Consider the following 72089-nt stretch of genomic DNA (forward strand, 5'->3'; position numbering starts at 1 on the left):
ACAGGATGGGTGCATCCTGTCATTACTAAGGAAGGAGAAGTCACCACTGAGAAGAAGCCTGAAGAACAATGGTCCAAGGAGGAGGATGATCTTGCTCTTGGAAACTCTAAAGGCCTGAATGCAGTATTCAATGGGGTAGACAAGAATATTTTCAGGCTGGTAAATAACTGTGAAGTGGCCAAAGATGCTTGGGACATTCTCAAGACCACTCATGAAGGCACCTCTAGGGTAAAGATGTCTAGACTTCAACTTCTCACCTCCAAGTTTGAAAATTTAAGGATGAAAGAAGATCAAAACATTCATGAATTTCACATGAGTATCCTTGAGATTGCTAATGCTTCAAGAGCCCTGGGAGAGAAGATGACAGATGAAAAACTAGTAAGAAAAATACTTAGGTCACTCTCTAAGAGATTTGCGATGAAGGTGACTGCCAAAGAAGAGTCTCAAGACATCTCCAACATGAGGGTAGATGAGCTAATTGGATCCCTCCAAACCTTTGAGATGGGATTAATGATGGAACTGAAAAGAAAAGCAAGAGCATTTCCTTCATATCCAACATAGAAGAGGAAAATAGTCAAGATATGGATAAAGAATGGGCCAATGAAGTTGCAATGCTGGGGAGACAGTTTAACAGATTGTTAAAGAAAATGGATGTAAGATCCAAGGCAAATGTCAAGAACATCTCATCTGACATCAGCAATGAAAGAAGAGTAAGGCCAGAGGAGAAGCCCAAAGAAGGAAAAGAAGTAAAGTGTTATGAATGTGATGGGTATGGACACATTAGAACAGAGTGTGGAACCTACCTCAAGAAGCAAAAGATGAGTCTTGCTGCCACCTGGTCAGATGAGAGTGATACAGAGGAGGCTGCAAATCTTGGGATTGCTTTGACAGGAAGATATGGGGATCTGATGAAGACTCAAGTGATGGTGAAGTAACCTTTGAGGAATTGGCCTCTACCTACAGAGAGCTGTGTCATAAAAGTGTAGAGCTAAGCAAGCAGGTTTTAAACCAGAAGAAAGAAATAACTCAACTTGAAAATGAGAAGGTAGAATACTTGGAAACCATCTCCAAATTGAAAACAGAAGTTGTGGGTCTGAAGGACAAGCTAGATGAAAGTCAACAAGTTGAGAGCCAGAAGATAGTACAACTGGAGAATGAAAAGGCAGAACAGGTGGAAACCATCTTCAAGCTAAAACCTGAAGCCATGCTCCTAAATGTAAGACCCCAATTTTGTCCCTAAGATCCCTCATGGCATCATATCATATCATTGCATTGCCTCAAGGATCATTGGACACCTTGCTTCCTTCCCTGTGGGTGGGATATTTCTTTGAGAGTGGTTCTTGATCACCAAGCATTGCTTGCATTTGTATATCATTGCTTTTCTTTTAATCACTAACCAAAATGTACAAAAATATGTCATCTAACATTTGTCTTGCAGCTTAAGCAGTCAACAGTCAAGGCAATTCAAGTAAATCTTGTGTGTAAGACATGAAGTTTCCATTGAGATATGGATCATTTGATCATTTCGTCGAGCTTATGTGAGCTATAGGTTCATTTTGGAGCAAATTCCCAAGTGGCAAAGGCCCCAAATTCATCAGGACATTTTTAGGTCATCTAAGGACCAATGCAGTCAACTGAAAACTCAATTGTAGGTTTTGAGTGTGGAAATTGAGTTTCTTCATCCCATTCATGTTCAAATCATGCTTATTCATCATTTCAAAGATCAAGGTTGAAGAATTTGAAGTCAAGTCAAAAGTTTCCAAAAATGGAAAGTGACATATAATTTCAACTTTCCAAAAATGGCAAGTTTTTGATCCAACTTCAACTCAACTTTCCAACAACAAATAAGCTTCAAATGAAATTTTGTCCAACATGAAAGTTGAAGATCTCTCTCTCCCATTTTCAAAAAGTCCAAGATCATGAGCATCTGATGAATGGTTGAGGAGATATGATCCAATCATTGCCAAGTGTGCTTGGAACTTCAAATGGCCATATCTTTTGATTCATAACTCCAAATTTGGTGGTTCTTTTTGCATTTTGCTTCTCATGACATGAGCTTTTCAAAACATTCACCACATTGCATGAATTGTTATCACATGATCATTTGTTAATCCATGCCTTTTTTGGAGGGAAAATGCAAAATTCAAAAATGGTGCATCATGGGAACTTTCTACCATTGCCACTGGGTTTAAAAAATGATTTTAAGTGACTTTGATCAAGGAAATGGTACTATTCACGTGGGTTTCCTACATGCACCATGCATTTTTGAGAATTTGCAAAACACCTTATTTCCATTAACCAAGTTAAGTATGGATTAGCAATGTGATTAAGAAAGCATATAAATACCTAAATCTAACAGAATTTGAAAGAGGTTAATCATTTTTCACCATTTCAAGATCCAAATTCTCTCTCCCTCCAAAATTTTCTCTCATTCATAATTCAAATTTTTTCCAAATAACATTGCAATTTTATTTCATATTCTTGTTCTCTGGTGTGAATTGAGTGCAGATCAAGTGTTAGATTGTTGAATTCGAGCAAGAATTGTGCATAGCAAGCTCATGAAGGTGAAGATGGAAATTCTGTTTTGAGCTAGATCCAGCACCTGTCAAGCTTCCTTTTCTTCATCAAACATCATCACAAGCATTATAGAGTGGATTTGGATCATTACAAGTTGTGAATCGTGCGAATTCAAGGATCTGCTCTTCAAGAGGTCAAGTTTCTAATCTCTTAATTCTCAAATTCATTGCCATATTCTTGTAGATCTTGTGTTCCTGATGATTCTGGTGAAAAAATCACATGAAATGATGCATTATTGAACGAGTTATGTGTGAATAAAGTTTTGTGCTCCAATTTGTTTTTGCTCGATTCTCTCTTGTTATGATGAATTATGCTTAGCTATTACTTGATCTGTAATCACCATGGAGAGAGCTTCATAATGATGTATTTGTTTTGGATTTCTGGAAAAAATTTTTGGAAAGTAGTTACTGTTCATCTTCTTCTTCGTGAAGAAGATGAAGATCTTCATGTTAGCGTCCACAGCTTCCATTCTAGCGTCCGTTCTGGTTTTGTTAGGGTTTTGTGTGAAACGGCGTCGTTTCAATTAGTTGGCGCGCTCATATTTGAATGTTCACCGAGTTCGATTCTGGCGCACAGCATTATTCAAATGTTCATTCATTTTATTGTTTTCCCTCCAAATTACATGCTATATGCTTCATTTGATTTTCATTTTTTCTTTCAACTTAGAAAATGCATAACAAATTGAAAAATGGCTCAAATAATTCCAAATTTTCATTTTGTGTCACACATTTGGTTGATCAACTTGTACAATTTCATTTCCATGCCATTTGATCCTTGATGCTTCTGATTTTTTGTATGATGATTGGATTGGATGTGTTGAATGCTCATGATTTTTTCCAGAATTATTTGAATCATTTCTGTTTTGATTTGGATTTTTCATTCTCAATGATCAAATGTGAGCTTTGAAATTGTCTTCGATTTCTCTTGCTTGATATATGGCCTTGCTTGATGATTTTGTTGTGATCCTTTTTAGGACATGTTAATATGTGTTTAAAGTTGCATTGTGTTGAATTTCAGCTCCTGTTTTGAATTTTTTCTTCACCTTTGACCCTAGGCTTTGACCTAGTGGTTTGTACTTACATGTGAGCTTTGAATTTCAGGTTCAAGCATCCAAATTCCATGGTTAATGTTGCTTCATCATTTGAATGTTGATATTTGTTTTTGATTGCTAACATTTGGTTGTTTTGTAGGTTGATGATAAGTCACTTGAGTTTGCCCTCATGGCTTATGTGTTGTACATTGGGATTGTCTGTTTGTTATTGACTGTTGTCTGTTTGTCTGAGTATTGTACTGATTTGTTTAGTTGTTTACACAGGTACCTAAGTTGCTTTAAGTTCATTTGAACTTTGCTTTGCTTTTGCTTGTGGTTGGCATACCACTTAGGTATAATCCCTAATCTTCATGTAGTCTGGAAGACCTGTCATGTTATTTTGGCAGGCACCTGTCTGAAGCCCTCCTTAAGAGGCCATGTTCTTGTTTGTTTATCTTTGTGCCAAGCAGGTAAAGTCCTCTTAAGAGGCAATTGGCAGATAAAAGGGATGTGTAATCCATCCCCTGCTATTCAGTTGTGCCATTCACTTTGCTCACACCATGTGTTGATGCATTGTGAATAAGAACCCAAGATCTTATAGAGTCAATCATATGTGGAGAAGAGTTCCCTCATTCTGAACTCCCATAATTTCTATTGATTAAAGCTCTCCCAGGCCAGGGATAAGAGCTATGAGGCATAACCCTCATCTCCATTTCATCTGCTTCACCCTAACTCTCAATGATAGGGTTAAGAGCTCAAAACACCCATTTCCAGTTGGCTTGTTTGTTGAGGTTGATATGCCCCCTTGACTAAAGCCTAACCTTGTTTGAGCCCATTGATTGTGTATAGTGTGTGCTAATTGGTTGCTTGTTGGCTTGTTTGCCCATATGTTCATAATTGTTTGTGTGTGCCTCTGTGCATTACTTTCATCTTTGAGCATTAATTGTATATCATCTCATGATTTTTGTTCATACTTTGTGACATTCTATTTGTCCATTGAGGAGTCAATTGTAAGTCCATTTATTGGCAATTGGTTCCTGTGATCTGGTAGGAGTTGGGACTAAGACCATTGATTGGCATCCCATTTCCTTGGAGTCGAGTGTAAGACCATTTATTGGCAACTTGTTTCCTATTGCTTATTGCATTGGTTATTTGTTTCTTGTGAGGAGTCAGACATAAGACCATTGATTGGCCATCTGTTTCCTATGATCATTCTTTGGAGTCGAGTGTAAGACCATTTATTGGCAACTTATTTCCTCTTCCTTATTGCATTTGTTCTCTTTGTTTTGTGAGACTAGTGTAAGTCCATAGATTGGCATCTGGTATCCATTTTGGTTTTGTGAGACTAGTGTAAGTCCATTGATTGGCATCTGGTTTCCATTTATGTTGTTTATCTGTTATTTTGCTTGTTGCCTTTTCCAAAGGAATCACTTGGATCATCTACATATGATCTCAAGAGGTGAATACCTAAGAAGTTTTACATCCCTTAACCTCCTACTCTTTTTGTTCTTTAAACCTCCATTTGCATGTTAACCCAAAACCAAAAACTATTGTGCAAACATTTTCACTTCTTTTCAAATTAGAAACCTAGGCCTTAGACCTTTGATTTTCAAACTTAATTTTCATAATACTTCTTCTGAATTGAATTCTAATCATACTTTGACTTCATTTTGTGAATATGTCCTAATTGGTTAATTTCACTCATTCAATTGTTTTTGTGGCTCCAGTCCACTTTCTTGATAAGTTTTCATACATTAGCCATAGATCTCAATTATCTTAGTGGTTGATGTGAATCTCACCTTTTGTCCTTAGTGATTGAATTGTAAGACTTCCTTGCTTATTATAGGGCATGGTCCCTCACTAGCAAGTTGAAGCTTTTCTCACATGGTGGACTTGTGGTTGTATAGGTTGAGTTTTCTCCCGTGGATAATGAAAGACCTTAGGGCTTTTGTTTTTATCCATCCAAACACAAAAATAATAAAAATTGTATATTCTTTTCTCATCCTCCCAATCAATGTTTGCACAATAAATATTTTCATAAACAATATCTTTTGCAACAATTTGTGAAAAGGGTTCCCTAGGAGTACCTAGGATGCTTTGGGTGCCTAACACCTTCCCTTTGCATAATTACCCCCTTACCCAGATCTCTGACCTTTCATTAGTTTTCTATGTGTAAAACTTCTTAGGCTTTTGTTCGCTTTTTAGCCATTCCTTTGGATAAATAAAAGTGCGGTGGCGACTCTATCTTTGTATGCTTTGCTTTTGATTTAGTCAATAAATCATAAAGTGACGAATACACCGCTACACTAAACTCAAAACTAGAAGAGACAACCAAGTATGTAAGGATGCTAAACAATGGATCTGACTCCTTAGACAAGATTCTCCAATCTGGACTAATCACAGGAGCCAAATCTGGAATAGGATACCATAAATCTAAGGCTGAAAGTAGTTACACTGGTTGCAAACCTCAAGCTAAACCTAAATACAGCAAGAGCAAGAGCAGTCCTAAGATGTCACATCATATGTCACACCATCAGAAGAGAAAACAGCAGAAAGGCAAACATCAAAGATGGAGATGTCATTACTGTGGGAAATTTGGACACTCAAGGCCCTTCTGCTATAAGCTGCATGGTTACCCTACCCCTGTTCATCAACAGACTCACTATCAACCCAGACCCAAAATGCACAGGCCTATCAACATGAAGCAATGGGTTCCTAAGACTAATGTTACAAGTCTAACAGCTCACAAAGAAGAGTGGTATTTTGATAGTGGATGCTCTAGACACATGACTGGAAACTCATACTTGATAACTGATCTTCATCCTCATGACTTAAGCTATGTAACCTTTGGTGATGGAGCAAAAGGTGAAATAAAGGGGATAGGCAAGCTTGAGTGTCCTGGAGCTCCTAAACTTGACAATATTCTACTGGTCAAGGGCTTGACTTCAAATCTAATAAGCATTAGTCAGCTAGGGGATCAAGGTCTGAATATCATCTTCACTAAAACTGAATGTATGATTATTAACAAAGACAGTGAAGTAATTATGAAAGGAATCAGGACCAAAAACAACTGCTACATGTGGAGCTCTCAAATGGATGACCCCTCTAAGATGAGTACAACTGCAAGAAGAACCTTCAAGGGAAAGGAAAAATGTCAGACAAGGATGCTAAGACCTAACCTCAAGATAGAGAAGGTCATGATGGCCTAAACACCTGAACATATGACTGGTGGTATGAAGTCTGAAGGTAGTGAGAGCTTTGCTGGAATTGAGACACAAGGGACTATGTGTGCAAAGAAAATTGAGAAGATATCAGATGAAAGCAACAATGCTCAACCAGGTTGGATGAAATTACTGATAATTATATACAATGTCACACTCGATGCTATGACATTGTATTATGACAACCTGTATGGTACACCTATGTCCAAAGACCATATTCAGCACAGTTGGACCAAGTACATTATTTGCTTTCATCACTCATGTAGAAAATATGTGAAAAACAAACTCATAGTTCTACAACATGAAATGCAACTAACCAACAGGACTGCAAGGGATTTGTATGATGTCCAACTAAAATATGAAAAGGGAAAATTAGGGGCTTGGTTTCTTGAGAAAATATGGCAATAAATGTGGAGTGGAAAAGGTAACAAAAATATTGTCTGCCCAATGAAAAGAAAAAGCCACATTAATAATGAATCATCTCCTAGTATTGGAAATAGTATCTATTTCATTTGCACGTTCTTCCTGAACACAATTCTTTCCATCTTCATCAAACTACTCAGAGAACCTCTGCTAGGGCAAAGAAAGCTTTCTCAAAAGTTCAACAACATGTCTCAACATCCATCAACATCTAGCTCAAAACCCTTTCATACTAGAACTTCCTCCATGGAATTTTTAGATGAAGATTTGATGGACGTGACTCCTCTGCGTATGATACCAGGTGACGTTCCAGGCTCCCCCTCCATGGCTGGAGCTAAGCAAGGTAACACTCCTGAAAAATCGCATGATAAAGAGGACATGCACTCTACTGATCGCATCATAAGAAACCTAGTTACTAGAATAATGAATGAAGAGCATGGAGTCAAGGACATTTTTACCCCTCTGTCCAGAAGGGACCCCTCTCCTGAGGTGGAAACCCAAGCTGAGAAAGATGATGACTCATCTAAAACAGAAAAGGAAGTAGCTACTGAGGGACTATGTTCTCTTGGAAAAAACTTACCTAGTATGTCCCCTGATACTGCTCAGGACATTGAGGAAGAAAGGTCTGAGGAAGAAGATGACACGTTGGTCAATCTTGTGAAAACAAGTGTAGCTAATAGACTGAGAAAAAGGAAGAGTATGGCTGAGATAAGGACAGGTAGGAAAGAGAAAAGGGTTGCTGGTATAGGTCCCTCCAAATCTTGGAGTAAAGTAGAGGTCAGGAAGAAGAAAGAAAGTGAAAGTTCTTAATCTGATGAGGATGTCGAATACGATGTCTCAGACATCCCCCCTGTTAAAAGGAAGTCTGTAAAGAAGTCTCCAAACAAAGTGGCTGCTGTTCATCTTGACAATATCTCTTTTCACATAGAAGGTGGTGCTTCCAAATGGAAGTTTGTGACTCAAAGAAGGGTAGCAGCTGAAAGAGAATTAGGAAAAGAGGCAAGTGATATAAAGGAAGTCATGGAGTTAATTAAGGCAGCTGGTCTTATGAAAACTGTGACTGCTCTGCCTCAGTGCTATGAGGGGTTAGTCAAAGAATTCATTGTGAACATCCCTGAGGAGATTTATGAAAGAAGCAGCAGGGAGGGCTGCAAAGTTTTTGTAAGGGGTAAGTGTGTGAAACTTTCACCTACCATCATCAACAAGTTCCTAGGGAGAGGAACTGATAGAGGAGTAGATCTAGAGACCACAAACAATGAGGTCTGTAGAGTTATTACAGCTAGCCAAGTTAAGGAATGGCCTAGTAGGAAACACCTATCAGCTAGTAAGCTCACTGTTAAATATGCCATTCTGCACAAGATTGGTTCAGCAAATTGGGTACCTACTAATCATGTCTCTACCATCTCCATTTCCTTTGGAAGAATCATTCATGCAATTGGAACCAAGATAAACTATGATTTTGGGAAATTTATATTTGATCAAACCATCAGACATGCTTCTACAAATGTTGTGAAGTTACCTATTGCCTTCCCTTCCCTTATGTGTGGGATTATCCTTAGCCAACAACCAGGCATACTCAATACAAATGACATGCCAAGCAGAAGAAAAACCCCTCTATCCATTCATTATAAGTTGTTTGAGGGAAGTCATATAAATGATGTTGTTATGACATCTGACAGAAGAGAGCCTGCATCTCAAGGAAGCCTAATTGATCAATTGAAAGATAACTGCAAGGAATTGGAGAAGGGTATGAAGGTGGCCAAGAAAAGAAAAGAAGCTTTGGAAGCTCTTATTTGTAGCCTGGAAAAAGAGGAGTTAGAGAAGGCTGGTAAGGATTCAGATGGAAAAGCACAATCCAGTGGCAGCTCTAGAAGTTCTGAGTGTTCTGAAGATGAAGATGAAGGTGAAGGTGATACTTCTTCTTCTGATTAATGGTTCCTGCCTGAATTGAAGACTGGGTGGTGTGGTGGAAGCTGGGATGCTGTTTGGAAGGCTGGTGTCTTGATTGTTTCTTTTTGATTATGTATTTTGTGGCAGTCCTTATTGATGCCTGTTATGTAATATTTAGGGCTCTTAATGAGTTCCTTGAATTTGTTCATTATCTCAGCTTTCAGCTGTGTATAATGTTGGTGTGTACTTCCTGAATATTTTGTTTTAATATGCTTAATGTTATAACATCTGATCTAACATTCTCTGCTAGGCTAATAGACATTTATTTTGTCTAATTGGTCACCTTTGGTCAATTTTGACTAAAAAGGGGGAGAAAAGTGCTTGATATGGAAGCTGATGTGTGGAAGTTGTATGTGGCTGGACAGAAGGACAACTATTATTGAAAGAAGTGCACATGTGCTAAAACAGAATGTTGTTCTGTTTACAGGTGTTTACAGATGTCAAAGAGGATGTCTGATATGGTGCATAGGTGTTGATGTTGAAGCAGATGTCAGTATGACATTCTGGCTGGTACAGGTACTGGAGTTCAGTAGCTGTTATGATTGTTGTATGCACTGATTTAGAGGGAGAAGGAGTACCCTTGTGAATTATGCATTTGTGTGTCTTATTATTTGCATCCATAACTAGTAATTCTGTTGTTTGTTGCACAGATTTAGGGGGAGGAGAAGTACCCTTGTGCATGTGTGTATTACTAGTAGCCATAGCTAGTAATTGTTTTGCTTCTGCTGCTGATTAAACTTCTGTTATGTTGTTTAACTGCTGATAGTTTACCTTGTGAACAAAAAGGACAGATATATGCTTTAGCCAATATTTGCCAAAGGGGGAGTTTGTTGATTCTAAGTGTTGGCAGCAATTTTGGTAAAACAAAGAGTGTTCACAAGATGTTATATGTGATGTCTTAACATGAGATATCCTATGTACCTGCTGGAGTTCAAGAACATGTGCATGCAGGATTGTTTCAGAATGCCACATACAATGACAAGGCTTCTGATATTGGATGTACCTGCTGGAGCTTAAATGAAAGACATGTTCATGCAGGATTGTTTCAGATGACATACACAATGTCATGACATCTGATATGGCTGTACCTGCTGGAAGTTATAAAAGGAATTATTGGATTATGCAGGATTTTTCCAGGATGTCAGACCCGATGTCATGACATCCTGTACACAAAACATTCAGTATGAATGTCTGGTGTTTTGTGATTGCACAATTAATGGCAATCTTTGTATGATTGAAGATATGGCTAGCCGGCGCATTCAATCATGGATTACAACCAGATTTACTTATTTTCGAAGAAGATCTAAACAGCTGTTATAAAAAGATTTGATTGGAAAATAGATTTAGGGTTTTCAAGATGTCCAAACCCAGTTGGATGCTTCTATATAAAAGGACTTAGAAAACCTGTTTGTACACACAACCAAGACTGAGCGAAATATAGAGAGAGATCTAGGGTTTGTGTCTGTTTAGTCGTAAGACTTGTAGGTCATTCAAGTCATCCATTGATGATTGAATTGGACTGATTTGTGGTTGTAATTTGTCACTCTAAAGCTGTTAAGCAAGAGTGTGTGTCTTCTTGATCAAAGCTTTGAAGCAAGATCAAGAGTGTGTCTTCTTGATTGAAACTGTGAAGTAAAATCAAGAGTGTGTAAATGAAAAGTATTTTCTTTTCATAGGGGATTGTTGTTTAAAATCACTGGTGTGTGATTGTAAGGGAAGTGAGTGGGTTCTCATATCTAAGAGTGCTTAGGTAGAAGTTGCACGGGTAGAGATTAGGTGATAAAGACTGTAACTTGTTGAAGTGTACGGAGAGTCTTTGAACTAATTCTATTTTAGTGAATTTCCTTCCTGGCTTGGTAGCCCCCAGACGTAGGTGAGTTGCACCGAACTGGGTTAACAATTGCTTGTGTTATTTGCTTTACCATTTCATTTTTGTTTATCCATTGTGTTTTACCAGATATTAGTGTCGTGACATTACTTTCGACATCTTATATCTGATACCAGAATTTCACTAAGTATGGTATAAATCTATATAAGGACATTATTGATTACACTCCAAGACTGCTATGAAAAGGACAAGAAAATTAATGTCATTAAGTCCCATAATTGGCAAGATATCTCCATCAATTTTCTCTCAAACAGTATCATTTCCAAGCTCTATATAAAGGCCTCACTATCATCATACCAACACATGAAGCAATTACACAAGGATTCTACAATACACCTTGACTCATATACTAAATACTTGTTACTGTATAATTCAGTAATCACATAAAAGTTGTTGCTCATAGTGTGATCATTGATCATTTAGTCTTAATCATGTTCATACTTCTTGCCTAGAAGTACTGAAACAAACACTTGTAATTATCAATAGTTGTTGTGGTTCCTCGAGTGACTTGTGAAGTCTGTAGACTTGAGAGGGCTAAGAGATTGCTGAACTCTTAGACGTTTGTTGTAATCTTTCAAGATTATTGGATTAAGTCCTTATTGAGAGGCGAAATCACCTTGGCTGGATGGACTGGAGTATCTTTGATTTTCAAGCGAACCAGGATAAATTTCTTATGTTGTCTGCATTTACTTTCGTGTGTGTGGTGTTGCAAAAGTTTTTATTTACCGTAAAAACAATTCAAACCCCCCTTTCTTGTTTTTCTCCACCTTCGCGCGTGTTTTTGAGCATTAGAGCTGCCACCTCAATTTTGAGCATTAGATCCTTAAATTTAAAAATATTCACATTAATCCCTTAACTTTTCAAAACGTATCATGTTAGTCTTTTTTTCTAATTAGCGATGAAAAAATTCAGAATTTTATCGCTAAATCTGTTGGTAATTAGACAAAAAGAACTAACATGATATGTTTTGAAGAGTTGAAGGATCAATATGGACCTTTCTTAAGTTAATGGACCAAAATGAACCCCAAAATTAAGATACAAGACCAAAAAGAATATTAAATTTTTTATTATAAAAGCATTAATAATATGTTCTTATAGTGTTGGATCCTACATTGTACATGCAGACGATTAACGAATGAGAGAGATAATAACTTCCCAACACTCACGTCTAAGTGTGTCTCGTTATATGTCGACTTAGATTCACCTAAATATGCAAACTATTATGTTAAAATATACATACACGTCGTTGGAATAGTTGGGTCCTTCTAAAGCCATTGTGTTCTCCTGATATCTCCTTCAGGATCAAATCCACACTAGAGAGAATCTGCTTAGCAAGAGAGTCTCACTTGGTCTGTGGACCTTCTTATGCCGCTTTTGTTTAATTGCTTCTAAGTCATCTTCTCAACTATTTATGACCTGCGAGGTAGTTGGTTTTGTTTAACTGCTTCCGCTTATTAGAATATTTAAGATTAAGGTTTTTTTATAATCTCAAAAGGATATAATGTTTTCAAGCTCACCTGTGACTTTTTTTAATGATTTGACCTGCTGAGGTTTGGTCGATTTGGAAATCTCGAAAGGATATAATGTTTTCAAGCTCACCTGTGATAATGAAAAATATGGAAGACATGAGCATCATCCTTGCTTGAAAATACTATCTTGATAGGTTCGTGGGTGTTCATCAGTGTTTTTAGTAAACAATCCCTTAGTTTTAAATGTATTGCTTGAAGGACCAAACTAGTAAATCATGGGGAAAATTTGTGTTAGGTTTTTGGGCAAAGAAAATGTGCATTTAGTACTATCGGATTGCTTGGAATGAATGTTGGTTATCCTTATAAAAGTAATTAAGTTTTGAAAGTAAATGCATTGACTAATTCCGACTAGGTCGAAACTAGTTACTTGAATAATAAACAAGACAAGTAAAAATAACTTAAACAGAAAATGAATTTATTTTCATAAGTGTAAAAGTGGTAAGCAAGTACATTTTTTCAGAAATACTCGTTTCTCACTTGCGTATGGGTACTTTGAGTGTATGTTGGAGTTTACAATGGTTTTTGCCACCTTGAATCCTAACATTAGAACGCCTATTTATAATGCTATGAAATTAACGGTCTTTCAACGTTTAAATACCTGACACGTCATATTTGCATGCAGGGACAAAGGTATGTTAAGGAAAGGGTGGGCATATGCCCCACTGTGTTTATTATAATTTTAGTTTTTAGTATCATAAATAATTTATTTATATATTAATGTATTGTAAATTAAAAGAAGACATAATAAATAAATATTGAGTAAGATGATTTCTCACACACATAACTCTACTTTATTAAACATTTAACTAATAATTACTTTTACTTATCTCTATATTTTTTTAAAAATGCTTATTGATAAATAAAATAAACATATTTAATATTCTTTTTTTTCTTCCTATTTTTATTTATTCATTTTGACTTTTTTTAAGCACAAACAAATCACATACATATTTTTGTTCCTTACACCTTAAAGTATATTTTTATTTTTAATCTCTTTTTTATTGTTAATTTTTTAGTGTCTCCGTATTTCTAGTATCTTATTTACCGTTGATCTTTTAAAAGATAAACATTTATATTTTACTCTTATGAACTTTTATTATTGTTATAAGATTAAAAATAAATTATTAATTTATTGATTTTTGTTTATATTTTTCAAAAAAACAAAAAAAAGATATATATATATATATAATTTAGTTTTTGACAACATTTCTCACAATTTCTAGCTGCGTCCCTATCTACATGCTTGACTGAACCGAACCAAATCATAATAAAAATTTATTTGAATTGAACTGAATCATTCAATTTACCTAAAATCGAACCGAATCAAAATTACTGGTTTGACATATCGTTTAGAAGATAATTTTTTCAAACACCATCCGATATTTGGATGTTTCTCTTATATTATTTGTCCTAAAAAAACACGAAATTAACAATACAATTACGGTACAATCAATTGCTATTAAATTGGACATGTGTCCTGATATGAGTGGGAAACAGTTATACGGTAACTATGAGTTTGATACTATGTGTAACGCATGGTTAATGAAACCTAACGGTGCTCACATAAAGACATATAGAGAAGAAAAAGACGTGACCACGTTGAAAACAACTAGTCTATTATTATTATTGTAGTACAAAGATAAGGTGTACCATGGTCCTTAAAATTTAAACCTTTTCACAAACAAAACACAACACTTATTATTAGCTCTGTTGTGTTTTTTTATCACCCTGGTAGCATATCATAGCATGGCTTCATCATCATTAATATTCCCAGTGAATACGAAATCAAATTTTAAATAAATTATTTAAAGATATCAATAATACTTAAAATTGATAATGAACTAAATCAACTCCAACATAATTCGAAAATTAAGTCTTGAATTTGATTAATAAATCAAATAAGTTGAATACAAAAAAATAAATAAATTCGTTAATTAAATGAGTTGAACTTAAATTATGTATAATTCGATTTTTTTGATTCATGAGTCAATTTTAAGAATAAATTTCAAAATCTCTATAAATTTTAGTTATTTATTTTCTTTTAATCTAACAGTTTTAATTGATCATTTATATTCTCAAGTGTATAAAATGTTTTTAAAACTAATTATATAAATAAAATGATTACTACGTAAAAAATAATATATATATATATATATATATATATATATATATATATATATATATATATATATATATATATATATATTGATTAAAGATTTAACTTCTATATTAAATATATTCAATAAAATAGTTAGATCAAAATTCAATATAATTATTGAAAATTATATTCATATATATTATTTTAATTTTAAAAGAATTTTTTTAGTTGTGAAAGGAAACAAGTTGATGATAATGATGATAATGAGTTGAACGAAATTTTTCGCGAATTTAAACTAAATTGAGTTTGAACTTAAAAGAAAATCTATGTCGAATTCGAATCGAATTTTGAACTGAGTCAATTTTTATCTAATCGAACTGAAGTGAAACAAATTAATCTTATGTTATGTAAAAATTATACTTTAAAATTTGTTTCAATTCCCATCTCTTGTTCTCTCTAGGCTTCATTGCTTCCTTCTGTTAATCTACATACTATAAGTATCCATTACATGTTTTTCCCATAAAACAAACTTTAGGTTGCTTGAAAACTATCATTACCGGTAAAAGATAAGGTGCAATTATATCACATGGTTTTTAGATTTTCAATTTTTTATATTTACATTTATTTAACGCAATCAATGTATAAATCACTCATACCAAACACAAAACTCTAACATGTCTTCATCACCACTGTTCACTATGAGGAAGTTCCAACAAGAGTTGTGCTTCCAGCTTCTTTAACTACTCGAGCAGTTAAATTACTATTTGACATAGATGATCATTAAGGTTTACATTTCAATATTCCATTCATATTTATCTATCATCACCAATCATCAATAAAAAAGAAAGTGTTATAAATTATTATCAACTAATAATCTTATGTGTTTTAAAATGACAAAAAAAATATTCAATTGAAGATTAATTTTTGAATTTAGGAATAGCCAACACATGTGAAGTATTGCAGTAAGTTTGAATTCAAAAATAGACAACACTTGTGAATTGTTGCAGTAGGCTTGAATTCAAAAAGAGACAATATTTCGTGAAGTATTGCAGAATGTGAAACAATACAACCTTTAAAAACTATTGTTGTAGGTGAAACAATGCAACATTTGGTAAAAGTATTATTGTAGGCGAAACAATACAATATTTGAAAAGTGCTGTTGTATGCGAAACAATTCAACATTTAGCAAAAGTGTTACTGAAAATGTGCGTTTCATCAAGGATCGCAACCTTATGAAACAACACCAGTTTGACCTATAAACTGAGCATTCCGGATTCAGAAAAACATATTAGAAAAGTCTATACTCTTCACACAAAATTTCGGATTTCATCTTCCCTACACTCGAGTTTTCACCCGTCTTGTGCAAACTTGAGTATAGGTTGAATTATCTTGGGTATTTCTGTGTACAAACTCTAAGACGATTTGAGAGTACTTGAAATACTATAAGGAAACTGATCCGTTCACGATTATAACCTCGTTCCATATGATTTAAATTGATTTTCTAAGAATTTTATAGTGCGTCAATCAATAGCAACGAAGACTTATGTTTCAAGCATAAAAGTGATGAACCAAGACAAGATCTTCTTCCTCCAAATTATCATGAAGATATTTTATTTGTGATTAATATTAAAGGTTTCTACTTTACAAAAAATTTATTACAATTCTCTATGATGGTGAAAGGTACATAATTAATTAATATAATATTTTAAATTTTAGAAAAATTTAATTTATGATTTTTTGTGATTAATTTGTGGATGCAACTTTTATGGAGAAATAAATATTCATGTTTGTTTATTCATAATCATAGTGAAAGGTACATATTTAACATTTGATAATATATTACTCTTTCATACGAATACTTGTGTTCTTTATTAGTTATTTTTTATGCCTATTGATATTGATATTAATATATTGAGATGTTGTTAATATTTTTAATGCATTAAAAATATGAATAAAGATAAGTGGTCGATAAATGAATCATATATTCATGAGAAAGCAATTTGAATGTACCATTAAAATATATTAATCATTTAACTTTAGCTGTTATTTTGACATCTGTGTGTCTCCTTCTATAAGAAAAATATATTGACTTATAATTAATACTTGAAATGTCATAAGAAGAATAATGTGTTTATTTGTGGATAAAGTAATTTTAAAAAGATTTATTAATAATGTGAAGTTATGGTTCATATATTGAGAACATAAAATGATGATAATAATAATAATAATAATAATAATAATAATAATAATAATAATAATAATAATAATAATTATTATTATTATTATAATAATAATAATAATAATAATAATAATAATAATAATAATAATAATAATAATAATAATAATAATAATAATAATAAGAAGAAGAAGAAGAAGAAAAAATAATTTGAAGAAAGCGTTCCAATTGTATTGTTGTTTGTGCAATAACTTATTAAATTTAAAATTAGTTATCTCATATTATATGTGCATGCTAATATGAAAAACTTATTTATTGATCATATTGATATTAAAAGTAATTTGTATATTTCTTTATTATTGAAATTTGCAAATGTTTGTTGGTGCACAGGATGAAAAATATGAATATTGGAGAAGAGAGAAAAGAGAGAATTGAAATAACAAACTTCCACTACTCTTCAAACGGTTACAACAAATGACTATGCACACCCACACTGTACACACCACTATTGACAACTACACTTGTTTATATATACACAACAATAATATCACGTAGAAAAAATGCCAACCTACACTAGCTAGGTTAAGCTTAACAAAACTAATATTACTAATACTGAATATGAATTACTTCTAACACCATCCCTTAATTCATATTCAGTTAATCAAAATTAACAAAACCAATTACATCCCTCAAGTGGAGAAATTGATCAGTCTTGATCGTTTTCATCAGAACATCTGTCAGCTGCTTCTGGGTGCTACAGTGCATAACTTCTAGCACTCTATTATGAACCTGACTTATTAGAAAATTATACTTAGTCTTAATATGCTTACTTCTCCCATGCAACACTGGATTTTTGGCAAGATTGATTGCAGACTTATTATCAATCATCAGGTTCAGAGGGTTGTTTACCTTGATCTTCAGATCCTGCAGTAAATTCAAAAGTCAAACAGCTTGACATGTAGTCAAAAACCTGCAATTTATTCAACTTCACAGGTTGACAAAGCAACAACTGTTGCTTCTTGGAACATTAAGAAATAAGAACTCTCGGACACTTAAACTAATATCCATAGGTACTTCTTCTGTCAACTTTGTCTCCACACCAATCAGAGTCTGAGTAACACATTTGTTATGAATTATCCTTTTCACCAGAAAGGAACAAAACTTCATACTTTAGAATCCCCTTAATATACCTCAGAATCCTGATAGCGGCCTGGTAATGAGACCACTTCGGTTTACTCATGAACATACTAACCATTTCAACTAAATTGGAAATATCAGGTATGGTATTACAAAAATATCACAGAGAGCCAACCAACTACTTGAAAGTTGTAGCATCTATATCATCACCCATAGGATCATAATCCAATTTCTTATTTGTTTCTGAAGATGTGACTGCATCCTTAGAATTCAGCAACTCAAATCTCTTTAGAAGTTCAAGTTCATACTTCAGCTGATGCAAAATGATACCCTTCTCAGAGTACATAATCTCCATCCCTGGAAAATATGTCATATTTCCTAGATCAATCATCTTAAACTCATTCATCAACACTTTCTCGAACTTCATTATCTCATATGAACAACTTCCTGTAAGCAATATGTTATCAACATAGAGACACACCAAAATCATATTTCCTTCAGAAGTATGCTGAACATAAACTCCATACTCCATTTCACACTTTATGAATCCTTATAGCTTGAAAAATAAATCAATTTTCAGATTCTACTCTAGGAGCTTGTTTTAGACCATACAACGCGTTATGTAACCTGTACACCATCCCTTCCTGATTATTTTTCATAAGTCTAGGAGGTTGTGACAAGTATACCTCTTCTTGCAATTGATCATTCAGAAATAAAGATTTCACATCTAAATGCATCAGAGGACAATTCATTTTAGCAACTATAGCAATCACCAGTATGATTATCTCATGTCTTGCTACATGAGCATACACATCAAAGTAGTCTAACCCAAATTTCTGTAGAAAACCCCTTGTCACTAACCTTGCTTTGTGTTTGCCAATTGATCCATCTAGATTTGGTTTCACCTTGAAAACCCATCTGACGCCGATGGCTTTCTTTTCCTTTGGAAGCTCAGTCAACTCCCAAGTCTTGTTTCTTTTTATAGCCTCAAGCTCTTCTTTCATGGCCTTCAGCCTCACTTTCTTCTTGAGCACTTGTTCAACATTAATTGGTTCGGAGTCTACTAGCATGGTACACTGAATGACTTCTTCTTCAGAGTCTATTTCAGTATCTTGTAGCATGTCAAACTCTGCAAACCTTCTCGGAATTTTTTAGACTCTTTGTGGCCTTTGAATTTGTTCATAAACTTCTTCGGACGTTAGAACAACATTAGATGCTGGAACCTCAGAACTACCACCATTAGAGGCATCGCCACCTTCATAGTCTGGAATGTGCCCAGAGTTTGGATCTCCATTAATGTCGGAATCACCATCAGAATCTAGATTAGAATCAGATTAACCTTCAGAGTCATACTCGCCTTCAGAGTCACCTGTAAAATTATCTTGTGATTCAGACTCCTCTTCAGAACCTTTAGATTCTGAAGTATCTTCAGAAGTTAACTCAGGTATTAACACCACACCAGAGTTGGATTTAGATTTCTTCCAATCCCACGCTTCTAATTCTTTCATAATGAAAAATCTATTGACTTCAACAATGTTAGTGACAAAATAATAAGGCTTATAAGCACTTGTACTGTGGTACCTATCATACCCCAATTTTGTCCGAACATTTTAAATTCATCTGATACATGTCCATTTGTCAAGTTTTGCATTTTTATCGATATACATTTTTATCATCAAATAAAGTCACCATAATTATGCATATATAATAAAAAAGTCAACATAAAGTCAATATTTTACATGTTGAAGAAATTGACTAAAATTACATTTTTTTCATTATGCATTTTGAAAATAAATTCATGATCATTTTATTTATCATCAAAAAATCTATTTGTATTTTATTAATCATTTGCATGCATCATAAAACAAGAACCAATGTTTTTAGAAGACCCAAAATATCTCGCATTTATTACATCATTATTCCATACATATATTACATCATTATTTCATGCATATATTATATATTTATTCACTATTTAATTAAATAAGTTTCTAGAAGTCACTCACACTCTTTGCATAATTCTTAAACTACCCTTTTTGGGCCTAAAAATAAAATCATTATCTTTCACAAATCTCACCACCAATCATTCACAAAAACTACGCCAAAACTCTTGTCATTTTCTCTTTATTTTCTTTCAAGTCATTTCTTTCATTTTATTGAATAGATAGGCTCTTATGTTTATTTTTTATTTAGTTCTATTGCATTTTTACTCTTGTTTTATTTATTTAGTACCTTAATCATCACCATTTTGCATGCAAGCTCAATTAATTTAAATTCAAAAGTTAAAAAGTGTTCTTGAATCTCCATAAGTAAAAGTGATTTGTTGTTGTTTAAATGACTCTTATGCTTGCTCTTTATTTAATTCTATTGTATTTTTACTTTTTCTTTCTTTATTTAGTACCTTAACATCACCATTTTACATGGAAACTCAATTGATTATAAATCAAGAGTTGAAAAGTTTTCTTAAACCTCCATAAGCTAAAATGATTTATTGTTTTTTAAATGACTCTTATGCTTGTTCTTTATTTAATTTTATTATATTTTTACTTTTGCTTTATTTATTTAGTGCCTTAACAATCACCGTCTTGTATGAAAACTCAATTGATTTCAAAATCAAGAGTTTAAAGTATTCTTGAACCTCCATGAGTATAAATGATCAAATACAAATTGATGCGTGTTTTACATAAACTCAATTGTTTGTCATAAGGATGGATAAAATAGTCAAATCAAGGAAATATATGTTGCTGCACTTTGTTGATATTTGAATTTTTGTTGTTGTTTATCTTCTGATTTTGAATATATCATTATGTTCGTGAGATCGAGTAGATAAATTTTCATTATTTATTTGCTTAATTTCATGAAAAATTGAGAAAGTTATATAATGTGTTTACGTTTTTGTTGTAACCCTTTTCTTCCATTTTTGTTACTATGAAAATAATAACCAAATCTGGGGTTGGGGAAGAAGAAGTCTCCTCACACCCTTGATTGCTTAACACACTTCTATGGGCCCTTCTCCTTTGCGCTTAGAGCATTTTTCTATCTACATCCTTAATTTTCAGTCTGATTTTTGTCTTTTGTATTTTTTTTATTATTACTTTATTATCATTGCTTTATCTATTTATTTTTGTTCTTTATTTTATTTCCTTTAAATTTTTTTAATTCTTTTACCCCTTGTGTTGATAGTATGTCCCCTCATTTTTATTATTTCTTTTACTTTTTTTTATTGTTTTATTTTTTATTTTATTTTATTAATTTTTTTAGTTGATGCATAATTGTTAATCTAAAAAGACAAAATGACTATTAAAATTAACATTTCAAAAATACTAAAATCAAAGGTGCTTGATCAACATCAAATACATTTTTCAAAATCATTTCCAAATCACTTTCCGTTTCAAGTGCAAATTAAACCTTGATCTATATCGAGTATTTTATCCAAATTAAACTAAGATACTTAATTTTACATAAAACACCATTTCATTTAGAGATGAAAATGTGGATGGTCTCGAGCATTCGATTCATCTCCTCAATTGTTTGGGTTGAATTTCCTTACTAAAATGTTCAAAAAATTATCATCTCTTAAACATTCCTAATCCGATCAAATCCAAATCATTTTTATAATACCTTAGACGAAAAAGGAAGTGGTGTAGATCTTTCTATTCGCTTCCCCGAATACTTTGATATGAGTTCCCTTACTCGACCATTCGAGTATTCGTTGTCCATTTAAAATACCCTAACAACATATAAATCCTTTCGCAAATTAAAGATGAAAAGGGAGATGGTCTAGAGCCTTCCATTCATCTCCTCGATTATTTGGATACGATTTCCCTTACTCAACTATCTGAGTAATCATCATCGAACAAAACACTCAACACATCAAACCTCTTTTTCTCGCCCCTGTACGATCGAAACTTTTCAAAAGAACATTATTTAGTCCCTTATAATGCGCATACAAACTAGTGCTTAAGCCTCCGCTGAGAGTAGACAAGTCAATGTTTAGCCTTTATAATAAGATCTAGACACTTGTTCATTAAAAAACACAAACCAACAAACCGTAGTCTCCCCTCACCCCCCCCCCCCCCCCGAACTACGAAGCTTTGAGTTCGTCATTGTACCCGAGGATACATAGGAGCGAGACCCGCAATATCGTCAAGCACCCTAATTAAAACATTTTTGTGAACCCTTTTGTTTTCCTTTTCTCTTTTCATGTACTTGAAGAAAACAATTAACACAAGCTAACATTAAATCGCAAGTTTAACTAAAAGGTTCCGTTGAGTACAATGGACGTGAGGAGTATTAATACCTTACCATTGTGTAATTGACTCTCCAACCCTAAATCTGGTGGCGACTCTACTGGGAATTGATGCTCCTGGAAAGAGAGATTCAAGCCTAAGTTAGTTCACTTTTGCGATTAATGCTAGCTTTATTTATTTATTTTCTTCTATCTTTTTTTCTTTCTCTCATTGTATTATTGTTATTTGTAGTTGGTTGTTGGTTCTTATTTTGCTACCGGGGTTCTCTAATTATTGGTACTCTGTGAGATATGCTATCTACTCAAGCCTGATAAAAACCATAGGATTAAGATGGTGGTTGTGTAGTAGAGGCTCGTAAGGAGCCTTCCTTGTTGAAACGATACGAAGACCCCACCTAGAGTAAATTCTCTTGGAGATGTTATTGTCCGATGAGCCGTTACGACGATAATATTTTCAAGTTTGATCGATGACTCTAGGTTCCTTTTAATCTGTTCAATCTATGGTGGTTATGTAGTATGAACCTATGAGACCTCGGACTCGTTAGGTTGATATAAGAGCCCCAATCAGATGAGATCCCTTGGAAGTATTGTTGTCTTCTACGGTAATATTTCCAACCTCAATCTATGACTCTGAGAATCTTTTTAGAACCTAAAATTTGATGATTGTGTAGTATTGGACCACAAGGAGTCTTCCTTGTTGGAACAATACGAAGACCACCTAGACGAGATCATTTTGCGGGTATTAATTTCCGACGAGCCTTCGTCATGATGGTGATATTCTCAAGAGGGGTCCATTTCTCTAGGAACTTACCAACTGAATAGCCTAACTGTGGGTTTTCATTAATCAGAGATACCTATTGGCATGACCAACCTATGAACTTGCTTATACTTGTGATCCTGAGCATTTCATTGCATTTTTTATGCATATCAAAAAAATCATGCATTTGCATTTCATCAGCATGCATGCATATCATTTTCCAAAATAAAAACAAAAATATTATACACATTCTACCCTTTCATTCAGAAAAATTGACTACTCGACACCAGTACGAGACGTGCCGAAACTATAAAATAACGCTCTAACAAGTTGAGGCCAACCATGTTATAATGAGAATATACATCGACTCTATGCAGGCAAAGATGGATCGTTTACTTGAGATTATGCTAGCTCTAACCCAAAAGGAAAAGAAAGCTGAAACTAATGCTGAAGCCAAAAGAGTTGATGCTTAGTTTGGTTCGTTGTCGCTTAACATTCCTGGAGTAACCAACCTCGAAGGTAATTTTGTTTATCCTAAAGGAGGCCCTATCCTTATTCCTGTATCGGTGGTCAATGTAGACCCATTGGACATTCTTCCACATCTGCTCGGCATTGATCTATGACTTATGATAAAGATAAATATGATGCTTTCTTCATGCCACAACCCACAAGGCCCGTTGTTGGAGTTCTCCTAGACCCAGCTGTTAAGAGACTCCATGATTTGGAAGAGAAATTCAAGTCTTTGGAGGTTCACACTACTCTCAGCTTGGACGCTGTTGATATGTTCCTAGTGCCAGGACTAGTGTTTCTCCAGAAATTCAAAGTTCTAGATTTTGACAAGTACTAATGGATCAGTTGCCCGAGAACTCACGTCAGAGATTATTGTCACAAGATGGCATCCCACATCAATAATGATCAACTCTTGATTCATTATTTCCAAGATAGCCTCAATGGGACACCCTTTGAGTGATATATGTGTCATACCCCAAAATTTTCCCTACTTTTTTTTATTCAATTCGCCTAGCTTATGGTTTGTTCATTTGCATAATTTGTTTCTATTTGATCATGCATTCATCAACATTTGCATATCATAAAGAATTTATGCCAAATGTTTGATGATAATAAATTTAATTGGTTTAAGTGGATTTTTTAGGTGGATATTATTTGGTAATTATTCGGGTTTATTTCCAGTATTACTTGTGGTGGGTGTTAATTCTATATATTTGTGATTGGCAGTAATTTTGGTAATGTAACACCCCAATTTTGACCCTAAGTTCTCTCAAGCTATCTCATCATATGCATTCACTTTGGGATCACACTTTGGCATACTCCTTACCCCTCATTCATTCGGTTTGCATGAGGAGAGATCACCAAACACATTTGGTTGTATGATACTTTGTTTTTCATTATTTACTAACCGAAATGCCAAAAATATGTCAATGTATAGTTTACTTCTTTTGTTTCATTTAATCTCTTTATTTTTTTAATTCATATTAATTTCATTGTTAATCCAACAAATATGGGACTTTCACCAAAAATAGTTAAATACTTTCCTCTTTCATTTTCTGAATTAAAACTATTTTTTGGATTAATTTTGATATTTTTCGTGAATTATTTATTTTTGTGCATATTTTTAATTATTTAAAAATACTTATGACTTTTCAAAAATCATGAAATTTTTTGTCTAAGATCCTTTGACCTTGTTTGATCTAGGATAAATCTCTTGACTATTTATTTGGTGTTTTGAAGAGATTTTAGATTTTGACCAAATTAAATTGAATTAAAATGCATTTTTAATTTGATTTTTAATTGATTAATTGTGTAAAAATTATGTTGGGCCATTTTTATTGACTTGTGATGTTTAATTATGTGTTTGGGTCTTGGTCAAGGTTGATTTGACTTTTGTTTAGTTAAAATCATTGAATTTAGGGGATTGATGACATGTACATTTCATCTCCCAAAATGAATGAATGATTTTAATTTGATAAAATTCCTCCCATGACCAATTTGTGTTCTCTCATCTCCCTTCCCTCTTCATCTTCAATCCCATTATTTACCATCCTTTCTATTGACCAATGAAATCTCCAAATCCTAAGTGTAGCGGTAAATTCATGACCATCAAGCTATGGATAAGCTAGACGTCAATAAAACCGGAGTCACCACCGCGCTTTTAATGTTTCCAAGGGAAAAGGGAAAAGTACGAAGAAAACCCAAAAGATAAGAAGTTTTCAAATTAAAACTAATAAAATGCCAGAGATTACAGGTAAGGGGGTTGGTTACACAGAGGGAAGGTGTTAGCACCCAAAGTGTCATAGGTACTCCTAGGGAGCCCTTTCTTGTGTGCATATGTGTTTTTGTACAAAACGATGTTTGCAATAAATAGAGTGGAGGGATGAGAAAAGAATTTACTAATTATATTTTTGTGTTTAACAAGACCTTCGGACTTGTGCCTACGTACCAACATAAAATGAGGGATCAAAATCTCGTAGTTCGTGGTAACAATTTCAAAGTGAGTACATTGCTTTTAACAAAAATTTGAGTTTAACAAGGCACAGAAGGCCCAAAAAGGTTTGAATGAGTGTTAGTTCTTTTTGTCTTTTGAAATTTTTAGTCAAGTATAGTTAAGTTTATTTTACAAGTTTGATTAAGAAAAGGGTTTAAAAATGCAATGGCATAAGGCCAAAGTTTCTAATTTGCAAAATGATATAAGTTTAGAAAATAAACACAAGCAAAGAAGATTTTAAAAACGGGGGAGAGATTTGAAATTAAATAAATGGGGAGGAGATGAAGGGACTAATGCTAAGCACAAATTTAAAAGTTATGAGTTGAAAAGATCTAACCAATGGGTTGCAATCCAATAGACAAGAATGTCATATAGAAACCCAAATTCCCTTGGACTTTAGAATCAAGCAAAACCAATACACAAATAGAAAGATGAAGAGCAAGGCATCAAATAAAAGATAGTCACATCCAAGCTTAGCAACTTCACGATCTTCTTCAAAAGTTTCCCATGCATCAGATGAACTCAAAGATAGGCACTAGGCACAGGTTAAAAGTAACAGCTTCAATCAGACCATGTAGCATATGAACTCTAATGGGATTACAATACTTACTTCAAATGAAATTTCAAATCACAAGCACTTTGTTTCATGAAAGTTGGCATTGGTCAAGTCCTTTGCATATGGAGTGTTGCCTAATTCTAAGTCCAATTGTCTCAGATCAAACCAACAGTCCACACAAAATGTTTTTTAGGGTTTTTGTTGTTATTATGTACATTAAGGTCAAAAGACCACAAATTCAAACAAGTGTAAACAATCACAAAATAATCACAAGATATGCCTCAAATGAGCAAAGTGAAAATGACATTAAAGTAAACAAGTTAAATGGTATGAATAATGGAAAAATGAATAAAGGCTCAAAATTAAAGTGCATAAAAGTAAATGGCTTGAAATTAAATGTTAGTTGTTAGTTGATTAGAAGTTAGTATTGCTTTTGCTTTTATTTTGTTTAAGTAATTCTTTGGAGAACACTCAACCCACTTGTCACAAGCATGGATCCTTGGACCAAGACATCTTCCAAATGAAGGAAAAAAAAGGCCAAGTTTCGGCACAATACCATGAAAGAGGGGAGACTTACAATCTCACTTACTATAATTCTATGCCTTTTTGTTTCATAAATTTAGCGCTATGTTAAGCAATCGTAATTGGACTTATGTAGAAGTCACAACTATTTGAGGCCGGGCAATAGAAATTTTAGGGTTAATGCATGTTAGAGACATGGTATTATGAACCATGCTCCTAAAACATACCACACTTAAAAAGAATATGCAAAACGGTGGACCTAATCTCATCCACACTCATGTTGATTTTACAATTAACTAGCCTTAGGATATGGAGATATCATAGGTCCATGAAATGAATGAGAAGAGAATGGGATCAAGGTGAAGGAGGAGAGGAAATAGAATCAACATAAATTGGTCAAAGGAGGACTTTTATCAAATTAAAATCATTCATTCATTTTGGGAGATGAAATGTACATTTCATCAATCCCCTAAATCCAATGATTTTAACTCAAAAAAGTCAAATCAACCTTGACCAAGGCCCAACAACATAAGTTAAACTCAACAAGTCAATATCAAATGCCTAACACAATTTAATTTGCAATTAAACAAATAAAAACAATTAAATAATACGTTAAATTAAATTATGGTTTGTCAAATTCCTAAAACCTCATCAAAACACCAAAGAAATGACCATGAGATTTATCATAGGTCAAACAAGGTCAAAGGACCTTGGAGAAAATTTTTCATAACTTTTGGAAACATAAAAGTATTTTTAAATAAATAAAAATATTCACAAAATCAATTAAATCATGAAAAAGATTAATAATGATCCAAAAAATAATTTTAATTCATAAAATGAAAGAGGAATTTATTTAAAATTTTTTTATGAAACTCTCATATTTTTTGGATCAATATTAAAGTTAATATGAATTAATGAAAATAAACCAAATAAAAGGAAAAATCAGAAAATAGAAAAAACGTGGACCACTTGATCTCCCTCATTAATTGAGGTGGCAGATCAAGTGGCTGCTAGCGCGCATTCCACCATAGTCACAAATCAAAGCGTAACACAAGTGGTAATCCAAACCAACACGTGTGATTAAAACAATTCAAATGGATCATGTGGTTCTGATGAGTGCCAACACATCACCGGAGCCAAAGCTCCGGTCTCCTTCTCCGGTGAGCTTCACTGGACTGGTTCACTCACAACTATCAGTAAAATTAAAATTAAGGACATGAATTTAAAGTAAAAATGCCTCTAAGCTCGAATCTGACCTCAATTTATCATAACTCCAAGTATATTGAGGGATACAAGGAGTTGAAATTTGAGGTGCACGATCTGAGTTGCTTCGATTTGACCTCAAAGCAACTCAATCTTGTTGCTTACATTGGTAGGACTTCAGACAACCAAGGATCCAAGAGAATTATATAGAATTGAGTGAGAATCGAAGAGATGAAATTTTTTGGAAAATACCTTCAATGCAAGTCTGTGCTCGATTGATCTTGCTCTTGATCTTGTTCAGGACACTTGAAGGAGTAGAATTGAATGGATGAAAAGCTCAGGACTCTTGGAGTTTCGAATCTCAAGACAATGAGATTCAAACTCAATTTCCAATGGAAATTATCAAGGTTATCCTTTTAAATGATAGGGTTTAAAGGTATGGATTCAAAGCTGGCGTGCAGGGTCCTGAATTTTGATGCATAGAGCTTCTATTTATAGCCAAATGGTTTGATATTTGCACACTTGAAAATGAAATCCAAAAATAGAAATGTACATTGCATGGGTGCATGGGCGTGTACAGGCCCATGAAATCACTTCTTATGATCCACAATTGAGTATAAGCAATGCTGAGATCATGTTGGAATGCTAGGCAATGGTCTGTGGAAGTTTCAAGTTCAATCTTGCCAAATGATGATCCAATATTCAAGCCATGTGCATCCCATTCAAATCTTGTCCAAAATGGATGACATTGGCCTTTTGAGAAAGGTTAGATCAAGAGGAACAACTTTCATGTTGAACACTTTTTCATTTGAAGCTTGGATCATGATGAATTTTGAGGTGGAAGTTGGGAAAATCAAATATGTCAACAATTTTTCATAAGGTCAAGCCATATGTTCACTTATTCCACCTTGGCTAACTTTTTGTGTGAGCTCCAAATGAAAAATGTTCGTTCATAAAAGTTGTAGCTATCTCCAATTAATTCAAAATAGTCATAAATGTGACCTCATTTGGATTTAATATGAAGGAGCTATGCATTTTTGAAGTTGAGGAAAATCACTTGTTCAATGGCATTGGTCCAAAATGACCTATAATGTATCCTCATATCACATGCACATAAAAGTTGAATTTGGTCTTCCTCCAAAGATAAAAGTTGAAGTAGAAACCTTGAATTTGATTGTGCAACTTGGAAATATTTCATCTCATAAAAATTGAGCAAGTTATTGTCTTGGGAAGTTGAACTCCAAATTAGGGTTTAGACAAAATGACCTATAATCTTTCACCATAAAAAATGACTTTCCAAGAAAAACTAGATCTAGACCTCAACATGAAAGTTGTTTGTAATGTCATTTAGAGTAACGTTTCTCTTTGAATAATTTTCATATGATAAATATTGTAGGAGATAGGGTCTAGGGAACCCCAATTTTTATCAGATGAATTCCTTTGGTCAACCACCATGAACCAACTTGCTAGCTTGCAATTCTCTTGACTTTTGGGACCCATGGAGGATCATATATGCATAATATGATGAAATTTGAAGTATCCCTTGAATTATTTGATCAATTGTAGATGAAGCTTGTCGAAGAAGTTACACAAGATACCCAGATGAACTAGGGCTTCCAAGGAAAACCAATTCCAAACTCTTGAAGATTTCTTGATCAAAATAACATGTGAAGCTCATGGGGATCCATATATGATGTCTAGAGCCATAGTAAACCATTTATTGATTGAGCTCATTGCAATGAGGGTCTTAAACCCTAGATATGAGCTTGATGAATCAAAGGTGAGCACATGCCCTACCTACAAAAGACTTAGTGCATACAAAGACATATTTTTGGTATTTTGGTTAGTAAAGAATGATAAAATACAAAGTATGATACAATCACATGATCTTGGTGATCTCTCCCAATGCAAACCCAATGAATGAGGGGTAAGGAGGATGCCAAGATGTGATGCCAATGCCAATGCATATGATGAGATAGCATGAGGGATCTTAGGGTCAAAATTAGGGTCTTACAGCTGCCCCTATTTAAGGATATTCTAACTGAGGAGATGAAGGTTAAAATCTTCGCGTCGACTCAGTAGAATGGGCTTAAATAACAACATATAGAAACAAATTTTGGTCCCTAAGAGACCTCATGATGCATATGATATGAATGTTAAAATAAATCTCTGTGGGGGAATATGGCAAGAAAGAAAAGAAGATGGAGAAACTGAAAATCCACAGGAGTATAATGCATTCCATAGGCAAAACTCATTGGGAGACAAAGACTCTGGGGGGATAAAAAGGGTTGTGCGTAGGCCATACTACAACTTAAAACTGCTGGGGGGACTAGAGGGATTCCATGAAAATAAATTAATGGAAAGACTCAATCGGGGAGAGAAGGACATCTGCGGGGGAAGCGAGTAGATCAAAATAAAGCTGAATTGCTCGAGCCAAGCAGAAAAACGATGATTTCACTAACGAAATGCACACTCAAACTTAACAGGGGAAGAAACGATCTTCAACACAGGAGGAGCAGAAGTCTATTATCCATTACCGATTATTGTGTAAGGGATAACAAAAATCTGACAGGGAGGACATCCGTTATCGATTAGGGTAAACATATCAAGGATGACTCACTGAGGGAAACCAGGAGGTGTATTCGTTACCAGTTACTCGGTAAGAATATGTTGATTCTAAGTGTTGGCAGCAATTTTGGTAAAACAAAGAGTGTTCACAAGATGTCATGTGTGATGTCTTAACATGAGATATCCTATGTACCTGCTGGAGTTCAAGAACATGTGCATGAAGGATTGTTTCAGAATGCCACATACAATGACAAGGCTTCTGATATTGGATGTACCTGCTGGAGCTTAAATGAAAGACATGTTCATGCAAGATTATTTCAGATGACATACACAATGTCATGACATTTGATATGGCTGTACCTGCTGGAAGTTATAAACGGAATTATTGGATTATGCAGGATTTTTCCAGGATGTCAGACCCGATGTCATGACATCCTGTACACAGAACATTCAGTATGAATGTCTGGTGTTTTGTGATTGCACAATTAATGGCAATCTTTGGATGATTGAAGATATGGCTAGCTGGCGCATTCAATCATGGATTACAACCAGATCTACTTATTTTCCAAGGAGATCTATACAGCTGTTATAAAAAGATTTGATTGGAAAATAGATTTAGGGTTTTCAAGATGTCCAAGCCCAACTGAAAGCTTCTATAAAAGGGGACTTAGAAAACCTGTTTGTACACACAACCAAGACTAAGCGAAATACAGAGAGAGAGCTAGGGTTTGTGTCTGTTTAGTCGTAAGACTTGTAGGTCATTCAAGTCATCCATTGTTGATTGAATTGGACTGATTTGTGGTTGTAATTTGTCACTCTAAAGCTGTTAAGCAAGAGTGTGTGTCTTCGTGATCAAAGCTTTGAAGCAAGATCAAGAGTGTGTCTTCTTGATTGAAACTATGAATTAAAATCAAGAGTGTGTAATTGAAAAGTATTTTCTTTTCACAAGGGATTGTTGTTTAAAATCACTGGTGTGTGATTGTAAGGGAAATGAGTGGGTTCTCATATCTAAGAGTGCTTAGGTAGAAGTTGCACGGGTAGAGATTAGGTGAGAAAGACTGTAACTTGTTGAAGTGTACAGAGAGTCTTTGAACTAATTCTATTTTAGTGATTTTCCTTCCTGGCTTGGTAGCCCCCAGACGTAGGTGAGTTGCATCGAATTGGGTTAACAATTGCTTGTGTTATTTGCTTTACCATTCAGTTTATCTTATCCATTGTGTGTTAGCAGATATCAGTGTCGTAACATTACCTTCGACATCTTATATCTGATACCAGAATTTCAATTGGTATCAGAGCAGGAATCCTGCTCTGGTTCTTGGTGAGATCTAGGGGCAATACTTTCTGGTATAATGGAGAGAGATGGAGGATCTGTTCATAGGCCACCAATTTTGCATGGTTCTAACTATGACTATTGGAAACCTCGAATGGTAGCGTTTCTAAAATCCCTTGATAACAAGGCTTGGAAAGTTGTGCTAACAGGATGGGTGCATCCTGTCATTACTAAAGAAGGATAAGGCACCACTGAGAAGAAGCCTGAAGAACAATGGTCCAAGGATGAGGATGATCTTGCTCTTGGAAACTCTAAAGCCTTGAATGCAATATTCAATGGGGTAGACAAGAATATTTTCAGGCTGGTAAATAACTGTAAAGTGGCCAAAGATGCTTGGAACATTCTCAAGACCATTCATGAAGGCACCTCTAGGGTAAAGATGTCTAGACTTCAGCTGCTCACCTCCAACTTTGAAAACTTAAGGATGAAAGAAGATGAAAACATTCATGAATTTCACATGAGTATCCTTGAGATTGCTAATGCTTCAGGAGCCCTGGGAGAGAAGATGACAGATGAAAAGTTGGTAAGAAAAATACTCAGGTCACTCCCTAAGAGATTTGGAATGAAGGTGACTGCCATAGAAGAGTTTCAAAACATATCCAACATGAGGGTAGATGAGCTAATTGGTTCCCTCCAAACCTTTGAGTTGGGATTAAATGATGGTGTTGAAAGGAAAACAAAGAGCATTGCCTTTATGTCAAATACAGAAGAGGGTGAGAGTCAGGAGGATGATGAAGATCTGGTCAATGAAGTAGCAATGTTGGGAAGGCAGTTCAATAAACTATTGAAAAAGATGGATGTAAGATCAAGGGCAAATGTCAAGAACATCTCATCTAACATCAGTAAATCCAACAATACTGGAAGAAGAGCAAGATCAGATGAGAACTACTATCAGAACTACTATCCTTAACAACCTTTTGCGCGTCTTTGAAAGAGGACATAGGTGCCCCAACTCTCTTTTCTTCTACAATATATAGAGCTTGGAATGGAGTTTCAATCTCATCCTCACATTATACATAAGAGAAAGACGACATGTGGCTTACCAAGAAAGCCTTTTCCCCATCGACGATAACCAGCTTTCCATTCTTGACAAACTTTAATTTTTGGTGCAAAGTTGACGTAACTGCTCCCGCCTCATGTATCCATGGCATTCCTAACAAGCAGCTATAGGCCGGGTGGATATCCATTACTTGGAAAGTAATTTGAAAATCACTCGGACCTATCTTCATAGGAAGGTCCACTTCATCGATCACAGTTTTGCAAGAACCATCCAAAGCTTTGACGATCATGCCATTATACCTCATTGGAGCTCCTTGATACGACAATCTTGACAGAGAAGACTTTGGGAGTACGTTCAAAGAAGAACCGGTATCAACCAACACATTTGACAGAGCATCTTACTTGCAGTTCATTAAAATGTGCAACGCTAGATTGTGGTTTCTACCTTCCTCAGGAAGTTTCTTATCACAGAAGCTCAAATTGTTGTAGGAAGTGATGTTAGTCACAATATGATCAAACTGATCCACTATAACATCATGCTCAGAGTTCATAAGAAGAGACAACACCGAAATCTTGGAAGGAGTTTGGAGCAGCTGCTCTACCATATTGAATTCACTTTTCTTGATCAAACGGAGTACCTCATCATCATCACTAGACTTCAAACCACTGGATTCACCAGACTGACACTTTGGAGCGCTAGTTGGATCAACTGCAGGTACTTCCACCTTCTTACCAACTGAACAATCTTCTACATTCTTTGGGAACACCGGCCCAAAAACTCGACCACTACGGGTCACGTTCGTAACATCAGCTATGCTCATAACAGAGCTAGTAGTAGGCAAAGGAACCTCTTAGCCATTCTCTAACATGGTTGCATTATACTGATACGGAACAACCTTATCGGATGCATACGAGACTGGACCCGCTAACCGTATTACCAACAAGGATATTGATCTGTTGCTGACATTGTTACTGCTGCTACTGTCAAATTGAATCACCACTCTCTCTGGTGTCTTGAACACTAGAACTATGACATTCACATCATCACCTAAGTGACGGGACTGGAGAATCTGAATAATACCCTCATCCATCAACCTTTGGATGTCTCTCTTCACAACCATAAAACCTCGGGAATTGACACTGCAAATTGCACAACCATCATGGTCATGCTCACAATCACTTACCAAATAGATATCCTTGTGCCTCGTCACCAAGGACCTTCTAATGAAGCGAACATCAAATACCTTGAACTCCCCAGGACAGCCATCCACCATATTGACGGAAGAGTTACCATGAGTAGGAAGTGGATTAACTTTGACATTAGTGTAGCGGGGTTTTCGTTACCTTTAGGTTGATTGACTAAACCAAAAGTCAACATACAATTCGAGTCGCCACCGCACTTTTATTTTTCCAAAGGAAAGGCTAAAAAGAGAACAAAAGCCAACTAAGAAGTTTTTCAAATAAAAAACTAATAAAAATGTCAGAGATCTAGGTAAGGGGGTTGGTTATGAAATGGGAAGGTTTTACGCACCCAAAACATCCTTAGTACTCTAAGGGAACCCTTTTTGCAGATATGTGTTGTAGGTTGGTATTTGTGAAAAGACTTGTGCAAAAGATTGGAGGGATGAGAAGAGAATAGATTATATTTATAAACTTTATTGTTTGAATGGATGAACCCATTGCCTACGTACCATCAAAAAGGAGGATCAAAACTTCGTAGTTCGGGGTAAAAATTTCAAAGATTGGTGAATTGATTTTAATCAAAAGCCCTAAGGTCTTTTGTTATCAGAGGGAGAAAACTCAACCTAAACAAACAATCCACCATGTGAGGAAGGCTTCAACATTGTAGTGAGGGGTTAACCCTATAATAAGCATGGAAGGCTTATAATCCAACACTAAGGATGAGGTGAGATTTACATCAACCACTATGATAACTCAAACCTATGACTAATGTTTATGAAAAGGTTTTAACAAGTGGCCATTGGAACCACAAAACAACTTGAAATGGATTGTATTTACAAATTAGATTTATTTACAAAATGAAGTTAAAGTTGAATTAAAGTTTATTTACAATGAGTATTTATGAAGATGGTTTTGAAAAGTCAAAGGCCTAAGGCCTAGGTTTCTAATTTGAAACAAAGTCAAAGTTTTAAAAATGATTTTTGGCTTGGTTAGAGTGGGGAGAAGAAGAGAAGGGATATTCCTAAAGCATACAAAGATAAGAGGGGAAAGAAAAACCCTTGGAGTTCCTTTTCTTGAAGTCATAGAGATGACTCAAGATGCTCCTTTCCTTTGGACTTAGCACACAAACAAGCAATCAATAATTTGAATTCAAGCTCCTAGGATCTCCATTTAGATTGGCTCTTATCTTGGTTACTCATGACAATGGCCCTCTTTTCACAATCTCAAAGTGGGATCCCTATCACACAAAAGCAAACATCAAAAAGTTCATAACACAATAAGGGGAATGGACAAAGAATAAGTTTGAGGAGAAGTCCTTTGAGATTAACTTTGAGTTTTAGCATTCTAAAGGCATGAGGCATAGTTTCTCTTCAACAATTTTTTTTCATTTTAAAGGCATGAGGCGTAGTTGCTCTAGAACTCCTTTAAGCATGGGTAAGTCCTAATTCTAAGTCCTTTCTCCTTTTTCATTTGGTCCACACAAAACAAACACAAAGCAACACAAAATATCAATATATATATATACAATAATGGGCTCCAATGAGCAAAACCAAAATGACATAAACATAAAATATGTGCTCAAGTGAGCAAAGTGAAAATCAATATGAATAATGAGCAAGAAATAAATGACATTAAAAATAAATGGCAAGAAATTAAATGCTCAAATTAAAGTTAGTAGTTAGTGAGGTTATGTTAGCTTGTCATAAGACAATGTAGCGCTATGTTAAGCAGTCGTAAGTGGACTAATGTAGTACTCACACCTATATGAGGCCGATCAAAAAGAATATAGGCAAAGAACACAAGTTAAAGATCATGAATAGTAAGCCAAGCTCCAAAAACTTGCCATGCCAAACAAAAGGGGAAGGGCCTTGTATTGACTTTTAGTTAAAGATCATGACGCGTTCGTATATTTGCGAAACACCGCATCAAGCTTTTGGCGCCGTTGCCGGGGACCAATTTCGTCAAATTTCATTTTCCTGTTGTTATATCGTTTAGACTTAGGATATTTCCCGCCGGTCAATGCGAAGAACTCGCAGCACCGGAAGTTTAAGCTTAGTATACCCTCTGGCGGAACCTGAATATTACGCTCGCGCACGTTATTCTTTCATAGAATTAAGAGTGCTATGGCCGAAGATCAAAACCAAAGACCTCTTAAAGATTTCTCTCACCCATCTAATGAAGAACCTAGTTCTAGTATAGTAAACCCAACCATCCCAGCTAATAATTTTGAACTTAAACCATCCCTGTTGCAACTAGTGCAACAGAGACAATTCGCAGGTCTCGCTACTGAGAACCCAAACCAACATTTAAAAATATTTCCTCAATTAGCAGACACTTTTAAAACCAATGGAGCTTCTCCTGAGGCAATAAGTTTAAGATTATTTCCTTTTTCCCTCAAAGATAAAGCCCTATCATGGTTAGATTCCATTCCACCCAATTCGATTACGACATAGGATAACCTTAGAAGAGTTTTTCTTGCTAGATATTTTCCCCCGAGTAAGACCGCCATTCTTCGAAACCATATGACTAGATTTACCCAAAACCAAGGAGAATCGTTGTTCGAAGCTTGGGAGAGATATAAAGAGTTGTTACGAGCATGCCCACATCATGGTTTAGAAAATTGGTTAATCATTCAAACCTTCTATAATGGACTTCATTACAACACAAAGATGACCATCGACGCTACCGCAGGCGGTGCTCTGATGAACAAACCTTATCCTTAAGCTAGTGCCCTCATCGAAGATATGGCTCAAAACCATCAATCATGGGGAGTCGAACGAGCGACATTAGAGAAGAAGGAAGCCCAAGGAGGAGTGCATAAACTAAGCTCTATAGATATGATGCAAGCTAAAATGGATGCATTAGCCCTTAAGGTCGAGCATATGTGCATAAACCCGAATATTGTAGCAGCAGTTTCGTCGAATTGTGAGATATGTGGAACCAAAGGACACCAATCTGCAAAATGCAGTCTAGTAAACGAAACCCACTCTGAGCAAGTGAACTACACCCAAGGGAACCCATATTCGAATACCTATAACCCTGGATTGAGGAATCACCCGAACTTCTCCTATAAAAACAATAACCCTATTCAAAATAATGCACCTCCGAGACCTAGTTATCAAGCCCCTAGATCAAATCAACCTATGCAACTTGTACCACCAAAGCCGAGCCTTGAGAAAATTATGGAAAATTTTATCACCGCTCAAACCCAACAGAACAAGGAGTTCATGAACTAAAACATTCATGTTAACAAATTGATTACCCAGTTAGGAACCAAGGTTGACCAAATAGTTACTCATACCAAGATGCTTGAAACCTAGATCTATCAGGTAGCTTTAAACCAAGCCCCTTAGACTACACCTGGAGGACAATTCCCTGGACAACCTCAACAAAATCCGAGAGGACAAGCCAATGCCATCACCCTACGAAGTGGGAACGCTTATGATGAGCCACCAAAACCTAGATTGAGTGAACCCGAAACTTCTAAGGAATGTACCAAACCCACAAACGAAGTAAAGGAACCAGAGGAATCTGAAAACCAGGAAGGTCGAGATAAAGGAGAAGAACCTAAAGACAAAACTTACGTACCACCCCCGCCATATAAACCACCTATACCATATCTGCAAAGACTCAAACAAACCCAGATCAATAAACAGTATCAAAAATTTATTAAAGTTATAGAAAAACTTCATGTAGAAATCCCTTTCACAGAAGCCATCACCCAAATACCTTCTGATGCAAAGTTTCTCAAAGACATCCTTACCAATAAACGTAGACTTGACGATCCAAAGCCTTTGGAATGTAATGCTATTTCCGAGGACAAATTAGCAAAGAAAGATAAAGATCCTGGAAATTTTTCCATTCCTTGCCTTATGGGTAATCATGTCATCGAAAAAACTTTTCTAGACTTAGGAGCTAGTGTGAGCTTAATGCCTTTAGCAGTTTGTGAGAGGTTAAACTTAGGATAATTACAGCCCACTAAGATGTCACTTCAGTTAGCTGATAGATCTGTTAAATATCCGATAGGCATTTTAGAAGATGTCCCTATTAGGATAGGTCAGTTGTTTATCCCTACTGATTTTGTTGTCATGGACATCAAAGAGGACAATGATATACCAATCCTTCTAGGTAGACCATTCTTATCGACTGTAGGAGCCATAATAGATGTCAAGAAAGGAAAGTTGACATTTGAGGTAGGTGACGAGAAAATAAAATTTATACTTTCGAAATTTCTTATGGCACCTGTGATGGGAGACTCGTGTTATGCCTTAGATATCATTGATGAATGTGTTAGAGAATTAGAACAAAAAGAAATTATAAAAACAATTAAGTTACCATCAACTCTCATAAGGGAAGATGATGACTTTAAGAAACCCTACATCGATGATAACCTTTACGAATGTTTATCCCTTACTCCAGATCCTATGCCATGCCCAAAGAAACCAACCTTAGAACATAAGGAACTGCCTAAGAACCTGAGATATGAGTTCCTCGATGAAAAGATGAACCGTCTAGTTATAGTTAGTGCTACCTTGAGCCAAGAGGAAACGAACCAACTTTTAGACGTTTTACGAAGATATCCCTCAGCCTTAGGATATAATATCTCTGACCTGAAAGGTATAAGCCCATCCGTATGCATGCATCGAATTTCGCTCGAAGAAGATTCAAAACTCTCTAGGGAACATCAGAGAAGAATAAACCCTATAATGAGTGATGTCGTTAAAAAGGAAGTTCTTAAGTTACTTGAGGTAGGTATCATCTACCAGATCTCGGATAGTAAGTGGGTGAGCCCTGTGCATGTAGTACCTAAAAAGGGAGGCATCACAGTCGTGCAAAACGATAAAGGCGAACATGTAGAAAAACGTTTAGAAGGAGGATGGCGGATGTGTATAGATTATAGAAAATTAAATAAAGCAACTAGGAAGGATCATTTCCCTTTACCATTTATAGACCAGATGTTGGAGCGTCTAGCCAGACACTCTTACTTCTGTTATCTAGATGGATACTCTGGATTCTTCCAAATACCTATCCACCCCGAAGATCAAGAAAAAACTACCTTTACATGCCCTTATGGAACTTTTGCCTACAGACGAATGCCATTCGGCCTCTGTAATGCCTCAGCTACTTTCCAACGCTGCATGATGTCCATCTTTGCAGATTACCTAGACGGTATCATGGAAGTGTTTATGGATGATTTCTCGGTTTGCGGATTTGATTTCCGTAATTGTCTTGCTAACCTTGAGAACATCCTGGAGAGATGCGTGGAGGTAAACCTCGTGTTGAACTGGGAAAAATGTCATTTCATGGTGACCGAAGGAATAGTTTTAGGACATATAATTTCCGAAAAAGGTATAGAGGTAGATAAAGCTAAAATAGAAGTTATAGAAAACCTTAAAGCCCCAAAAACCATCAGAGAAGTCCGAAGCTTTCTTGGACACGTTGGATTCTACCAGCGTTTTATTAAGGACTTCTCCAAAATAACTAAACATTTAACTGGACTTTTAATGAAAGATGCTGAATTCATTTTCGATGAAAAATGTAATGAGGCATTTAATCTTTTAAAGCAAGCATTGATCTTAGCACCCATTATGAAACCGCCCGATTGGTCGGAACCTTTTGACATAATGTGCGATGCTAGTGATTATGCAGTTGGAGCCGTTCTATGACAAAGGAAAGATAAAAAATTACATGCCATTTATTATGCCAGTAGAACCCTAGATGCTGCCCAACTTAACTATGCAACAACTGAAAAAGAATTACTCGCCGTAGTTTTCGCTATAGACAAATTTAGATCTTATTTAGTAGGAGCAAAAATTATAGTTTACACCGATCATGCTGCCATTCGTTACCTATTAAGTAAAAAAGATGCCAAGCCCAGGTTACTCCGATGGATTCTATTACTACAAGAGTTTGATTAAACATAAGAGATAAAAAAGGCACTGAAAATGTAGTAGCCGATCACCTTTCTGGGCTAGAACATCTAAAATCAGAATTAGTACCCATAAATGATGATTTCGCCTATGATAGACTGATAGCTAGAGTAGAAACCATTGAAGATAATAGCCTAGATCCTAATGAGCACCCTCAAAATTCCTTAGCAATAAGTAACGTACCCTGGTATGCAGATTTCGTTAATTACCTAGCTGCTGATATAATACCCCCTGATCTTGACTACCATCGCAAGAAGAAATTCTTCCACGATGTGAGAAACTTCTATTGGGACGTACCGCTCCTTTTCAAAAGGGGTAAAGATGGCATTTTTCGCCGTTGCATTCCAGAAGAAGAGGTAAATAGTATTATCGAGCATTGTCATTCTGCACCTTATGGTGGACATGCGAGCACCTCTAAGACATACACCAAGATTCTTCAAGCTGGCCTATTCTGGCCTACCATGTGGCGTGATGTCTATGCTTGTATTGTCAAATGTGATAGATGCCAACGCACTGGAAACATTTCAAGGCGTGATGAAATGCCTCTAAGAAACATTCAGGAAGTAGAACTCTTTGACGTATGGGGTATAGATTTCATGGGACCTTTTCCACCATCCTTAGGAAACAGGTACATCTTAGTAGTTGTAGACTATGTGTCTAAGTGGATTGAAGCTATAGCTGCACCCACAAACGACACTAGGGTAGTAATCAAACTATTTAAAAACTATATATTCCCTAGATTTGGAACACCACGTTTAGTTATAAGTGATGGAGGATCACACTTTATATCGAGAATATTTGACAAACTTTTAAGAAAATATGGAGTTAGGCATAGAGTAGCAACACCGTACCATCCACAAACTAGTGGCCAAGTAGAAGTATCTAATAGGGAGATAAAACAAATCCTAGAGAAAACTGTTTCTATTTCTAGGAGAGACTGGTCTCAGAAGCTTCAAGAAGCATTATGGGCCTATAGAACCGCTTCCAAAACCCCTATAGGAACTACTCCTTATCAATTAGTTTATGGAAAATCATGTCACTTACCATTCGAATTAGAGCATAAGGCCTATTGGGCCATTAAAACTTTGAATTTAGACTACCTAGCCGCTGGAGAAAAGCGTACCCTAGACATTCATAAACTAGAAGAACTTAGGCAGTCTGCCTACGAGAATGCAAAAATATATAAAGAGAGAACAAAAGCCTATCACGACAAAAGAATAGTAAAGAAAAATTTCAATATAGGCGATCCTGTTCTCCTTTTCAACTCTAGGTTACGACTCTTCCCTGGAAAGCTACGTTCAAGATGGAATGGTCCCTTCGAAGTATCCAAGATTCTGAGATCCGGAGCCGTAGAAATCAAGAACGAAACCTGTAGTCCATTCATTGTAAATGGACAAATACTGAAGCTCTACGAAGGAGGAGACATTCCAGCATACTACTCAAGCCACACCCTAATTGATCCACCAATTCCTACTACTACAGGTGTATAAATTCTAATCGTCAAGCTAATGAAGTTAAACAAGCGTTGCGTGGGAGGCAACTAATGGTTTTTCTTTCATTTTACTTTTTCGCATTTATTTAATTTAATTTTAATTTTATTTTATCATATTTTGCATTGAGACTAAAATTTGAATGGTTTGCACTTTCAGGATCACTTTCTTAACTTTTACAGGATGCAGGATTTCGATGACATGCGCGTGGCTTATAGAGATAATGCTCAGAGAGAGCGCTACATCGCTCTGTATCAGCGCCCTATGGCACCCACACGTTATCCTGATCAGCACTGTATGGAGGCACTGGGTATCGAGCCGAGTATTCGACTCCTTAGCCACCAACTTCACTGGAACGAGTTTGCTGATGACTTGAGTAACACCTACAGAAACCTGACATTGGAGTTCCTGAGTTCATTCGACTATGATCCATACTCTGGACCAGATGGGTATGCTGCTTTCAGGCTCTTTGGAGTTGAGTACTCTTTCAGCCAAAAAGAGTTCGGCGACCTATTGGAGTTGAGTACTCTTTAGCCCGTCAGCAACACCACCACTGTCAACATATTGCTCTCATAGAAAACACTCAAGGTTCCATTATGGGTAACCTTCGCGAGGTGAGGACCGCTCAGGATGCCCTACAGGCGAGGATGGATCAGAGAGACCGTTGTCGTACCCGATCCCGTCGTCCACCTCAGGATGGCGAGGGCACTAGTGGTGAGCAATAGGTTATCAGGTAACTCTTCCCTTATCTTATTTCGAAACATTGGGGACAATGTTCGAATTAAGTGTGGGAGGAGACTCTATCGTTTTTTCTTTATTGTCATTCTCGTTTTTTTCCTTTATCGCTTTTTCTTTGTTATTTTTAGATAGTTTATTTATTGTTATTTCCTTTTAGTTGTTTATTTTGCTTTTTAGTATAATGCATGAGTTTGACGAGTCACCAAATATAGTATATTTTTAGTACAATCCTACCTCCCCATACCTTTAGCCCCACCAAATTTTTTTTGCAAAAGAAAATAGTGTTATTCTGAAAGTTTTCAGGTTTTAAGGACATGTCTTGAGTAAGGATGCGGTGACTTGGGAGAACTTTGCGAAACATCAGTATTATTTTAGCGCCATAGACTTTGTAAATATAGGAATCATTCCCGAAACCCCATATACCATGGCCTTAATCATCATTTCCGTATAAGTCCTTAGTAGTTTATCTCAGCAGTCAGCTCCGGCCTACGCATCCTCTACGTAGGGGACCGATGCAAATAAGTGAATGATCCAGAAAAACAAAAAAAAATAAAAAGCAAAAAGGCAACTCCGGTATAGGTGACCCTCACAAAGTCATTTAAGCCAAAGAATTGTAAAAATTTGCTACAAAAAGAAAAAGAAAAAAAAAAGAAAAACTTACCCACTGTTAGTTGGTTCAGAGGTATCTAGCACTGAACTCGGTAGGGCGGATTACGATCCGATCCCCCACAACTACAGTTGGGTCCAATAAAAGGGTTTACACATATTTATGTGCCAAAAACCCCATGCTTAGATCATAATCACTAACAGGCCACTCTACTATCAAGCATGTACGGAATAGGCAAGCCTAGGTATTTTGGGATAATATGGGTTGGTTAATATAGGAATGAAGTTTATGTTCGTATTTGCGGATTAGTGTCATCATGATACCCTTAGTTCACTCAGTTAGTACCTATCACTGCATTCCGACTTGAACTTAGAATTTTTACCTGAAACACTCGTTTACACAAATTTTCTTTTATGAGCTTTTTAATGTTTTGCTTGAGGACAAGCAAAGGTTTAAGTGTGGGAGAGTTTGATAACACTGAAATTTACCGTATTTTCGACTCCAATTTCACATGCATTCTAGTTGTTTTATTATCATTTTGTTGTGTTATTGCTATGTTTTCCTTTGTTTTCAGGTTTTTACTTTAATCGGAGCCCCGATCGAGGAAAGGAGTGAAAAAGAGCTAAAAACCCTAAAATTCAGCATTTTGTACTTGTGGCTTACCCCATGGCTGGTGCCATAGACCCTGCCATGACGTGTCCAAGCTCAACTTCCCTCAACTTCCACGTTCCCCACTACTTCCACTAAGGCGCCTCATTTTGTGCTTGTGACGGGCGCCATGGCCTTGTGGCGGGCGCCACAAGAGGAAAGTTTTTTCCTCCCATTTTCAAGTTGAAGGGCATCCTTGTCATTTCCATCTTTTTACTTTCTTATAAATAGAAACTCGAAATCACTTTTACAATCATCCAAACTTAGAGCAGAGGGAAACTCAGAGCAACTTTGTTTCACTTAGGCATATATTCAGTATTATAAAGTGGTAATCACTTCGCATTGGAGTGTTACCACAATTGTGTAATCGAGTCTGTGATAGAGTCTGTAATCGAGTTTGGAGCACTTTGGAAGGAAGTTAATCCTGCCGCCATTTTCATTTCCGCTTTGCAATTTATTCAACCCTCCGATTGGAGCAGGTTTTTATTACTTGTCTTTATCTTATTTATTTTCCCGCACTCGCTTTACTTTATTTATTTCTCGCACTCGCTTTAAATTATTTATTTCCTCGCACTCGCTTTACTTTATTTATTTCTCGCACTCGCTTTAAATTATTTATTTCCTCGCTCTCGCTTTACTTTCATTTATTTCTCGCACTCGCTTTAAATTATTTATTTCCTCGCACTCGCTTTAAATTATTTATTTCTTCGCACTCGCTTTACTTTAATTTATTTCCTCACACTCGCTTTAATTTTATTTATTTCCTCGCACTCGCACTACTTTTATTTACTTTCCGCACTCGCACTACTTTTATTTATTTTAATGCACTTTTACTTTACCATGTCTAACTAAATTTATAAGGTTAGAATGTAAAGATCGTAATTGAACCGATAATCCGTACAATTGTTCGTAGAAACACTTAATGGCTATTTTAACTTTCAACTTAAGTTTTCCCGCACTTCAATTCCATTGGGTAAGATCGAAAGCCGTCCAACGTCTTTTTAAACTTAATTGTTTTTAACTATTTCAAAAACAGCGAAAGCGTTTTGTTTAGTTGATTAGGAGATTTTAACATTAAGAAGAAAAGAGATTTTAAAACTATTTTCGGACACGTTTATAAGTTTAGAGTCTGGTTTCGTGAGAACCTCTTTTGGTTAAGAAATCCAGGTTATAATACTTTTCAACTTAGTCAAGATACTATATTTCTTAAAAATAGGTTTACTACTCTAACGCAATGCGCGCCTTTTTATAAGTGACAATAAGAGGGTTTGATTAGGGAGAACAACTCGGTTCTGAATACGCGAAAGCGACAGTTCCTGTTAAATTAGTTCTTTTCAAAGTAGGAAACACTGCCCATAAGTAGCTCTATTAGCAAGTACTTGGATTATCCATTGATTACGTGAATTACATTCGACCCTGTCTTTATTAATTAAATTTATTTCAATACTTTACTTTTCATTGCATACTCCAACAAAAACACCTATTTTGATTGCCTTTGATAAACACCATAACAATAGATAACGATAGATTGACACTTGGTCTCTGTGGATTCGACAATCTTTTATATTACTCTGACGCGTTCGTATACTTGCGAAACACCGCATCAGTAGCTCGACTACCTATGGGTTAAAGAGAAGTGTGCTCGATAAGACATCGCGTCTTATGCCTACGTATCTCATCTGGAATGAGAATCAGAGCAAAACGTAGTTCAACTAACTTCGGGAATAAGGGGTGTCGATTGCAACTAGGGCAAGAGAAAGGGAAGGTCTCGATCGCAACGAGGGCTAGAGAAAAGAATCGCAACAGGGGCGAAAGCAAGCAAAGGTTAGTTGTTAGTCGTCAGTCAAACTCGGCAAGACATCGCATCTCGTGCCTACGTATCTCATCTGAACATGAGAATCAGAGTTGTCGTAGTTCGACTAACTAGGGGTTAAGGATTGCCATCTGAACATGGACTTACAAAAGAGGACACCAGCTGTGTCAAAGGAAAAGGGGAAATGTGTTCAACGTCCTAGCAGTAGGTGTCGCAGCTCCCTGAATCGAGTCTTAGGCAGTTACCTCTTTGCAATAGAACGGATTGACATGCCACAAGGTCGGAGACGCACAGAAGGTCTAAAAGTGGGGAAGCTCTGCCCTAGTGTTGTCATGCAATATGGACCTATGTGTTAGGATTTACAAAGGGGAACATCTACCTAATGTTAGCATGCAAAGAATAAGGGAATTCTACCTATGTTATCATACAAAGGGTTCTACCTAATGGGTGCTTCCTAAACAGAACAAGAGTCGACGGATGGAGCAAGGAGAGGAACCAAGGATAAGGGTAGATGGCGATGCCTGAGGCAATCGACTTACAGGTAGATGGCGATGCATGAAGCAATCGACTTACAAGAGAAATGGCGATGCATGAAGCAATCAACTTACAAAAGAATGGATGAATCCGTGCTGGTTCTGTTAAGTTTTGAAAATGATTACTCGATGTTGGATCGAGCTTTTGATCTTGTTTTGAAATGGTTATCGAATGTTCGTTTTAATTCTTGTATTAACAGATGATTAAAGAATGAAAGAATAAATATTATACACTTCATGGGAGAGGGATACATTTGTTATGAATGGGGATTGTTCATGGCAATCAAACAATAAGAATATATGCCTCATACATCATACAAGTAGGCAACAGTTATTAATCGGATCGGATAAGTAAATAAGTATATAATCAAATCAAAGAATCAAATAATGGATCATTAAACAATGCATGGGAGTATGAACATGTTAAACAATCAAGCAATAGAAAGCATGAATGAGAGAAACAAGTATGACAGATGATAGATGAAGCAGACAGATGAAATGCACAAAAGGATCCACTGAATAATTTAATCAGGAAATGAGGTGAGGATTAAATAAAAGCAAGATGAAAGGCCTCTAATACATGGCATATGAGATGAACTAGGGAGGATCAAAAGATCTCTTCAATTGCCATAAGCAATCCCTAAGTCAAACATCAATCATAAAAAAGTCAACTGAAAATTCGAGTCAGCTTAAAAAATATGAAACAAATAGTAAATTAATCAATAAAATTATGAAAAATTAAACTAAATGAGGTGGGGTCAGGACATCATCATCCCCCAAAAATATTTCAAAAATAATGAAAATTGGTACATGAATTAATTGAAATAAAACAGAGGTCAAAACAAAAGTCAACCTACCAAAATAGGTCAAAAATAAATCCAAATAAATTGAAAATGGGAAATAAAATTCCAAGAAAAGGTCAGGTTGACCATGGGACATTGGTCAACTTTCATCCCAAAAATCAAAAGCTAAAAATAATTTTAAGACATAAAAATAAAATCAAGAAAAAAATGTGTGTTAAAATGGACCATTTCGAATAAATAATTAAAATAAAATATTAATATTAAATAAATACGAAAATAAAAATTAAATAAAATTACATAAGGCATTAAGAAATATGGAAAATATTTTTGGGTAATTTTATGGACAAAGAAAATATTTTAAATAATTAAAATCAAAACAGAAAAATAGATGTGAATTAAAAAAGGAAAAATAAAAGTGGACATGTGTTAGTGTTGATGGGCCAGGAAAGGTAGGGTGTGAAGAGCAGATGTGCAGGCCCAGTCCACAATTAAATAAACCCAGCATGACACCTTTTAAATAACATTTTATTTTTAAAAAGCATGTACCATTTATCAATTGGTCACATATGTATAAGTGACTAGAAGACAAAAACTGATGGATGGCCACGATTAGAACACAAGCTAAGGATCCTACGACTCATGCAGCGCCATATCATCGTCTTCTCCACTAAAACATAAACCCTAATGCCATGCCTGCAGCAACACGAAAATGCAGTGTACTTTTTCAATTTTCCACTCAACCATGCAAGCGCTATAGTGCACCAAATGCCACGAAATAAAAACAAAAATTCAAGTACAAAATGTGTAGATTATCATGGTATCCTTGTTTGAGTAAAATGATGGCTTGATCATGGAGAAACGTTGACCACAAGATGTCAACATGGACACGGGCTAGGGAAAAAAATTCAACATAAACCAATAACAAGAACACAAGCATGATTGGCATGGTAATGATGATGAAACAAACATGAACATAGGATTAGCATGGCAAACAGTGATGAGCATAGATGATGAGCATGATAATGATGATGATGATGAACATGGATATATCCATACATGGCCATGGAAGATAGAGTAATAGAGTTACCTAGTGGAGTTTAGGTCCACTGCCCATTTGGTAGAAGAAGATGATGGAAGAATATGATGCCTCCTTTGTGTTTCAAGAACCCTAACTCAAGAGCTTGTTGAGAGAGAATGGAAGTTGGCCTTGTGACTTTGCCTTGCCTTGCCACGAAACTCCAGTGCTCTCTACTAGGTTTAGGGTTTGCAGCCTCTTAAATATGTGGATCAAAATGTTTAATGGGCTTTGAGATGATTGTTATCCATGAGAAAAATATATTGCCAAAGTGAGGTGTATTAGGGCATGTGAAATGTTGTTATTTGGCAAAGTTTAAATGAATGGACATATTGCTGCAAGGCCTAAAATGAGGTAGCAAAACGTGACTTGGTTTGTAGCATGGCTTGGCAAGCAAGAAATCCATTCCAAGGTGGTGACTTTATGGCCATGTAACTTGATGAGCAAGCTACCAAATGATGAAATAATGCAAACAGTAGAAAGATCTCATGGAGTATAGCATCTTTTATGTTGAGCACAAGTTGAAATGATGAATGGAAGAAGGTGAAAAATGGGCCTCAAGTTCAGGTTTCACAACTGCAAAACTGTTGGGCCAGTTTGGCCTAAAATCTGCCTAGAAAATCAAGTCATGGTGCCCACTTTAGGTGAATGTATCTCTCAAACCATGAATCCAAATGAGATGATTCCAAAAGGATGTGAAAGAGGAAATGGCAAGATACAATTGTTGTGAAGAAAACATTTTCAAATGATGCCTTGAAGTGCAAGAAAACTGGCTAACAAGTCTTGACAAACTTGGAAGATTTTTGGACTTAGAAATTTTTCTAAGTGTCTTAAAAATATGTCCCACTTTGACTAAGCATAACTTTTTCAATTTTAATCCAAATTAAGAAAAATTTATATCTCTAGAAAGCTTGGAACAAGAGGAACAACTTTCCTGTTGGAGAAATTTCAAAATGGAACTTTTTTCTTGATGGAAAATGGGCTTAAAGTGAGTGCAACAATCTTGAAAACTTGCCCTAAATGGAAAGTCAACCATTTCCAAATTAAGTAACTTTTCCAATTCCTGATTAAATGATGAATCCATGATCCAAACTTGACCAAATTTCACATGTAGACTCCATTAGGCATGGATTTTGAGATTCCACTCTCAAAATGTCAAGAGTTGACTTTTCTGGCCCCACAGTTGACCTTTCCCAAACTGTGTGATTCCTGATTCCAATGATCAATTGAAGCACTTCTAGCTCAAATAAAAAGCTGATTTTTTGTATGTAGACCCTTATGGACATATGGAGGGCCATAGAAAAGAGTTTCACCCAAAGAATCAGAAATAAACTGATTTTATACCAAACCCTAATTTAGGGTAAAATTTATCAAGAACTGATTGCACTGATTGCCAATGGATCTTTCTGAGATAATTGTGAATCTTCCTAGGCCAAGATGCCTCTCTAATCATGACATGGATGAGCTCCTCTACTTCCAACCAAACATTGTCTGTTGCAGGTAGCCATGAAACCCTAATTTCCTGATTAAATCCAGATGAACACTCTGATAGCTCTGAATCCTTCACTGATGAACTGTAGACCATAATAAGATACCTGGAGCCCCTGAGACCCTTGAGACTTGTATACTTAGGAAATGAAGTCCAATTCTCAATCTTGCTTTGTGTGGGCTCCTTCTGTTAAGGAGTGATCAATCAAAACGTGATTTCCCAGTCATTAATGCAGTATGCAATGAGTATGACCTAGTATGATGCTAATGAAGTGTAAAAAATAACCCCATGCTTCCAGGGAAAATGAAGGGTAAATTTAGGGGTATTACACCCAGCACATGTCAGGCTGTCTTGAAAATAGTGAATCAGCAGTTGATCATTATCTGTCTGGGTCGACATCTTGTGAACATACATCACAAGATGGCTGAGTAGACACGTGTTTCCCTTATACTTCTCAAAGTCAGGCACTTTGAATTTAACTTGGATTTTCATGTTGGGCACTAAGCACAATTCATCAGCACTCTTCCCAAACAGATCTTTGCCTCTCAGCGTTTTCAACTCCTTGCGCAGCTCAAGGAATTGATCCTTCATCTCATCCATCTTCTCATAAACGTCTGGACCCTCAAATGGCTCGAAATGATAGATGGTGTCTTCAACTCGCGGCAAAATGTGCACAACGGGAGGTGGCACAGACAGGACCGGGCTAGATGCCGGCATAGAAGCCAAAGTGGGAGAAAAACCCTTTGGTACAAAGTTAGGTGGCATTCCCCAAGGGAATCTAGTAGGCATAATAGGAGCGAAATGAGTGGTGGCAGCATGCATTGTTGAGGTAACCACTTCAGAGATGACTGTCCTCGCGGGAGGAGTTGCAGGAGTTGGAGAAGCTTGACTCTACACAGCAAGAACTGACTCCACCATGGCAGTCATCCTGGCAATATCCTCTTTCAAATCTTGGTTCTCTTGCTCAAGGTGTTCCATGTTCTTCTGATGATTTTCTCGGGTGTTGTATCGGTGCGTCAGCTTGTCTTCAAAATAAATGATGAGTAAAGAGTTAGACCACTGTATCAAGGGCTCGGAACCAAAACCTGCTTATGCATATGATGCATGCAATCCTCGTGCATATGATTTGTTTTTTAATCATAGGAACTTTATAAAGATCTATTTGCAAATGTTTTGAAAATATTGAACTTTCTAAGACATATATGGAATACTCATAGCAATATAATATTTGAAAACTTTTTACACCAAAGAAGTAGTACAATTTTGGTAACCAAATATAATACAATAGACAAGGAGAATAAATTTCCTATGGAGCCCTAGAAACAGTCGTCCAAAGCCTTCGCGATTGGAAGATACGTCGCACGAAGCCTCTTCACCAGTCTCTCATAATCTGCTTCCATGTCGGCCTTCTCCTTGGCAAGATGATCATATCTCTTCTTCCAAAACCTAGATAAGTGAGGAAGGAGGGAAGTAACCACATCATCAGGATCATCAATAACCTAATGCTCTAGAAACTCTACCACTGCATCCTTAGCTGCTGAAGAAGCTCCTCACGCTCACGAACCCAAGCACGCGAACGGTCTTCGTCTCTCAACTCCTCTACTCCTTGATTATGGAGGGTTGAAGGCCCAACCATAACCATAGAGGTAGGTCTCAGATACTCATACGGCATGCGATACTCAAAAGCTCTCTTCCTCACCCAAGAGGTGTAAGGATCCAAAGCAACACAGTTCTTCGGACCAAGCTCATTCCTCCCTTTCCTATGAACCTTGCGCCAGGCGCGAACCATTCTATCCTTCATATTTTGGGGATCATTACCCTCTTGAAGGAATAAGCCTTCCAACGAAATATTGTTAGGTTTATCCTTTAAGGGGAACCCAAGCTGACGGCGAGCCAAAGCAAGGTTGTAGTTAATTCCACCATATGTACCAAGAAGAGGTACATTGGAGAACTCACCATAAGAACCAATAATCTGAACACCATCATAAACACGATTATACCAAGTGATATCATCATTAGTGAGAGACATAAGTCTTGTGGACCACCATAGACATCCCTTGTTCTCCTTGAAGGCAAGCGCCTGAGACAAGTGCGAAATAAACCACTTGTACAACCGAGGCAGACGGCACACTATGGAACCACCACCCTTTGCATTCCTCATATGAAAAGAGAAATAAGTGTAACCCAACAGAGTCAGAACGGGATTAAGAGAAGAGAAAATCCTAATAGCGTTCACATCCACGAAGTTGTCGATGTTGGGAAATAACACTAGCCCATAGATGAGGAGTACAAATATGGCTTCAAAAGCTTCCTTACTCATGGCCTTCCCAAACAAGGTAGCTTTAGCAATCAGAAAATCAGATGGGAGACCTTGAATTCCACCTTTGGTAGTCATATTGGCAACAATGTGAGATACCTCCAAGTGAAGCATGTCAGCAATCTCTTGAGAAGACGGAATCTTCTCTAAACCACTGAATGGAAAACGGTCAAGAATAGGTATACCCACATGATAAGCATACTCCTCTAGTGTAGGCAAAAGCTGGAAATCCGGAAAAGTGAAGCACCGATAAAGAGGATCGTAGAACTGCACCAACACACTCATCAGACCCTCATCCACCTTGGTAGAAAGAATATCTAGAAGCTTCCCATGGCGAGGTTTGAACTCCAAGGGCTCTAATACATAAGATGTCAGACGCCTTAACTCTTTCAAGTCGGGTAATCTAAAACTGTACTTCTTCGTATTTCTTCTTTACTTATCCATGTCTGAAAATTTGCAAATAGACCTCTTAAGTTCCTTGTAAAATCTTTATTGTTGATGACATGAATGCGGATGAATGCATGAATGCATGGATGCAACAAACACACTCAAGGATCAAGCAAGTCACACCATACAAAGGTCACGGGATGGCTCAAGTCATTGTCAATATCATCCATCCATTTTGGTGGATTATGGTTTACACCTTATCAACACCCATGTTCCATTGATATTGAGGATATACGAGAACAGATCGACCGCGAATCACGGGTTTATTGTAAGTCACGAGCATGGAGTCTCGGTTAAGAACCACCCAACAGGAGTGTACTATGGTTAAACCTGACGATCATGTTCTAAAAGGTTCCCATAGTCATCATCTCATCTTTCGGATATTATCGGATAAAACGACTACTCGTCCTCCAAAAATATTCTCAAGAGGGACTCTTATGAGTGTACTATCGTGTAACAATCACCTCAAGTCTTACACTTGAACGACCTTCGCACTACGTCCTAAAATAGGCTAAGATGGGCTAGGTATCTAAGGTCCTTGGTTTCTAAGGTTTATATTAGAAAGAGTAATGCCTAACCACGACTACTCGTGTGACATTAGTGATCCCAATAAAAACCTCCACCAAGTGAATGGGCTTGCAAGTTAACTTGTTAAGGAATAACTCCACACAAGTCAACAAGACTATGCCATTCTCCTATCATAAGTGCACTCGAGTTCGGGTATAGAACTCATCTCACAAGAAACCACCAAGCATACAAGCAATGAATATATCAAGAAAATCATACATTACAAACAATACATTCATCCCAAATTTGCATAAAAATATGTCACAAATAAATATAAACATACAACACATTCAAGCAAAAAGTAGGCTAAACCCACTAGAGAGAGTTTCCCCAGTAGAGTCGCCACTTTTCTCTAGCGGGGTTTTCGTTTCCTTTAGGTTTATTGACTAAACCAAAAGTCAACATACAATTCGAGTCACCACCACACTTTTATTTGTCCAAAGGAAAGGCTAAAAAGCGAACAAAAGCCAAGTAAGAGGTTTTTCAAATCAAAAACTAATAAAAATGTCAGAGATCTAGGTAAGCGGGTTGGTTATGAAATGTGAAGGTTTTCGCACCCAAAACATCCTTAGTAATCTAAGGGAACCCTTTTTGCATATATGTGTTGTAGGTTGGTATTTATGAAAAGACTTGTGCAAAAGATTGGAGGGATGAGAAGAGAATAGATTATATTTATAAATTTTGTTGTTTGAATGGATGAACCCATTTCCTACATACCATCACAAAGGAGGATCAAAACCTCGTAGTTCGGGGTAAAAATTTCAAAGATTGGTGAATTGATTTTAATCAAAAGCCCTAAGGTCTTTTGTTATCAGAGGGAGAAAACTCAACCTAAACCAACAATCCACCATGTGAGGAAGGCTTCAACATGCTAGTGAGGGGTTAGCCCTATAATAAGCATGGAAGGCTTATAATCCAACACTAAGGATGAGGTGAGATTTACATCAACCACTACGATAACTCAAACCTATGACTAATGTTTATTAAAATGTTTTAACAAGTGGCCATTGAAACCACAAAACAACTTGAAATGGATTTTATTTACAAATTAGATTTATTTACAAAATGAAGTCAAAGTTGAATTAAAGTTTATTTAAAATGAGTATTTATGAAGATGGTTTTGAAAAGTCAAAGGCCTAAGGCCTAAGTTTCTAATTTGAAACAAAGTCAAAGTTTTAAAAATGATTTTTGGCTTGGTTAGGGTGGGGAGAAGAAGAGAAGGGTTATTCCTAAAGCATACAAATATAAGAGGTGAAAGAAAAACCCTTGGAGTTCCTTTTCTTGAAGTCATAGAGATGATTCAAGATGCTCCTTTCCTTTGGACTTAGCACACAAACAAGCAATCAATAATTTGAATTCAAGCTCCTAGGATCTCCATTTAGTCTGGCTCTTAAGTTGGCTACTCATGACAATGGCCCTCTTTTCACAATCTCAAAGTGGGATCCCTATCACATAAAATCAAACATCAAAAAGTTCACAACACAATAAGGGTAATGGATAAAGAATAAGTTTGAGGAAAAGTCCTTTGAGATTAACTTTGAGTTTTAGCATTCTAAAGGCATGAGGCCTAGTTGCTCTTCAATAATTTTTTTGCATTCTAAAGGCATGAGGCGTAGTTGCTCTGGAACTCCTTTAAGCATGGGTAAGTCCTAATTCTAAGTCCTTTCTCCTTTTGCATTTGGTCCACACAAAACAAACACAAAGCAACACAAAATAACAATATATATACACAATAATGGGCTCCAATGAGCAAAAGAAAAATGACATAAACATAAAATATGTGCTCAAGTGAGAAAAGTGAAAATCAATATGAATAATGAGCAAGAAATAAATGACATTAAAAATAAATGGCAAGAAATTAAATGCTCAAATTAAAGTTAGTAGTTAGTGAGGTTATGTTAGCTTGTCATAAGACAATGTAGCGTTATGTTAAGCAGTCGTAAGTGGACTAATGTAGTAGTCACACCTATCTGAGGCCGGTCAATAAGAATATAGGCAAAGAACACAAGTTAGAGATCATGACTAGTAAGCCAAGCTCCAAAATCTTACCATGCCAAACAAAAGGGGAAGGGCCTTGTATTGACTTTTAGTTATTTGCTTGACCAAGAAGCAACCTATCTTAGACACAAAACAACTCACTTGATCATGGATCAAGTTGAGTTTGGTTTGGAACAAAGAAGGTTAAACTTCTCATTTGTCAAGACCAACTTCAAGACTTTAACTCATTGGCCATTGATGGAAAGAAAAGGATGAAGATGAAAGGGAGGGTAAAGGAAGACAACAATCAATTCCAATTTATCAAATGTGAATCAAATTAACATCAATCAACACCAAACAGAAGAGAAATGAAGATAAGAAGTCAAGAAGTCAACAATATTTTTTTGGTATTTTTTGAATTAAAAGAAAATACAAATAAAAAATAAATAAATAAATAAGGTTGGACTTCAAATTCCATTCAAAGCAACTTCAAAAACTCCAATTAAATTCTCATAGGTTCAACATAGTCAAACAAGCTTTGACTAATTTTCTCACAATTTTTTGAAATCAGAAAGTATTTAAAATCAATTAAAAACAATTAAAAATAGCATAATATCAATTAAAATCTCAAATAATCTCAAAACAATCAAGAAATTTTTGAGACCATTTTTCATTGACTTATCTTGATCCATAGATGCTATGAAAATATTTTTGTATTTTTTTTAAAGAGTCAAAAAGTATTTTAAAATGAATTAAAAATATTAAAAAACAAGTAATTCATAAAAAATATCAAATGAAGTCACAAAAATAATTAAAAATCATAATATGAAACTAGATTTTTCAAGAATTTTTTTAGAATTGGTCTCATATTTTTCTGACTTCAAATGAATTTTTAATGAATTTTCGAAAATAAAAGGAATTAACAGAAAATAAAAATAAAATGAAATAAATGAAAAAAAGCAGCGCCACAGGACACATTTCATTAATTGACGTGGCATCAATGAATGACTTAGATCTAAGGAAACACGTTACACATGAGTCAAGCGCGCTACACAAAGCATTAAATGAAGTAATTGAAAGGGACGTGTGAGCTTAGATCGTGGCAAGGTGATCCAATGGCCAGGAAGTGACACACGTGGTGGTGGTGGTGGTGGAAACCACCATCTTCTCCGGCGAAACAACAACTTTCGGCCACCAGTTGCAGAGAAATAAATTTTAATGAAAATGGAAAACAAGGACATGGAAATGAAGCTCGTGTGATGAAGATCATCATTGTACCATTGGATTTTCCTCACTCTTCCTATATTGAGAGAAATGTGAAGGAGAAAATCATGATGTTCATACTAATTGCTCATGAAATGAAGAATTGAAAGCACCAATGGCTTGCCTCAAGTGTGAGGACTTCAGAAAATCACAGAAACACAAGAATGCTACATTGAATTAAGAGTTCTAGATCCAAAAAGTTTGATATTATACCTCTGAATTGATCAACTTCTGACCATGAATTCTTCAAGATCCTTGCTCCTCTTTGATCTTTGAATGTAATGGAAGTGATAGGCTAAGGAATTTGGCTTTAAAACTCAGCTAATGATGCTGAATTTAAAGCTCAAAAAATTGAAGAAAAGTGATTAACTCCTTTGGTAATGGCTATGGTTTCACTTCTGCAGCACTTGGGATCTCCAAAAGGTTAGCAAATGAATGAGAGGGAGCCTTTATTTATAACTGAATGCATCAGCTGATCATGCTTTGTTCATGTGCATGGCAAATGGAATTTCAATTGCATGGGCCTGTGTAAGCGTGTAGAAGGCCCAATGATGAATGCAGAAGCTTGCTGAGATCAAGTGAAGGGCAATTGGTCGTGCATTTTGAATGGAGAAAGCTTGCATTTCAAGTTTTAGCATACAATACCAAAATTGCACATACATGAAAAGAAATTCGAAACTCACAAATGGTAGATCCAAATGAGTATTGTGAGTAATGTTTGGAAATCCCTTGAAATAAGGAACAAAAGTAATGTTGGGAAAAAAATAATTTGGCATCTGCAAATTGATGAAAACTGGCTGGGAAAATCCAAGGACAAAACATGTTCAAATCATTTTGAAAAAGTTCACCAAAACAAGCTTAATCAAACCCCCCTGTCCTCATGATAAAAGCTTCAAATCAAAAAACCTCCAATATCAAAGTTGTATATCCTTTCAATATAGTAAATATAGACTCAAAGTTTTCATCATTTGGATTTTCTATGACAAAGTTATGGGCATCTGAAGTTGGGTACTTTGTCAAATTCAATGAATTAGGTCCAAGATGACCTATAATGTTTTGTATTATCACATGTATTTATTTTAGGATTATGAAATTTTTTCCCATATAACATTTGAATTAGACATCTCAGGATTTCAAATGCATTTGGTATCACCTCAAAATCATAAAAAATAAAGAAGTTATGCCCTTGGTAAGTTGACCCAAAATTAGGGTTTCGGTCAAAATGACCTATAATGTTTTGAAATTAATGATGACCTTAAAAGTTTCTAATGGATTTGTGATGAACATGAAAGTTGTTCGTATGGTTCTTAGGAACATGTTTTCTCTTAGGGTCATCTTTATTTGGAAAACACATCAAGAGTTATATCTCATTGATCCTCAGCTTAGTCAGATGACTTGACTGGTCAACTTTTCAAGGCCAAACTTCCAATCTTGATGAATAAATGATTTTAGGATCCTCAAATAGGCTAATATATGCATAAAATGGTGTATTCAAGAACTTCCCTTGATTAAATTTGATCATAGGTTGAGATTGCTTTATGGACAAGGCACAGTCAAAGCACAATGAAATTAGGGTTTCCTTGGGAGACAATCCTCAAGCCCTTTGGGTTATCTTGATCAAATTGGCAAATTGAGATACTTGGGAGACATATATGATGATTAGGAGCTTTGTGGACCATTGTCATGATTTTTCTCATCTTCATCTAGCCATTGCATTGGGCTTAGGAGCCTCCTAGGAGCATTGTGGAGCACATGATCACTTGAGCTTCAAAACAAAAAGAGTTAGTGATGTATTTTTGTGCTTTTGGTTAGTAATAAAATAAGAAAAGCAATAATATACAATACAAACATGCTTGGTGGTCTCAAAACACTCAAACAAGTCTCAACCCTAGGGTTAAGGAGCCAAACATGCTATGATCCTTGAGGCAATGCACTTGTGCAATAACATGATGTCAAAATTAGGGTCTTACAATTAGGTGCGTGGTCTTTAAAGGACACCATCCCACTCCTTACCATCTTTCGGACTTCATACTTCAGGGGGTATCAATTCTCGATATCATGACCGAGATCTCCTTGGTGAAAGGCACAGTGAAATTCCGGTTTATACCACCATGGAAGTGGTTCAGGAATCTATGGCGGATTTCTTGGTTGCAAAAGGTTCTTGAGAACAAAAGATGGCTAGAGTTCAGCATAAGTCATAGGAATTGGGTCAAAAGAGACCTTCTTCCTCTCAAAATTTTGTTGTTGTTGATGATTGTTGGTGTTGTTGTTGTTGTAGGTGTTTGTTCTTTGCGGTGGCTGTTGTTGACGTTGTTATTGAATTAGTGTTGATTGATTGATAGAAAATTCCAGAATAACAGATGATACTTGATGATGGTGTTAACGGGGTTGTGGATTCCTTCTAACATGAGGCCTCCTCTGCCTCCCACTCGATACTGCATTAGTCTCTCCTTCTTTCTTTCTAGAAAACCCACTGTCGTACTTCTTGCTAGAAGAAACCTCCTCTTTAGACAACCGTCCTTCTCGGACACCTTCCACTAACCTCATCCCCATGTTTACCATCTCGGTAAAATCACTAGGGGCATCGGCAATCATCCACTCATAGTAAAATGAGCTTAGGGTCTTGAGAAAAATCTTGGTCATCTCCTTTTGTTCTAAAGGAGGGGTAATCTGAGGGGGAACTTCTCTCCATCGTTAGGCATATTCCTTGAACGTCTCTTTGTCCTTCTGAAACAATGACCGAAGTTGGTCTCTATCAGGGGCCATACCCATATTATACTTGTATTACAAATGCTTCACCCAAATCCTTGAATGTGCAGACACTCGCACTATCCAAACCCATGTATCACCTCAGAGCGGTAGTAGTTAGACTGTCTTGGAAATAATGAATACGTAACTGATCATTATCAGTTTGTGTCGACATTTTTCTAGCATACATGACAAGATGACTGAGTGGACAGGTATTCCCCTTTGTCATACCCCAATTTTATCCGGGTTGTTTTGAAGCTTTCAGTTTGTTCATGACCATAAAGCATGATGCATGCGCTAAAGGTTTGAAGACTTCACTAGAAAAGGAGATTATTTTCTTTTGTCTCTCTTTTGGTCATCACCTTAAAATTAAGGTTTTATTATGCATTGAAATGTAACCCCCATATCTCTTTGAATTGTGGATTCGGCCATACCACACCTAGGAGTCCCTAATGCGTCAAGAGTCTCTAACAAGTAAGAAGTTCATTCTGCATATACCCAGAGATCAAGTGAGTCACTACATTGGTGTATACTTGTTTAGAAATGGTTTAATCATTATCATGGTTCGTTTGGTCATTGTTAAGCGTAGAGCACATTGATGGTTTGTTGGTAATCCATTAATTATGGCGCATATCATCAAAATCCGTGATGTGGTTCACTCCTTTTTTTAAGTCGCCTTGAGAGATTACGTCTCACTAAAGGGCATATTAAACATCATGCAATTTGCGAGTGAAGATTGCGTGTTTGTTACTTAAATCTTTTTGTTTGGTTTCTAAGATTGGTGCATTACATCTCATGGTAAACATTTGTATTGAACATATATCTTTCATGCTCACATTGGCCAATATCAAAAGAACTAACAGTGGAGGACCTAGGACATGTGTGTTTTGGTCCTAATTTGAGAGTTTTCATAAGAACTTATGTTTAAATGTTAATCCCTGAAGGAAGGAAAGTGAAACCATTTCCCATGGACTTCGTAATAAAGCCACTAGGAATCATTAATTTGGATTTACAAAGACATTTTCTTTCATGTGCACGATAGTGCTGAATTCCGTTGATAAAAAGGGATAAATTAAAATTTTCATTGACAGAACCTCACAAATCCTAGCCTAAGATCCAAAGGCGTAATTACATGTCAAAGGCAAATGTTTAAGCTTGAAACAACTTGTCATCTAAACATGGCAATTCCTTGCGCTCCTTTCTTCAGGTCCCCATCCTAAGCATATCTTTAAAAGTCCCATTATGTTAGGCCATTGGCAGGTGCATGCTTCGAAATCCGATCTTAAATGCCACGACTGTCTAAACATTATGTGTATAACCTGCAAGAAAATAAAAACGTGAGCAGAGCAAGAACGAAGTGGGAATGGCAATGTCATGATACATGTAGATGAAATCCTAGTTACAATACATTTTGAGTCATAATCAATACATAGCAACCATAAGGCTAAAGTGCACTACACAGGGGAAATCTAGAAAGGCATAACATGAACCTAAAACATGGTTATGTCACTTAAACCAATGACAGAATGAGCATTAACCAAAACCTGCACCAGAACCAAACGGACCATGTAATGTGAACCAATTACATGAACTTCCAAAACATTACCATTATACACTTCCATAACCACCTTTAAAGACCAACCACGGCCTGAATTGTGCGTATGAAGGAAGTTTCAAATCCAAATTGAGCAACAAACAAGATTGATTACACTATAGTCTACAATCCTAAAATTCCACCATACTTACATATTTCACACACACCAACATAATGCAACAATGTTTCTGTTGTAAACACTAAGCACCAAGAAGTGTTTTTTCAAAATAATCAAAGTCATACGTCATTTTTTGGATTTTTTTTTCGCAGCAGTAAAAGTTAATTTTTTACCACAACAAATGCGTACTTTACAAACGGTAACAATTCAGCACGAGACCACGCGTTTGGAGATTGGGGACCACAAACAAATTCATTTCTTGCCACTCTCATGTGAAGGACCACACGAAATCTACGAAGGATTTGTTCGTAACGACCTGATTCATGGATTCATTGGCCAACTCATGAAAGATAAGACAGAAAGAATCTCGTGCAAAACTCTATAAAATGGGGTTTAGGCGAAGGTCAAAAATCACCTGGACTAGCGCCGTTACTCTGCTGAGATTTCACCCAAACCTGATCACCAAAGCTCGAAGCACCCAAAGTGTACTCAAATTTCATCGTCAGAACTTCGAGTAAACTGAGGTAAGCCACTACACAATAGAAACAACACCTGATCAATAAAGAAGAAAGGATAAGAAGAAGGAAGACCTAAGACTAAGCTAACGAGAGGAAAGCTCGTACACACCCGAGGTAAATGTTCGTCGGAGTCTCGCCGGAGTCGCAAAGCTATGACGACATCCTTTACTCTTTATTTCGACCTCTCTGAGGCAGTTCTCACATCATGTAGCAACCATTTGTATGTTTGATCTGATGTTTTTGTTGATGATACGTCTGAATCAAACCTAAATCGTTGTAGATTCGGAAGAAGTTTTGTTGTGATTCATAAAAATTTGATGATAGATCTAAGTTCTGATTTAGGTTTGGATGTGATGTTTGTTTGGTTGTGGTTCTTTTCGTGGATTTCCTTGTTGAAATCAGAAGTCATTTTGGGTATGGCTATGCTAAGGGTTTGATGAAGAACACCATGAGGTGTTCATCTTTGGCTATAGAAATTTGAGTGTCCCGTTTTTTTGGCATAAATGGGGTTTTAGTCATAAAAGGTGAAGGGATTACAGGTTGATGAAAAAAGGTTTTGTTCGTTTGAGATGTGTAGAGAGAGAGAGAGAGGGAGGTGTTTGAGGCAAGAGAGGAAAAGTGATGTTTACAAATTGCTTCTGCTAGAAGCTTTACCGTTCTATCTCTTTGCTTTTCATCTATTTCATTATGAATTAAAGCAATTTAATGCATTAGTGTGATGCTGTCAAATCTCTCGCATCGAGGGAGAACCCGCGCGCCTCTTTAATGGCTTCAGTCATTGTTCCCACGTGTCATGCTGTTGGGAAGGCCATTTATGAATGCATGCGCAGGGCAGCTGTACAGCTGCCTGTCGTTCTGCTAATTGATTGAATGCATGGGGTCCGGGCTTAGGGCCCATTACGAATTCTTCTATTGTTTAAGGCTCACTTTTGTTTTTTTTGGGATGGTTATTTTGGGGGCTTCACCTCTTTCTTATACATTTTGATTTATTTCATTTGATTTATGCATTATCTTTTAAGTGCTTTAATTAAAATATCAAGATAACTATGACTAAATAATAATAATAGTAGAAATATTCATTAGCTCGGTTTCAATTACTATTTTCAATTCATTTTCATCTCGTTAGAATATTACAATTAATTAAATAATGGATTAGTATTAATGTCAACGAATAATTCATCTTGTTTCTAAAATAAAATTTGATTTTGATCCAACACCAAATATTTTTTCTAAAAACCTAGTAAATGAATTCAAATTCAAAATATCAAACTAATGTACTCCTTCAAACTTTTAATTTAAGTTTTGGATGAAAAGGAGAAGAGTGAGCATCCGCTTCATTATCTCTCGATTGTTCGAATAATTGGCGTTCGCCATATTGCTCAAATTTTTGTCACCCAATTAAAACCCTAAAAAACTTACAAATGCAAGTCATCTCCCTAAATTAATATAATACTTAAAAATATTTCTTTAATAAACTTTGGATGAAAAAGAACATAGTAAGCGTTTGCTTCACTGTTTCTCAAGCACTCGAATGATTGACGCACGCCATATTGCTCGAATTCTTGTCATTCGATTAAAACCGCAATCTTACAATTTCATATCACTTTTCCAAATTAAATATAACTTCTAAAGACTTTATTTTCATAATTTAAACTTTGGATGAAAAGGAGTATGGCAAGCGTCCGCTTCACTATCTCTCGAATATTCAGATGATTGGATTTCGCCATATTACTCGAATTCTTGTCGTCTAATTAAATCTTTAATCTTACAAATCCAAATCATTTTTCTAAATTAATATAATACCTAACAAATGGTTTTAATTAAACTTTGGATAAAAAGGAACGGGAAGCGTTCGCCTCGCCATCTCATGAATAATTGAATGATTGGCGCTCGCCATATTACTCAAATTATCGACTTCCAAATTAAAAACACGCTAAATGAACTTGGATAAAGGAATAGGTGGCGCACGCCTCGTTATTCCTAGAATAAGCAAGTGGGAGGCGCACGCCTTACTACCGTGCACATTCGATTTTCGCAAACAACTTTCAATAATAACTTGAACGAAAAGGGAATAAGAGGCGTTTGCCTTATTACTCCTCAAATAAATTGAACCATTGGTGTGCACCATATTGATCGACATTGTCGCAACCTGAAAAATACAGTGCGCGAAAAAAACAACCGGCGAAAGAAAAAGACAGAAGAGTCGCCACCGTGCGTTATTCATCCCAAAGGAGGGAAAGGAAACGCTCGAAGTAAACCTGAAAAAGGAAAGGACAAGACGGGGTCTCGCAACCAAATCTTGGGTTCGGGAGTCGGTTATGCGAAGGGAAGGTATTAGCACCCCTACGCATCCGTAGTACTCTACGGGATCCACTTTCGTAGTTTTCGTCTAAAGGGTGTGGGTTTATCTTGTGCTGTTTGCCAAAAAAAGGGTTAAATGAAAATGACTCGTGCGGATGTCGCATCCACTGCATACGTATCTCATTTGAATATGAGAATCAGAGTCTTCGTAGCTCGGCTACCTATGGGTTGGGGGGATGTGTGCTCGCTAAGACATCGCTTCTTATGCCTACGTATCTCATCTGGCCTGAGAATCAGAGCAAAACGTAGTTTGGCTAACTATGGGGTTATGGATTGGGTTTTGGACGAACGACGTCACTACGCAATCTACCGGATGCTCGACCTTTGGAGACTGACTCGCCTGTAGTAGAAGGAGTTAACGTGTTGCTTTGGGTTTTAGGGTTTGGGATGCTCAAGGGCAAAAAGGCAGTCCTTGATGAAGGAACCGCGCTACCTGCAGGGATACGAACACATACAAAACAAACATGTATAAAGTAAATGTGCCAACAAGGGGCTCAGAAGTAAATAAACAAAAGAAAACAAATGCCTCCTATCGAGGTCTTCCAGCTAAGAAAGCGATAAAATGCGGAAAAGAGGTAAAAGTACCACACGGATGAAGATCCGAAGTAATAGCAATTAAAGGAGTAAGAAACCCAGGGACCTCCCAAGCTAATGCCATCAAAGAAAAGTGAGTCAGTACAGGTAATCGGAATGAACCTCCAGGGGGTATCCCACAAATAAAGTGGGAAAACCACGCAAACCATCTCTGCAAGAGTCTGTGAGCCCTCACAAAAACTCAACAAAAGGGTTAGTGAAACACGAACCCTGTGGCATACACTTCAAAAATCATGTGATTAAACATTCAAGGCATAGGTTTCACCCATTCATAATACATCACACATTTAGAACATTCAAATTGAAGGCGTAAAATAATGGGAATAGGGCAAACCTGATTGGAGAGCTTGATTGAAATTGAGTTGCACCCGTGAGGCCCTTCAGGGTTTGGAGGCTGCTCTGAGTTCTCTGTAAGGTTTCTCTTCAGGTTTTGTCCAGGGTTTTGTTCCAAGGAAACCTCAGAGTATTTTGCTTCTCTTCCTTTTTCTCAAGTGAAGCCTTGGTATTTATAGACTGAATTTCATGGTTTTGTGGGCTCAAATGAGAGAGACCCAAGTCCAAAAATTTTCATTATATTTTATTTATTTTTTTATTATTATTTTTATTTATTTATTTTTTTGTAAAAAATTATTATTATTTATTTTTTTCGTTTTATTTTTCCTTTTTTTCTTTTTTTCGTTTTTTTTTTCCGGATCTAATTCTGATTGACATGATGAAATGCAATATGAAATGCTAAATGAATGCATGAATGAGGAGGGCAAATTTTGGGGTGTTACAGCTGCCCCTATTCAATCATCAGCTAAACCGAGTAGGATGAAAGCGAACAGCTTATCAGACAAACGGGGTGAGCTGTGATTGAATACCAAAGACAGACCGAAAATTTGCGCTCTGAGAACACCACAAAAACGCGGAAATACACTGTGCTGTTTATTTTTCTTCCGATCCTCTAGCTTAATTTGGAGTTTCGATCCTCTGGCTGGATATTAATTTTGATCCTCGGGCTGGATACGATTTTGATCTTCTGGCTAGATCTTCTTCGATCTTCTGGCTAGATCTCCTTCGTTTCGATTCTCTGGCTAATTCTATTTCCTTTGATTCTCTGGCTGAATCTACTTCGATCTTCTGGCTAGATCTGAATTGTTTCGATTCTCTGGCTGAATCTATTTCGATCTTCTGGCTAGATCTGGATTGTTTTGATGATAAATTCCCATCATTAGGATCCCGCATCTGAGGCATGCGCTGGTTGACCCTCTTTTGAAGTCTACACCCAACCTTCATATTAGATATGCAGCTTCGAGCATATTCCACTTTTGGGCTTCGTACATATTCTTCGGGCTAGAACATGTTGTAACGACTCCTCAATTAGACTTGCTGGGGAAATAAAGCTTGTAGGCGACTTCACTGGGGAATCTTCGAAATGACCCTCAGGCTGGATCACTGGAACACGATTCTCAGGCTGAATCTTCGAAACGACCCTCAGGCTGGATCACTCACGCTTGATCTTCTGGCTGGATCTCATGACATTGGTTGTAAAGTAATTCTTCAGTCTGCTTGGAAGAACCTGTTTATCAGCTTATGTGTATGCTTGATATAATATGCATGCAAATGCAAATGTTATGCATGGTGTAAAAAGAAATCTGCTTGGGGAAGCAAACTCCGGTAGGGAACAGATCGCTGTATCAATCCTTGAATGCTCTGTGGGGAATGATCCGTCTTCCGGGACCAATGAGCCACCAAAAATAAATTGGCTGCTTGAAAAGTTGACCTTGAGGGGGGAGTATCAACTATGGAAACTTTGTTCGGCGAGGCTCTGTGAGGAGAGTCTGTGGGGAAAACACTTCTTGGGGAAATGTCGTAGGAAACGACCTTTGCTGGGGATATGAACTTGCTAATCGTCCTCAAGCTGGGGATTAGAACAAATCTGTTAGAAATAATCTGTTGGGGATGAGATGAACACTGGGAACACCACCCTCTTGTCCGTTGGGTATGCAACCACTCCGCTGTTGCTAGGAAGATACAGTCTGACACTGTCAACTCCGCTGGGGATATATAGTCTGGATACTGTCAACTCTACTGGGGCTAGACAGTCTGGATACTGTCAACTCTGTTGGGGAACATGCTCTGCTGAGGAGAGACTTTGTCAACCGCTTGGGGATGAGGATTCATGACTTGGCATCCGGTTCCTGTGACCTGCAACCAAAAATACACGTATGCCTCGGGGGAATTACTCGGTTTGAATTCACCGTCCGAGATTAAGCACATTCAAAGCAATTTTAAATGTTTTCCTGTGTAAATCATCTGCAAAAGCCACCGTTATGTTCATATGCAATATGTTTTATCAAAAATTCGGACATTTTTGCAAACAAACTGATAAATGAAAAATAAAGAGGCTCTTTAACTGAATTATTCGACTCTTACTGGGGAGAAAATTTATGCCAGGAATAGGCGAGGGTATCAGGAAGCTGATCCCTGAAAAGAGGTGATCGCTATAAAAAGAGAACTATCCTAATGGCAATGGGGATACGGGGTCCCACCGAGTTTCGACTCTGCTATGGCTCGTATGTCCTCAAGACGCTCTGCTCATCTTGCTTTCTGAAGTGGATGATTAGTCGATCTTTAACCTTCGAGGATTGCCGGATTGAATGAAACGGTGATATAACACTGATGAACTCAGATCACAGTCATTCGCTTATTCCCTATCTTTTGCCTGGATCGCCCCCTTTTCGGGTTTTCAATCCATCGGGATACCCATTTTTGCCTGAGCCGCCCTTTTGGGTTTTCGACTCACCGGGTGTACTCTTTTTTTATATCCCTAATTTTTGCCCGAACCTCTTTATTCTCTTTTTTTTGTTCGTCGGGATGCCCTTTTTTTGCCTGGACTATTCTTTTTATCGTCCAGCGGGTCTATTTTATGCGAAGTATTTTTTAATTGCGTCTGAGTTAATAGGGGACGGGAATCCTTCGCCATCCATGGTTGTTAGCATCAAAGCTCCGCCATAGAAAATCCTTTTAACCACGTACGGACCCTCATAGTTCGGTGTCCATTTGCCCCTGTGATCTGTGTTGGGAGGAAGAAATCTTTTGAGTACCAATTCACCGACTCGATACTCCCGAGGGCGCACTTTCTGACCAAATGCTTTCTTCATTCGTCTCTGACTGAGATACGTCAATTCTGGGTACGTAGTTCCAGCATAGCACCTTAATCATCGAAGACAAGGTAAACAAAGCATCAGCAAATTGGTTTTCTTCAAAAGAAAGTTAACAATCTTCTCGTGTAGTCTCTGTAAGGAACCAGATGAGGCTGAGGTGTATACCATTTCCCGTTGGTTTGATTGATGACCAAAGTTGAATCCCCGTATACATCCAGGGTTTTAATTTGTATATTGACGGCTTCCTCAAGTCTTAAGATACAAGCTTCGTATTCGGCTTCATTATTGGTGCAGGGAAAAGTTATTCTGGCACCAAATGGCATATGAACCCCCTTCCGGTGTGATCAACACTATACCAACTCCGTGACCATTGACGTGGACCGCCCCATCAAACATCATAACCCATTTGGATTCAGGGTCAGGCCCCTCCTCCGGGAGTGGTTCCTCTCAATCTTTCGATTTGAGAAACATGATGTCCTCATCAGGAAAGTCAAACCTCATAGGTTGGTAATCATCAATCGGTTGCTCTGCAAGATAGTCTGACAAGACACTTCCCTTGATGGCTTTTTGTGAAGTGTATTGGATGTCATACTCTGTCAGTATCATTTGTCACCTAGTAACCTTTCCGGTAAGTGATGGCTTTTCAAAAATATACTTGACTGGATCCATTTTTGATATCAATAGAGTCGTGTGAGTCAACATATACTGTCTTAGTCGGCGAGCAGCCCATGCCAAAGCGCGGCAAGTTTTCTCGAGCAATGAGTATCTTTGTTCACAGTCAGTAAACTTTTGCTAAGGTAGTATATTGCATGCTCTTTTCGACCTGACTCGTCATGCTGACCGAGCACACAACCCATTGACCTTTCTAACACAGTCAAGTACATGATCAACGGTCTTTCCTCTCGGCCTGTAGACTGGCCCCGATCTTGATCTCTTTCTTGTCGTCTGCGGTACCAATGTTGACGGTCTCAATCACCTCCTGATAAGGTGTAATAGCTCGGTCCTCCTGTTTCAACAATCTGGCTAACCCTTCAGGCAATTCACAATCTTCCTCAACCCCTTCTTCGGCTTAATAGATAGGATTGTCGAAGTCATACTTGGCCATAGTAGTGTTGTTAGCAGTGAGATCCGAGTGGTCGGCTCTGCATGATGGAGGATCATGCTTTTCCTTAGAATGAGAGATTTTTTTTTTGGAAAGAAAGAAAAAACGAAAAAAGAAACATTGCCATTTTTTTGTAAAAAGTAAAAAAACTAAAAGAAAGAGAACACAAAATTGTTTGCAAAAGCCGTCCTTTATTGATGATAAAAATAATTGCGAAACGTAACTAAATGGATGGCCCTACAAATGAGTCGTTACACCTTGGGCAAAGTGTAAGACTTTATTATGCATGTAATAAAGGAAAACAATAAAAATCACTCTTTCAGCAGAGTAACCCGGACGGTTTTTTCAGACGACCAATTATCGAGCTTTTCTCCCGGGACACACGGGCGAATCCAGCTATCTGAGTCACAGTCGCTGTCAGCCTTGTCTTCATCTGCAGCATTGACGATGTGGGGAGAAACCAAACCCCCGCTGGAGAAAGTACCGACTTCATTCTTCTGAGACCCCGGAGCATACCCCAATCCAAACTTGTCTTCTTTGATGACTGGCTCCACAAATTTGCCCTAGCCTTGGGCATTACCAGCTTTAACCACTTCGACAGCTTGCTTGTATGAAGAGATCGAAGTCCCGACCTTCTCAAACTCAGGTGAAAAGACAGCTTCGGGCGCGACCTCATTGATGTTTGTAGTTTCGAAGCCCTGACACAGCATCTCATGCATCTCGCCATCCATCTTTACATACTTAAATGTAGACAGGTGGCTAACAAAAATATCCTCTTCACCACATACAGTGACGACCTGACCTTCTAGTTCATATTTGAGCTTCTGGTGGAGGGTAGAAGTAACAGCACCGGCAACATGAATCCAAGGCCGACCTAGCAGACAGCTGTAGGCAGGCTGGATATCCATCACATAAAAGGTGCTCTTGAACACCTGCGGTCCAATCTTAACTGGCAACTCAACTTCGCCAAAGACAACTCTCTTAGAGCCATCAAAAGCCCTCACAACTAAGTTACTTGCCTCAGGATGATGCCATCGCAATCCAACTTCATTAAGGCTTTCTTTGGAAGAACATTCAGAGAAGAGCCTGTATCAACCAAAACATGGGAAAGCATCACCCCTTTGCACTCCATTGTGATATGCAAGGCTTTGTTGTGATTCCTGCCCTCAGACGTCAGGTCATTATCGGTGAAACCTAGCCCCCGGCTAGCGTTTACATTGGAAACTACCGACTCTAGCTGGTTAACAGTTATCTCCGGTGGAACATAGGCCATATTCAGTACTTCAACAAGGCTGCTCTGTGCGCCTCAGAGCACAGCAATAGTGAGAGAATGGAGATCTTTGAGGGTGTCTGATTTAGCTGGTCGACTACCTTGTAGTCACTTTTCTTGATAATCCTCATAAACTCATCCACTTCCTTCTCGAATGCGGTCTTAGGAGGATCTTCCTCAGTAGTAACCTCTTCGGTGGATACCTGTTTCCCTTTAGCCTTGGCAGCTGCCTCGGCTTCAGTATTCGCGCGTAATGTTGATGGTGCAAATAGGCGTCCACTGCGAGTGAAGCCACCAACCCCTCCAACATTGTCTACAGCGGAGCTACCAATGTCAATGTCTTCTTCGTTAACTTTCTGCCCCTGACAGTAGATAGCAGCCCCATAGTGCCACGGGATAGCACTGTCTTTCTCATACGGAACGGGTCCTGGTACCGTGATGGTGATCGGACCAACCAAAGTCAGTTGAGGGCTGTCAGAGTAAATTGCAACTGGTGCTGCACTTTCGATGTTCACCGCTGCTGGTTCTGTACTTTCTAGGAAATATATTGTTGTCGGAGCGAGTCTCTCGGGAACATATATTTCTTCAGGAGTGAAATAAAACGTCACCGTCGATACATCATTCTTCATTGGACGGGCCTGATCGAACTGAAGACAACCTTCATCTATCAGTTGCTGAATACCCCTTCTCAAACTGTCACATCCGTTTTCGGCAGCTTGACAATTTCTGCATTCTTCCCAACAGCCCGGGAAAATATGTCCTTTCAGAAGTCGGTCTTTAACCACGGATAGCGAAGTCTTCACCTTAGTCACATCAGAAACCAAATTCAAAGTTTCCCCACTATCAACAGCATTAATCCTCTGCCCGCCGTGAGCCGGCATCGGGTTCTGGATAACATTAGGCACCAGAGCAAAATTGATAGCCTGTGCATCTCTCAAATCTTGTACCTTTAACTGGAGAGCCTTGCAATTATCTGTACTATGGCCAGGTGCGTTGGAGTGAAAAGCACATTTGGCGTTGACATCATAACCTCTAGGCAAATTATTGGGATTGATTGGTGGGGCCAGAGTTCTCAACGTAACCAGATTCATGTCAATCAGCTTGGGAAGTAATACTGAATAAGGCATTGGGATTGGCTCGATGACCCGGTCCGTCTGCCTTGGACGTTGTTGATAGTGTCTCTGCTGACCCGGATTACCTCCTTGTTGTTGATTGTTGTACCTGGGTTGTTGTTGCGGATGATATTGCGGTTGAGGAACAGGTGTTGGAATAGTGACTGCGGCCACTTGATCTTGATAATAATTAGGGCGTCCTTTACTCCTGCCTCTGCCGGCATACACAACGCTTGCCTCGCCTTCTTTTCTTTGCTGACCGTTACCGGCAAACGGTCTCTTGGGACCTGATGAGTTGGAAGCACTATTGTCTTGAATTCGGCCCATCTTCAACAGACTCTCGATTCTTTCTCTAGCAATTACTATCTCTGCAAAGCTGATTGACGGGCAAGCAGCCAATCTCTCAATATAATTGCCTTGAAGAGTGTTCATGAACATGTCCGCCATCTCCCTTTCAGACATAGGGGGTTGGACGGACGCAGCAATCTGTCTCCAACGCTGAGCATATTCTCTAAAGGTCTCCTTGGCAGTCTGAGAATACCATTTCCAAGTTGTATTGATATTGCTTGATAAAAGCCTCTGCCAAGTCTTTCCAGCTCTTGATGGTAGTACGAGACAAATGAGAATACCATTCACGAGAAGCTCCAGTTAGACTGTCTTCAAAATAGTACATCCACAACTTTTCATCTTCCGTGTGAGCTCCCAACCTTCCCAAATAAAATTGGAGATGAGTGCGTGGGCAAGAAGCCCCGTTGTATTTCTCAAAAGTAGGGGGTTTGAACTTGTGAGGAATCCTTACTCCCTGAACCAGACCAAGATTTGTGACATCAAAGCCTAAGGAATTTTGAGACTCCAAAGATTTGAGCTTCTCAGCAAGCTCATCCATACGGCGAGTGGTCTCGAGGGCCTCGTCGTGCAAAGAAAATTGATCATACTGATAATCTTCAGTAACGGGGTGCCCGTTAATCCGAATTCCTTGATTCACATTGTACCTTCCACCAATACCATTTCCAACATTCCCTGTGTTGCCAACATTACCCGGGTTTCCATCAGCATTTGCGTTACCCGAGTTACCAGTGTTCACAGGGTTATCAGCGTTCCCAGGGTTACCAGGGTTTCCCTCAGCATTTGGTATCTCCACCTCCGGATCAGGCCTCGGTTGCCCAACCAATTCCCTCAGCTTCGCTTGGCCTGCTACCATACCAGTCATCAATGTCATGAACTGATCCATCCTTTCACGCATATCAGCCAGCTCTTTCTGTACTTGGTCCATCGCTAGTCGTGGACGGTTTTCCTTTGTCGGGTATCTGTGAACTCGCTTGGGACCAATAACTGCCTGATACAGGGAACAAACATTAGACGTTGCGGTGACACCTGCAAAACAGACAAGGGTTAATATGCATGGTATGCGATGCACTGCTTGTTCAGTTTTAAGGCACCCCCGTTTTGAAAGGGAATACCCTGCAAATGAATAAGCATGAGATGTTGGATGCAAATATGCAGATGATGTTATGCAATGCAAAGGCATGTCAATCAGAATTGATGGATCCGCTTGAACATCTGTCAGGTTGCACTTCCTGGAGAGAAATTCACTGAGGAATATAATACAAGACCAAAACTCTGCTCCAGAAAACCGGGTTGGTTCGAGGTTAAGGTTTCCTAAATTTAGCCCACCCCTCACTGGTAGGTTCTAAGAAAAGAAGTTCGTCAGCTTCAGCTCTTCAGTCGCGAATAATACGTTTACCACTGAAGGTTTGGCATTATTACGGGATAAAAGACCTCCACTGACTCCCCTCAACAGGACATCCTAAATCAAGTTTCCAGTCTCGGGGTCCTCGGATTGATCAGCGAGAATGCGCCCACCAGAGCTAACATAATCACGTCTCGGAGGAGAGGCCTCGACTGAGTTCTCGGGAAATGGTCACCAGAGT

General features: G+C 37.1%; 1 long non-coding RNA gene and 1 other non-coding gene across 2 annotated transcripts; both read right to left on the reverse strand.

Moving 5' to 3' along the window:
* Window positions 1-11271: 11271 nt before the first annotated feature.
* On the reverse strand, window positions 11272-13124 carry LOC127132293 (uncharacterized). The gene is made up of 3 exons (XR_007806659.1): window positions 13066-13124; window positions 12604-12685; window positions 11272-12502 (listed from the first exon to the last, which is right to left on the reverse strand). It is a non-coding gene; the product is annotated as an uncharacterized LOC127132293 (long non-coding RNA).
* Window positions 13125-36402: 23278 nt separating this feature from the next.
* On the reverse strand, window positions 36403-36509 carry LOC127133031 (small nucleolar RNA R71). The gene has a single exon (XR_007807029.1). It is a non-coding gene; the product is annotated as a small nucleolar RNA R71 (small nucleolar RNA).
* Window positions 36510-72089: the final 35580 nt, after the last annotated feature.

This window comes from Lathyrus oleraceus, chromosome 3 (genome assembly GCF_024323335.1).
Source record: "Lathyrus oleraceus cultivar Zhongwan6 chromosome 3, CAAS_Psat_ZW6_1.0, whole genome shotgun sequence".
Classification (NCBI taxonomy): Eukaryota; Viridiplantae; Streptophyta; class Magnoliopsida; order Fabales; family Fabaceae; genus Lathyrus; species Lathyrus oleraceus.